The following is a 72,089-nucleotide window of genomic DNA, read 5'->3' on the forward strand; positions in this document are numbered from 1 at the left end:
TTGGCCTCCAAACCTACCCCAAGCCAACTTACCACCCAAGAAGCTAAGGAGCATGAATTTCCAGCAATGCACCAACCCAAAGATGTCATCTTTCATCATTTTTGGCCCAAAATCACTTTTAGGTATAGTCTTATTACATACACCCAAGGTCCAAGTGAATAGTTTACTCCAATTGATCCAAAAATGTGACTTTGGAAGTCCGTTAATGGCCCAAACGTCCAAGCATCATTTTGACAAGCCCAAAGAGCCCAAATTTGGGTTTTAGTTACATTGGAATTAAATTGGAATTTGGTTGTTTTAGTTAGCAAACATAATTCCTAAAGTTAAGGAAAAAACAACTAATTTTTGTCTTTAGTTAATTGCTATGTATAGGTTTGATTTATAATGCATGGCTTAGCTTAATTCAAAGGATTTTTGTATAAAAAAATTAATAAATTTTGTATTAAAAAGTCTATTTTGCCACCACTTCTTCCCTATATAAAGGGTGGTCATGCTTTTATAAGAGTTTAGACACTTGAATTTTATAAAACATTGAATCAAAAGCTTATTGGCTTTTCTTCTCTATTTTCCTTTATCCAATTCATTCTTGGTGGAAGACTTGGTGGTGGAAGACCCCAAGGTTGGTGGAATTTCCTTTATACCTTAGTTATTTTTCTTGTTACCCTTGAAATCAAAAGTGTGAAGACTTGAATGTGTGTTGTATGCCTCGGGTTACTGTTCATAGTGTGTGATTTTGCAACTTCCAGTTTTTGCCAAGAAACTCTGAAGCTAGTTTTGAATGCCTTGTTGATTGAGTTGTGGTTGACATTATATAGTGTTAGACAGCTCTTTGAATGCTTTTTTCTAATAATATATAATTTGCATGATTTGAAGGTCATTTAATTGATTAAAATTGAGAGACAAATTGTTGTTGTGCCAAATGTATAGCAGTTCTAGAATTGAGTTTGTGTGTTGTTGTATTGTCTTGATGGAAAAGCACCATTTTTGAAAACCTATTTACACTCTACTGGTTTTACTCGTTCAGGTGTATCCACTAAAGTCTATACTTGGTTCTAGTAGATAAAGTCTATTTTGGATTTCAGGCATCCAATTATTTATTAGAATCTAGACTCGAGACAACATCATCGTAAGTCTTAGATTAGTCATCAAAGATGACCACTATGTCTTCGTGTTAAGTTATAAGAAAATCAAATCTTTCTAGTTCGTGGTGTACTCGTGTAAATCTACGTAGCTCTTGTATATTCTAAGGTTGTTCCTCTTAAGGTTGAAGAACTTCCTCATGATTAACCATCTATGATGGCACATCATCTTGTTTAACATATATGGTATCTTGTGGCATAAGAACTTCCTCAAGTTCCATCTTCCTCTTATTAGTCTTTTTAAGAATAATTTTTTTCTTAAGGAACATGTTGATACGAGCAACAAAGACTTTTTAGTCCTTTAGGTGGAAGAAGTAATATCTATTAGTTTCCTTCAGATACCTTACAAAGGTACATTTTTTAGACTTAGCGTTCAGCTTGTTCAAAGTCAATTTCTTAACATAAGCTTCACAGCCTTAAATCCTCAAATATTCTAGATAGGGATTTCACTAAGTCCACAACTCATATGGAGTTTTATCCATAGATTTAGGTAGGACATAGTTAAGTATATAGGCAGCAGTCTCTACGTCATTTCCATCAAGGTCCTATTTCTTTATTCAAATACACTATTATGTTGCAATGTACCAGAAGGAGTGAGTTAAGTGATTGTCCCATGTTCCTTTAGGTATCCTTTAAATTCAATAATTAGGTATTCACCTCATTTATCACTTCAAAGGATTTTGATTTGTTTCCTAAGTTGTTTTCCTACTTCGATCTTGAATTCTTTTAATTTGTCAAAGCATTTAGACTTGTGTTTCAACAAAAACATATAGCCATATTTATTAAGGTCATTAGTAAATGTGACAAAGTAAGTTTCCCCATATCTAGTATGCACTATCATAGGCCCACACATATCATTATGAATGATCTTTAACAGTTCAATCACCCTTTCATTATGTCTAGTGAAAGGTGCTTTAGCTATTTTATTTAATAGGCATGACTCACATTCATCATAAGATTGGAAGTCAAATAATTGCAAAACTCTTTATTTAAGAAGTCTTGATATATGTTTTGGTCCTATGTGGCCTAAACTGCAATGTCATAGATATGTGAAATTTAGTTCGTTTGTTTTCAAATGTTTATTATTTTGCACGTTAAAATTTCATTATCTAGTTTTAAAATATACAAACTATGCAAATAAATCGTTTCATAAAAAATATTATTAAAGCTAATGGTAATAACCAGCAATAAAAAATGAATATTCTTCCTTGTCTAAAATAGAGACCGATAAAATTTATAGAAACAAACGAAACATAATAGCAATTATTTAATTTTAAAACAAACCCAATGAGTAACCTAAGATAATAAATTCCTACAGCTAATGTAACAACGTGTGCTTCATTTCTAACTCATAGGTCAACCTTTTCTTTGGCAAATGATTTACTATGTTGCAGTTTATATATATCAAAACAAATATAAAAACCACATCTTATGTCTATAACTCAGGATAAATAAGGAGAATAGTTTATCTTAATGACAAAATACCTGAAATAGAGGTTACTTTCTATTTCTTGTTCTCTAAAAAGGCCTTGTAATGTCTTCTCTAGTGACCAGCTTTGCCATAATAGAATCAGACAACTTTCCCCTTCCCTATACCCTATGTTAGCTAAATAGCAGTATTAGGTTGCTTCTTTGCCTTAGGTTTAACCTTGGCCTTGGCCTTATATTTGCCTTTAGCTTTAGTTTTACGTGTTTGGGCTTCAACCATAAGCATATTGTTTGAAGCTATTATTTGTACCTCTTATTTAGCCTGCTTGAGCATGTACAACAACTTTTCCAAGGATTTTTCCTTCTCATGTAGGTTAAAATTCATAATGAATTAGCGTATGATTTAAGGAGAGATTTCAGCTCCAGGTTAATGGCAAGCTCATTTTCTATGATGAAGCTCAAGCTTGCTAACCTCTCAATATAGTCAATCATTTTGACCACATAAGGGCCAACTCGTCTTCCCTCAGAGAGTTTATAATCAAACAAAGCACTTGTCACCTTATATCATTCAACCTTTGCACGAGTGCCATATAACTCTCAAAAGTGAGCAAGTATGGATGGAGCATCAATTTCCTTCATGTTGATTTTTAAGCTCAAGTGTTATGAAAGTCAGTATAAGGCACTAAACTTCCATAGAGTCATTAAGATATTTGTTGAAAATATCTTTCTTTGTCTAAGTGGCATATGGAGCAAGCTCTTTAGGCAATGACCTTTTAAAGATATATAACCTCTTTTCCCAAAACAGAATGATTCGAAGATTTCTATACCAATCAGTGAAGTTGCTTCCATAAAGTCTATTCTCTTTTTTAAGAATTGATCGATACGGTCGATTTGACATGGTGATTAGTTGATCTACAACTTACAAATAAAGATAATCAGTAATTTTATTCATAATTAATATTTATTTTAATTATGGATTTAATTAATTCAAATACTCCCACTATTTTTCCCAAGCTAATAGTCTTTGCTATTATACTCAAAAAGTTAATGAACTTTCTAGTGGACCAAGACCTCATCGGATTAATTCTCCCCTTCACTTTGCCAAACAAGTTCAAATAATCAAATAGATAAATTTCAAATTAACCACCAAAAGCCCATGATCTCAAGCTAAGTTTTGGCCCAACAAATCATGTAACTTTAAATATGACTCTTGGAATCAGTAAAGTGGATGCTACATATCACCTTGCATCGACAAATGCATTCTCTGCTCATGCCTTTAATATACTTTACCTTCGCTTTGGAGAACAAACAAAGTACACCAATTAAGTCAGACTCAATATGAACATCTCCTAATTTTTCATCTGGTAAATGTGTATCCTTCACTTTGGCGAATAAGGTTCCAACGAACAAGGGCTTAATTAGGGTATCATATTGGAAGGCACCAATTTAGTTTAGATTGAATATTTAAATTAAAGGTTTTTAATGAATTGGTCTCGTCAAATTTTATTCCACGTGTTTGATGATATCTGGGAAAATATAACTATTCACATAAATCCAACAATATAAAATTAAAATGTGTTAGTGCATAATCATAACTAATGTCAACCCTCTCGAGCTAAGAGAAGTCTGACTAGTCAACTTAGATGAATATTTTGTCTTCAAGTTTTTGTCTTCCCACTTGTCCTTTTCGCCTCTAGTCTTTAATAATTACATGACTTTGTTTTCTAGTTACATGATTCTAAGAAAATAAAATAACAACTTAGTCTAAAAGAAGAGGGAATAAGGTAGAGCACATAAGCCATATTTAATAATTATGACCCAAATAAAATAAAATAATCATTCACAATGGTTTGTTGATTGTGTATTGGGCACCATGTATACATACATCTGTGCATATACATCCAATTAAAATTAAATTTTAATTATTAATTAGCCAAGTGTTGAATCAAATTTTTATCCTTAAAACTTTGTAAAATAATCGTTTAACCCCAAGACTCAAGGAAATTTTGGTTTTGGTTCCAATTCAATGAAATTCAAACCAAAAGCTAATTCCCAATCTTGAAAAGCATGTAGGCATCTTAAGAGGCATGTCGAGACCATGATCCAAGACCATCGTACATGGTTTTCACTAAAAACAATCACAACTTAGGTAGAAAAACTACCCAGCGATACACAAGTTTAAGATGTAGTGAGTGCACCTGCGACAGTGTACAGTGTGCACAAAACTGCCCAAGCATGTGTGGTGTAGTAATGCACCAGTTTGTACCTCGAAAAAGGGATAAGGGAGAGGCTACCCTCCCAAGTCTCAGGTGTCGGAGCTCAGGCTGCCACTTATGTTGACCTGCAAGATATTTTTGTTCTACCATATCATACCCTGGAGCAGCCTTGTCATGCACAGCACAACCCTATTTGATTTTTATTCCAACCGTGTTGGGTGGTGTTTCTAGCCCCAATTTCTAAACTTCTAAGTAATGGGAAATCCAATAGTCATTATGCAAAGACAAGCCAATCACCGTGTGAGTAATAATGGCATGTAAACCACACTCACGTGACAAACCAACTATCAACCTTGAATGTAATCCTACATCAAAAAAATTAAACTCAAGAAAATTTTAGGAATAATCACTCAAAAAATTTAACACATCTTTATGTTGTTCTTGAACTCAACAAATCATGCGACAACATGATTACAAGTCAACTTTACCAATTTTAGGGTTTTGATTATTTATCAATTATATGCAACGACATATAAATATAGTCAAAGCTTATAGGTATATTTTCATGAAAATATGTCTAAACGGTGGCTCTGATACAATTGTAAGGTTTTAAGGAATCATTAACTGGCAATGTAGTGAAATTAAAGATTTTAAAAATTATCAAAGATCCTAAGGTGTTTAGAAATTATACCTGCATTGTTGACCTATCTAAGACTTCATGTAGCTATGTAAAGATCATTATCCAACCCTCTTGAAGTGATGCCTTAGTATCCATGTGATGCACGAATGAGAGGCGATCTAAGAATAATATTGTTAGGGCTTCTATTGACTAGATTTTAGAAATTAGATCACAACAATGGAAGCTTACTTCAACAAGGTTCTAGGCATGACGATGTGTCTTCAGGATATATGTGTTAGCTTGTTGTCAAAATTTTGACTCAAAATAAACACCTTTACTTATAAGGTGTGCATGAATCCTAAGTTAGTTAGGATTCTAACTACTTAGGTGATAAGATGTCCAAGAGTTCTTATTAAATTAAGATTCTTAATTCATTGAAAATTTTAATGTATAGGAATTATAATGAAATTAAGATTCCAATTTAACCTAAACTTTCTATCAAACAAGGACTCTAAAGAATCTTTTTTTAACTAAAACACTTTACCATCCTCTCGTCACAATTCTACCATTCTAAAGCCAAGTTATTCATATGATCATATAATTAAATAACATATGAATTGAATAATAATAAATCATTTATTAATTATTAATATAAAATTACATTTACAAATGTTAAACACGATTGGCTTTAGAACACCTACCCTAACACTAAAATCTCTTAAAAACAGATTTCACAATTGTGAGTAAAAGAGCAATGAAGAGCTTTTAGCTTAAGAATGTATCAATATGTTTTCTAACTCTTCTTTACTTTAAACTTGCTCTATATATAGATTTAGTATGATTAAAATCATAATATTACTATTGGAGTTGAAAAACTAGTGGTTTGTCTTCTAAAAAAGACATTTTCCATGTGAAACTGCATTGGAATAGGCAACATGTTTAAATGGAATGGTTGGGGTCGAGTTTTAAAGCTAAAGGTCAACCTTGGTCAAAGTTCCCAATAGTCAACTTTAAATACTAGCACCACATAATGAACGAATGACATGGCTTTGGAATAGGCAGCTTTCTCTTCAAGATTTATGTTTTGAAAATTCAAAAAGCAATAGCACAATGTACAAGCCGACATGTATAAGCATGCAAGACCAAAAAACAACTTGGGCACAACTTCATATCTAGCTTAATTTTCTTCATGATCTAGGTGTGTTGCTTGTTAAGCAAGTCGTTCTTAAGGTTCAATCCTACAACTTTCACTCTTTGTTTATTTTGTAATGTTTTATAGATTTTTTGGATGTGTTAACATTTTCAACTTATGTTTTTATCATCATCAAACACCTAGGGGTCCAATAATTTACGAGATTGTATGTTATATGCTTGGGACATATTTTGTTACTATTGGAGAGTTAGTTTTTATTTTATAATAAAGACTTGAGTAATGATTCAGAATAAACGAGATATTATGCATTTTGGCATAAGAGATTAATTTTAAATTGAAACATCATTCATGCATAGAGATTTTAGTAACACTTTATTCCAAAGGATAAGATATTTACGATGACTTGTTACAACATATTAATGTTAAGCATAGTGTGTTGGTAAGAATAATTTATCCTTATAATGGTATAATCATGACAAGGGGATTAAATAATTGATTGTGAGAATCTTGTGACACATATGATGGTCATCCTATAAACGTTCATAATCCCAATATTACTATGACCAGGGGCATGAGTAATAATGACGAGATTATCATAATTGACAATTCTTACGTGTTGAAGTTCTTAACTAATAGCTTGGCATAAGACATGAGTGCATTTTATAGATGTGTTTATTGGACAAACTTGACAAGAGGATTTTCAGATGGATGGTTGCTTCTGTGTCTATAGGAATAAATCCTCTAACTTCACAGGTATATATGGTTCTAAGACTTGAGGTTATCAGATCATCTCGTACAAGGATCAATATGGTTCGTCGCTATCTAATGTGTCGTTATAAAAAAGGTGTCATAAAGATAGTAATCGATCATATTGTGATCTATATAAAGGCTATGGTAGATCAATAGAAGATTCCTTACTCACTTAAAATGGGAGGTGATACCTCGCATGAGAATACTGAAAGACATAATAACTACTCGAATTTGTAGCCACAATAAGATTAGGCCCAATCCAAGTCATTCAATTATTGATGTGTATTAATTCATAATGAGCAGTCAATAAGATAGACATGCATTTGTATATTAACCTTGAGAGATATTAATTGACGAAGGAATCGAATTATATGCAATTATGTAGTTGACAAAGTCGAGAGTAATTCACTAACACTTTGTCAACCCAGTGGCCATGATGTCTAACTAGAGGCCAATCTTAGTCTATGTCTAGATTTGATCTAAATCTCGATACTACCAATTCAATAAAGAGTTTGAGTCACATAGATATAGGAGTTTATCCAAATTTTGAGACATTTGATTTTTTGATGATAATCCTAATGTATATGGAGTGGTATGGATTTTGGAACAAATCGAGCTTGTCTAATAGGATTCTCGGTTTAACTTCTTCTAAACTAGGAACAACTAGACATATGACACGAACAATCATTCTTGTGAAGTGAAGGGGAACGCCCATTCATGGCAGATTCTATTTAAAAAAATAAGATTATAGAATTTAGAAGTGTTTGTTATAAACCCTAGTTGTCATGCATGACTCCCAAAACATGAACGCACTATCCATAAAGTCCTAGCTACCTTTCATGCATAATAAAACCTCACCAAGACTATGCTTTGCATGGATACCAAGACACTGCTCACTTGTGGGTCGAATAGCGTACTCAATAGTCACGTAAAGTCTGGAATGAGCCATCAATGCAAGTATTTATCCTAAAACACCCTATGGATGTTTTACTGGCATGTTCATATAAATTATTCCCAAGACTTGATCTTGGCTTAGGGTTTTAGGCACTCTAATGTTTATTATTAATTTTTTTTTTGTTATCTATTACACTGCCTTGCTAGTATCCATCGACCCCGAAATCCCAACAATCACAATTCTATCATTTTAAAGACATTATTTTTATGAACATATTAAATACACAAATATTAATAAATAATAGAGACCTTTTATTAATAATAGATAATCAATTACAAAATACACAAATCTGATTAGATTTAGGGCACTACCTTAGCAATTTCACCATACATTTGTCTACCGACAAATTTTAAGTTTAAAGTTTAGACGTATTAGCATACGTGTATCCATGCATGAGCATACATCCTTTGTAATTCTTACGATTCCAACCCATATACACCCGTGACTCTTTGAGTCTTAATCATTCTTGACAGCTTGAAAGTTGATTTTAGCCAGTTATTGGTCAAATTTTTATCAATCAACCATCCAACAAACCATCTTATACACCCTACGCATGATTCACACATCAAGAAGGCTCTAATAACCATAACAGTCAATTGAAATTCACGCAAGAGTCTTATATATCAATTCTAATTTCTCATTTATGGAACTCAAAAGCATGATAAATTTTTATTTACAAAAAATAATCAAATAAGCATAAACCCAGTAGCAAGCGAAAAATCTTCATCAATTCATCATGGAAAAATGAAAAGACCATCTAATTACCTCATTTCTACAAGCAAGTAGTGTCATCATTGATACTCTTTCTCTTATTATTCTCCCACCGATAACTTTCTCCTTCGGTTATCGAAAGTTTCTCCACTCTCAAACAAACTCTCACTCTCTATTTGGTTTAAAGACAAAGGAAAATTAGAGTCTTTCTTTCGACTGGAGGTGACTTTATCTAGGTTGAGTCTTTCTTTCTTTGATTAAGAATCCTCCTAATCAGGCGTACATCTCTTCACATGACATACGGGCATGCATTACTTTAGTGCACAACCATACATCAAGGCAAAATGGGTATCTATTTCAAGTTTCAACCTAATTTGATATGAATCCAAATCTAAGGCTTAAAAAAGACAATAAAGCCCCTAGAGCATAACTAAGGGTGTTACACTTATGTTGTGTTTTTTTTTTATCACATGTAATTTACTAATGCCTCTAGTATTTATTGTAACATTGGAATCAATTTTTAGTGCAAAAAGATACATCCTTGATGACAGATGGTCAAACTTACACCCAATTTAGTTGAGGCCATAATGTGCATAAATAATTGTTTGATTACATATTTCAAGTTGCAAAATCCTATAGCCGAAGATATTTTCAAAGAGTTCAATAATTTAGACGTTGAAGATGTGTAAACAAGCATTGAATAAATATTAATATTTGTAAATTTTATGATTGAATTTATTCTTTTAATATATGATCTTGTTGTTATATCATATAACCACAGTTTTCCTTCGTCATAAATGAGGCATTTCAATAAAATTTTAGAAGAACTATCCTCATTTCAATTAATTTGAAAAATAATTATTAATTATTAAATTGAAATTTTAAAATTAAAAATATATATATAATATGGTGGGTTGGCCCGCAAAAGCCAGTGGTATGGCTTGACCCCTAAGCACGACAAGTCATGCTAGACTCAACCCAACACGGCCGACTATCGTGTCTAGCATTGTCATTGAAGCAATTTTACAATGTTTTCAGAGTATAAAAAATTGTGGAAGACAATTATAGAATTAACAATTTCGTATGAATAACTTTTAGATTAAAAATTTTTATTCCTTTTTATCTGCTTATTATTTCAATATAAATTTATCAACTTCAATCTTTTGACCCACTTACTAGAAATCCTGGCTATGCCTTACATTCAACATTTTACAGATAATTTTGTCTTCAAAATCAGACTAGAGTGTTAGAAGGTTAATGAAGTGGCACCCCTGCTGAGCCTCTGACTTGCTGCTTCATTTGTAAAGCCTAAATGGTCGTAATCCATTAAGGAGTCTTGGGTCGAAGTCGTGAGCCAGAGGACAAAGGCTTCAGAGGCACCAAGAACATCAACAAAGACCAGTCATAGGCACTACGCTGCCTCTCTACTGTGTGTTTTGTAAAGTATTACGCAATAACAGAGTATATTTGTTTTGGGTTCAGTGGAATTTTATGCTGAAGTGACGTGCTTTCAGATTGGATCTCACCTTATTTGGTGATTTGTGCTGCTATGCGTAGGCAGTTTTTGAAGTACCCAGTATGCCAAAAATACCAAGGATTTATGGTCTTTGCTTTTACCAGGATTGTAGTGCTTGTAATTCTTCTATCGTTTATAAATTAATCAAGTGATATTGCATACATTTATAATTGATACAATCGGAGATACAAAAATTAATTTATAATTGAGTGTTATTTGTTCTGATTCTGTGTTTATAAGCAATAGAAATTTTAGTCTAATTGTATTGGTAATACGTTATTACTATATACATAATCCAAATAACTGGCGTTATTTAACCTCAAATGTCATTTAATTATATAATCCAATATCCGTTTTAATTTGATTATTGCTACCAACTTTGATACTTTTTGGCCATAGGTGATCAAATTTTACTCTAGCATGCGGGAGTTGGAGAATGATTTTTTTTCCACCTACACCTTCAAATTCAAACGTATTTCCTTTCAGATACATCTCCGAACAAGTCAATTACAAATTCTTAATGTGATCATTTCAATTTCCCCTGTCAATGCCGTAACTAGCGCTCAAGCGCTTTTGTCAAATATATATATTATTTTTATATACACACACACACACACAGATATTATTTATCATAATTATTAAATGCAACCCAAATGGAATAATAATATTTTTATGTAATTCAAACCGTCCGATCCAGCCTATACCATTAAATTCCCCTTACACAACCAAAAGAAAGATCAAAAACAATGAAAACACCTTCATTTTCTACCATGAACACTCATTATCATCATCATAATAATAAAAATAAACAAGAAGACACAATCATGATCGCCTCTGCAACTCCATCATCTTAGAGAAGTCGTCGAAGCACACAAAACCGTTCTCTTTTTTACTCACCAACGCTATCATGTGCCGGCAATCGTCTAACGTGCAACGCTGGTCCCCCAATTCCGTAAACACCTGCAACAACTCCTCAGCCGTTATTTTCCCATCATGATCCGTGTCAAAAAAATCAAACGTCTCTCTCAGCTCCGTTTCAAGAGCCGGCTCATAAGCCGAGCCAACCACCCTGTTCATCAGCGCATCCAAGCTTATACAACCAACACCTTCAGAATCCACCTCGTTGAGCATCAAAGACACCTCTTCTTGAGTGGGTGGCTCAGCTCCCAGCCGGATCAAGAGAGACTTCAGCTCGGTTCTTGAGACCAGGCCATCGTTATCCCTGTCGAGTAACTTGAACGCCTGGACAATCTCCCACTGAATATCGGCCGAAATATCAGACCAATCGCCAGATCTTTGGGGTAAAACGCTGGTGGGGGTGGAGGTATCATCAGGGGCGGAGCTGGGTTTACGATGATGATTAGAAGTGGAAGAATCCGAAGAAGAGGAGGAACTAAAAGAACATGGGTGGGAACGAGTGACTTTGTCTTTTTTCTTCCTTAAGAAGAAACCATTAGAGCTGAGTTTGCGGATGATTTGCTTCATTGGTGGAATTGAGATTGAGATTGAGATTGAGAATGAGAATGAGAATGAGAAGGGAAAGAAGAGATGAAGGTTGAGATTGAGAAAAAAGAGGCACGAGAAAGAGGTTAAAAAGAGAAAGAGTTGAATCCATGGACCATGGGAGCTTCCAGGAACTTTCGTAATGGGGTATTAAATGGTCATATTTATAATTAAGTTGACGGATGTGGAAGGACTGTTTGTTTGTGATGTGGTGGGTCTACCAAGACCAGACTGTCTGTCCCCATTTATTCTTGTTTTTGTTGCTTTCAAGTTTTATTATAATTTTTTGTTAAAACAGCTAATATTTATCTATACCCCTGTGGTTTACGAAACTATCTTGTCCCTGTGTTTCCAAATTATGTAACTACCTCCTCCTTTTAATTACAGTATTGCCCATATAATAAGTTCTTTTCAAATTTTAAATGAAATCCTAAGTTTTCCACGAAAATAAAATAATAAAAATCTTTGAATTCTATTAATTTTTTTATAAAAAATAAAAACAAAAAATAATTGAAAACGTAACTATTAAAAGTTTCTTAAATTTCTTTTTGAGAAATTAATTAAATTTCCCCAAAGATAAGGGGGCAAAACGAAATTGCACCTGCATTTAACTGTTAAACAAAAATGGCCCAAAAATGTGTAGAGACGAAAATGCCCCTCATATCAAAATCGACGAAAACCATATGCATCTCCGCTAAACACACGAAAACAGAAAATTCAAATACACGTTTTCGCACACTCAGCAACTTCGATTTTCTCAGATGATTTTTGCGACGTTTCCGACCACAAAAATGGACAAAAAGGTTAGTAAAACAACCCTTGTCTTCTCTTTGTGCATTTCGGTTCACGATTTGAGCGATTTGGTGTGAAATTTGGGTGTTTAGCGTTAGGGTTTCGATTTGAAATTTTTGACGAAAATGTTTGATTTATTAGTGATTTTGATAAATTTTCTTACGACTTTTGTATTAGATTAGGTGTAAAGTTGATTGTTGTTGAAATAGAGTTTGAAAACCGAAGTTTGGGAGGTGAAATGTAACCACACGAATTCAGCAATCACCATACGAATGTCGTAGTGACCACACGAATTCGTGTGGTAAGATTTGTTGAAGACAAGGTGGTTTTTTGCATTTTCCAAACTTTGTGGACTACACGATATCGTGTGGTTAGGGGTGAAAATGCAAGTTTTCATTGTGTGGTGGGGCAAAGAAAATTGAAAAAGTTCGTTCACATGTGAAATTACGGTCAACCACTCGAATTCGTGCGATTGACACACAAATTAGTGTGGTTGACAAGCAAATTCGCATGGTGGGGGCAAAATGTGATTTTCTAAAGTTATCCACCATGTGAGTTCCAGTGGTTGGAATTATTGAGGCAGAATGCGATTATTTAAAATTTTAAGGTTTTTTTGATATTTTTCATATGATGTGCAAATTGAAATCTGTCCATCTTAAGGTTTTTGGACGTGTTGAATTCGAATTTGATATTTATTTTTCTGAATAAGGTCTCTATGTATAGAATTGAATAATTTATAATATAAAATTGATATAAATTTAATATAATCGTAATTTAATTTTGAAACGGGAAGCTATACAAAAGAGGAAAAGGGATAAAGGCAGGGATGAAATGCGATTTCCTTCCAAAAAACACTTCAAGGCTTAAGTTACTACACGTGGATATAGAGATGTAGGAGCTGTGATAAAAAAATTATTAACAGAGAGGCAATTACAAATTTTTCGACGTATATATTTTGGACACTTCCTAGACTTGAAAGATAGTTGATTTAGTGGGGTTCTAATACATTCTTTCATCCTTCAAGCAGTAAATAAGGTGACCTTGCAAGAAGAGTTATGGTTTCGAGTTAATGATGTGGATGTCAATTTCAGTCCGTATGAGTTTGCTATTATGATAGGCATTCGATTCAGTCATATGGTAGATATTGACATTTATATTCCATCAAAGGACACAGATTGGATCCTCTAGACATATTTTCACGGGTGTAAGTCAGTTACATATGTTGATCTGAGCCATGTTTTCCAACAGAGACCGTGAGGGGAGGACAACACTGATGCAGTGAAATTAGCCTTATTGTTTTATCTTCACTTGGGGTTGTTAGGGAGTGATTTGAGGAAAATAATTCCCCATAAGATATTACAATTAGCTGATCATCTTGATGGGTTTAATGCATACCATAGGGAGTACGAGTGTGGCAGATGACATATCATTCTATATGTGATAATATCTCCTGAATTTCTATAGATTTCGGCCCGATAAGAAAAAAGGAAAACCAGCTTAAACAGTATGACATCATGGGGTTTTCATTAGCGTTTCAGGTAGTTATGGTATTTACTAATTTAAACAAAAAAATTGTATTTAAAATAGAATTAATTTAATAAGATTGTAAATATATACAATAACCGATTTATGTTGATATTGCAATTTTGGATATATGAGACGCTGGACTTGTTATATCGATGGATGGATATGTCACCGATTGTATGAGCCACTCGGATGTTGAGATAGCACACGAAAGACATTCTAGGATGGGATTTTATCTCAACTATCTTCACTAGAGATGTAGTAAATACTAATTTATTAAGCATTAACATATGTATAATGTATAATAATAAAATACACTGAAAATAAATATTTTACAGGATGATGTTAATTTTTTCCTAGTTTTCTTTCCAGTTGAGAGAGATACAGTCTATATCTGGATATCATCCGATACACAAGGGTGTCAGATAGTCGATCTTCTTCGTTGACATCACCATTTGCATCTTCAGGAGATGCATCATTGAGTCCTCCTAACGTTAGTTATCTAATCGTTGCTCCTCTTCCTATTGATGCTCATGTTTAGCCTTCTCCCACCAAGCCTTGTCTGATCAGCGACCCTGTTACGACCCCTATGGAGAAGCATATATCACTAGATCCCGTGCTTATGCCCCCTACCATTGAGCACATATCAGATGATCCTCCTATCATTGGACCAGATTTCTCCATTCCTTACTTTGATGCTGCATTGGCTCGATAGGGAAATCTTATCTTAGATCAACTCAATAGTTTGGAGGCTAAAATGGAGGATAGATTTAGTCGTATTAAGGGTAGGATAGATTGAGTCGTATAGTAGATACGACGACTTGTATGAAGGACGAACGATCTCATCACTATACAGATATTGTCTGATAGGTAAAAAAGTTAATAATTTACTAGATATTTCATCTATTTATATACGTAATCATATAAACCTTATAATAATTGTATATATTGTTACAGTTTTCTCAGGACGATGGTGACAAACTATTGACAAGGGGTCTAACATTCTCGTCTCCACCTGTTGTCGATGTGAGTGCTAACTACTTCGAGTATATTAGGAATGATACTTTTGAAATAAATTTTATTATAGCGTCAGTTGTTTGATGAGAGACCATCCTGAGAAAATCCTATATTGACTTCTGATATCAGCGATGACATATCATCGCATGAGGTCTTTCCGATGACACATTCTATGATGGTTTAGGTAATTATAACATCTTTTATAAATGTTATATCTGAATTCATCAATCGTTGATTGAATATCTGTTAATGAGTTTTCATCAACATTGTCACAGAGGCCTAACGATTTTGAGGCTTTACTGATGGCAGTTCTAGAGATGACATCGACGATTCAAGTAGATGTATGTACACCATCGATTGTATATCTGTTAATCCCGATAAATATAACTATTCGATTAATCAATATTATTTGCTAATACTATTACAGGATGTCGGTGACGATGGATCACCTCACAGAGTTTTTCCATTGACACCTTCTGTGATGATTCCGGTTAGTCTAACATTGATATACAATATTATATCTTATTCACACATTCGATTTTTGATTTTCTCTAAACTTGTTACTATCGATATTGTGACAGTGTCATGACGTTTCTACGGCTGCATCGATAGTGGATCCCATTATGACGTCTGTTTCGACATTAGAGGTACATACATTGTATAATGTATACTTTGTTATTTTTTGTTAAATAGTTTGATTTACTAATATGAAATGTTAATGTTGTCATAGGATATTGGCGACATCGATGGATCATCATATGAGGATACTCCAGTATCGCTTTGGGAAGAGGTTGAGGCGAATTGTTGGAATACCCACCATTAATTATTACTTTTGTTAATATCAACAGTCATTTACCCTTACTCTACTGTTACAATAGGATCTCTATTTGGTCTATCTCAACACTCCAAGCAAAGGAAAATAGGTGATCGATATTGTCTCTTAAGATGACGAGGTCCCCGATGATATTGTTGAGCTCTTTGCACATAAGGACTAGGAGCAGGTAATTAAATTTTCAAGAAATTTAATAAGTACAATTGAAATAATTTATTATCCCATTTAGTGAATTCGTGTATTTGATTACAACCGATCTCAAAAGAAAATATAGTCGATATAACTTCACTTGTGGATTCTCCAGCTATGACTCCAATGTTACAAAAGGTATTAAAATGTTTAAATTTTCAAAAAATTTAATAAGTTTGATTGAAATAATTTATTATTCATTTTAACTGACGTATTATTTGTTTTGGTGTAGTATTTTCGCACACATTGCGGTAGGATTATCAAGAAGGGATCACTCATTCGTAGCCCATACATGAATCCCTTGAAACCACAGAGCTAACAGACGAAACCACTTGTGCAGTTATCGAGCACCGAGCATGAGGAAATTTTCAAGAAATGGTATGTAGAGTCGAACTTGTTCGAGAAACATCATGTATACGATATAGGTGAAAGGACCAAAATTACGTTTTGGGGTACACTCATGGATACATCTGACTAGTTGTCTGATGAGGTGAGTTCACTTTAACAAATTGATTTTTTTTTCTTAGATGATCGTTCTGCAACTTGATAACGTTATATTTTCTATTTTTTCAGCATGTAGATTTATCTTTTGGATTATTACGTCAACGACAGCATGATGATACTACGATTGTTCGACAGAATTGGATGACAGTTTTAAGTTGCTTTGCTAGATACATCCCTCATGAGTATGCCACCTAGATGAGAGATCAGTATAACTACCAGTTCCCTCCGCTCTTTACGTGTATGGTGGATGCAAATTATCCACTTGATTTGCATTTGCAACCCTGAGATGTGATCGATGAGGTTAGTATTCGAATCTCAAGTACCTTTCGAGGAATACTGAATTAAGGTCTAATATATGTATTATATCAATGTGTGCAGGTTTATATCCCAATAAACTTCGATAATACGCATTGGGTAGATTTGAAGAAGTGGAAGATTATAGTTTTCAAATCCTTACAGAGTTTCACTGCTGACTCGGAGCTATTTAGGTGAAAGATGTTAGGATATATGTCGACGATACCACATTTGCTAACTGCGACATTATTTTGGTCTCACACAGGCCGGAGTCCACGAGACGATCCATTTGCATTACATAGGGTGGTGGATGTATCGCAGCAGACACCCCTATCAAATGACTGTGGTGTGTTCATATTACGATACATTGAGTGTTTGGCACTTCACCATTCGTTATCTTTTGAGGGGGAGGACTCGGTACACTTGCGCACACGTTTAGGCACGCAACTATTTTTTCAGGATATTGATTAACAATTATATTATATCTTATTTGTATTTGTATATATGTTTATTTATTCATATATATATATGTTTATCCATATATTGATTCATTTATATGCATTTGTCTTTTATATAGTTACCATAAGCGACAAATATAATAAAAATAATAATATAAAAAGATAATATATTATAATCAGAAACTGTCTACTGTAACAATCACAAACATTAGAGTTACAGAAACAAGTACAAAGACAACATCTATATTTAAATTAACAAGTGCAGTTATTTTCCATCCTTCTTTTTTTTCTGAACTTAAAGGTGCAAAACTAGGTATTGGAATAGGACTCTTGCAATTCTGTCTTGTATGTCCAGGTTTGTGACATTGACTACAGATAAATTGTTCGACAATCTCTCCTTATGAAAGACGTCTGTTTTTATTTGCTAGACGACTTGCACGACGACAATGCACAAACAGAAGGTAGATAACACTTGCCTCTTCTAGATGAATCCACTTTGATTGATCTCTTAATGGATTGAGCAACTCCGCGTATACTGTACGATAAAAAGTTGTACTGTAGTATGGATGCACCCATTGAATGCAGGTGGTAAGTTTCATATATCTGGCTATAGTAATAACATGCATACAAGAAATTTGTGATAATTGAAATTTTCTACAAGTACATGCCCGCTTCGTCAGGTCGACCAGGGCATCATATTGGCCACTACCAAGGACCTAGTATCGTTCAGATGTTATAGGATGCATCTCCAAGTTTGAAGACTTTTGCACACGTTTGGTGATCTTATCTTTAACCCAAGGTGTGACTAGGTTGGTACAAGCATCTGTAAATCATATAAATATAAACATATCTGGTGAGTAATCAAGTATAAGTTTACTAACACACATTTATAACATATTATAACATTGAATATGAACTTCTGACATGATTTCTTCTTTCATAAAATCATCGTTGTAATGTACCTCTGATGAACTCGATTAGCATCGTAATAGGTAAGCCTCGAGTGTGTCTGACCAAGGCATTAAACGACTCAGCAATATTAGTAGTCATTATATTGTACCTATGCCCTGGAAAATATGTCCGTGCCCATCGATCGAAACCCACCTCACACAGGTATACAACTGCATCAGGGTACATACCTGTTGGAATTCATACTCTGTGTATGCCTTAGTTGCTTTCCAATATATCCATGCAACTTTGGCATTCTTTTTGTACTTGGACCGCATGTTACAATGGAGGTAATGATAATAATAACCGTGGTACACACTAGAAAATACTTCAGCCATTACAAAAAATATACTAACATGTCAATCTGAAATGATGGCTAAATGAGGTACCTCACCAATGCAATACCTCGGCTTTGTTGAAAACCAACACCATGTGTCATGATCTTCCCTGGGACCAATCCCAAAAGAAAGTGGATATATCTGATTATTCTTATCCAATGCAATAGCAATAAATAGTTGACCTAGATATCTACCCTTTAAGAAGGCAGCATCAATACAAATAACTGGTCGAATATATTATTGGAATGCACGAATACTGGAACCGAATGCCATGTAAAAGTATTTAAATCGATCCTACTCATTCGTTAATGTATGTGTCATAGTTCCCGGATTACAACGTACTAAATTGAAGCAATACTCTAGCAGCAACATAAACGACTCTTGTGGTGTCCCCCTCAATGATTGAAGCACTCAATTTCTTGCCCGCCGTGCTTATGCTATGATATATCGATTTTATATCGGTCAACGATATCCGCAATGATCTCTTTAGTCAATAAACACGATCAACTAATATAAATTTGGTCCTCAAAATTTGTCCTAAAGCTCAGGCACCTACTTGCCTATGATGAGGTAATATCTGATCTCTGCAACATGTGTGACGGCTATCCAAACAACGTAATTCAAAACTATCACTTTCTCTAACCTTAACTGTCTGTGCACGCCACTTGCATTCTTCGTTACAACATTTAACCACCCATCTACGCGTGTCTAATTTATTCACTGAAAATTGATACCCCTCTGAAACGTATCTTGATATATCACATCAATGATATGTTGTTTACTTAAAAATAATGTACCAACTTTTGGAGAATTACTATCAATCGATACTTTTGAGTTTCTGGATGTAGGTAGTTGATCAGGAAAATGTGGTAACCAATAAAATGCATCAGTACGAACATTTCCACCATCAGGATTTGTTTTCGAAAAACTACTTATACCTCCAATATCTTGATTAACGTAGGTCTTCTCTTCAACCTCCGATTCCTTGATTGGAATATCATGTACAACATTTCTGTCAAATTCACTCCACTTAGGAAAATTTTCTTCATAGCCATTCAGAAATTCTTTCGCATGATACAATGCATCAACATCAATATCATTTATATACGCAAAATCTTCCTCTAAAAATTTTTGTTTCGGATTAATCTCGATATTTTGAATGTCTTCTATATCAATAGTTTGATTTTCTAAATAACTACTTAGCTCACCACCTTGTAAATCTTCATCTGCTTGTTGAGTCTTATAACTATCATCATTAACTGTAGTTATAATAAAAGCTAGAACACATTCTTTGAAGAGGTTAGATAGACCGTTAAGAACCTTAACATCTTCATCATTCGAAATTTCTACAGGAATGTAGTCGTCAAGATGCTTTGGTTTCATGTTTAATTGAATGTTAAATATCCTTCGATCTATATTACACTTGTCACTCACTATTTGGATTAATTATTCGAATGATGTGTGATCTGGAATTTTAATCAATTTCCTATTACCTCCAACATATTTTATAACATTGTCACCATTTTCTATCCATTTCCCCCCATATCTAATTAAAGCATATCCAACCATTTAGATTAATCCTACAATAAAATATATAATCAATATAAATAATATGATTGAAAATACTATTTACATATATCTATTGCACAATTATACTTATTCCATAATTCAATTATATACTATGACTATTTAAATATTTTGATTAATGTTATACTAATGTGTGAAAATATCACTTTACCTTTATATTGTATAATATCATATTTTCCTAAATATTATCTAACATATCTCTAACACCCTTAATTGTAAAATATCATTTTACCTTCTAATATTATCTATTCAAAACTATTCTCTAACACCCTTTATTATCAAATATCATTTTATTCTATACTACTATAATATTTACAACATAGTCTATCTAATTTTTATTATTTTACTTATTACACACAACTATAATTTATTATATAAAATATCATATACACTTGCATTATTAATAAAATAATACGATTGAAGTAATAGTATGGATAAATCCCTCGAAATGATGAACTTTTTTCTAATCGTCCGAAATCCTGAACACGAACTTCTTTTCTCTTTTTAGAAATCTCTCTCAGATATGTTAAAAATCAATAAAGATATGTGATATATATAGAAATAAAGGAAGGGTAGTTTTGGTATTATTTTGGGGCATTTTTGTTTAAATGTCTTAAATTAAGGGTATTTTTGTTTAAACCTTAACATTAAGGGTAAATTTTTTATTACCCTTAAAAAAATAATAATTTAATTAAGAAGCGTAGTTTTAGTATTTAAAATGATATTTGAGACATTTTCGTTTAAATACTTTAATATAAGGATATTTTTGCTTAAACCCCAAAATTTAAGATAAATTTTTTATTGCCCCAAAAAAAGGGATAATAATTTTAATTTCCCTTCTTTTTTTTAATTATCATCTTTCTTAATTTTATAGTAATGTATTTTTAATGGTAGTCGGTCATTAAAAAGTGAAAATTGAGTTAAAAATTAGTTTTAATTGAAAAAACTAATTATTGGACGGATAATTAGATAATTGGGAAAATATAAGGATTAAATAATTTTGCTCACAACGTAAGTATGGCAGTGAGTGAATCGTTAAATAGTAAAACAGTAATTTCAATATTTTATCGATTTAGATAAATTAAAAAATAACTCTTTTATAAGTCAAATCCAAATATTTAAACATAATAATTTAACTTCTAAAAATATTAAAAAACTGATAAACCAGCCTCTGAAATCCTTTAAAAATATTAAAAATTATTTTATGTGAAAAAATGCAATTTACTCTTAAATAGATTAATATGTAAAGACAATTTATTTTTTAATTTAATAAAAAGGGTAATTATTTATTTTCAAAATCAAGAAATTGATTTGTCATTAATTAAAGAGTTCGGTTGGTAACAATGCCGTTTTAAGCATAAAGTGAGAGTGTATCATTTGAGACATCAATCTAACCACTTACCTTCAAATGTAATATAAGACCAAATGAATTTCCCACCCAAAGTCTGAAAAAATGACAAATTTTCATTTTTTTAATTTAAAAACAATATATTTTCTCACTCATCGTTAAAATCAACCATGAGTTCTAATAATTAAAGGATATTTATATTATTATATCAAAATATTATAATAGAGATATAATTAACTGTATTTTATCCCCAAATTATGAATATAACAATAATACTTTTACTGGTCTAAACTATAAGTAGTATTATGGGGAAGTAAAAGTTATTTTTATAACTTATTAGGAGAAAATGAATATTTTTCCCTATCATGTTTTAGAAATATCGTGTTCACCCATATAATTCAATATATTATACATTTAATAGTTTATGATATAACATCTAAACCCTAATTTGTTACCATTTATTCAGTTCTTTCAGAATGTAACTGTTACTTGTACGCTACCAATAAGGCATATTAAAATTTTAGAAATTTTAAAACACCCTTAAACTTTTTTCAAGCTTCTAAAACCCCTTAAAAGTTCATTTACATCCTTAACATTTTCAAAAATTACAGTTCTCCCCTCAATCATACAATTATATGTTATTAACACTCTTATTTATACTAATACTAATAAACTTTTTAATTCTTTTAATTAAAATTAATATAAGGGATATTAAACTAATTGCCCAAGTACACATACCAAAAGTAAAAATACCCATATTCATTCAAACAAAGCAAAAATACCCTGGCAAAGTAAAATGATGAAACTACCCTTATATATAAATTCTTGAAAACAGACGGAGTTCTTCACGAAATCACTGTTACAATTTCATGAAGAATTTGCGTCCCATGAACTGTCATGAGGCGGAACTTTTCCAATGAGTTTTTACAATTTTCTAACGACAAAAATGGCCAATGAGGCTAGTATGTCGTTCCCTATCAAATTTTAATCATTTTGGTGTTGAAATTTGACCGATTAGATGAACAATTTGCACCTCGTGAGTTAGAGTTTTTGGTTTTGAACAATGGATTTTATGGGTCGATTCTTCTGTGTTTTGAATGATTTTCTGAAGGATTTTTGTGTTAAAATAGGTATAGATTTGCTTCTTGTTGAAATAAAAGTCAAAAATGCAATTTGGGTTAGAAATTCGACCTCGTCTAGCAACAGTTTCGCCTCGCAATGAAATTATCCACCTTGTGATATCACAAGGTGGATAATTTCATAACGAGGCAGTTGGTTATCTTTGTGATAGAGAGAATTGTGATTTTTCAAACAATAACTCCTTGTGATATCTTAGGAAGTGGGGGAATTGTTGTTTTTTAAACAATTTCATCTTGTGATATCTCATGATAAGGGGTAAAGTGAAATTTTTAGGGTTTAGGGGGGTAGAATGTAGTTTTTAGGGTTTATGGGGGAAAATTTTTCTATTCTAAGGGTTTTTGATGTGTTGTTTTCGAATTTTTAGTCTTTTTTTTTTTTTGAATTATTGCATTATTAGATAGATTTTACATATTTAAATGATATGTATATTTCATATTAAGGCTTTTCGATATGTAGTTTTTTAATTTTTAGTTTGTTTTTTTCGAATTATTGAGATATTAGATAGATTTTACATATTTAGGGGATATCTACATTTCATATGAAAGTTTTTTGACATGTATTTTGGAATTTCTAGTCCGTTTTTTGAATTATTGTGATAGTATTATGAAAATTGTCATGATAATAATTTTTTTTTGGAAAGTTTAACAAAAAAGAAAACATGAGGACAAAAGGGGGGAATTGAGATGGCATAATGTGAGACTACACTTTTCGACAAAGATAACAACTTGGGTAAAACAAAGACCAATGGCCTTGATAAAATCTTTATTGACCAAGGAGCAGCTAAAAATGTTTGAAAGGACGTGTTTAAGATATTTTTTGAATCTCAAAGACATAAGATTCAATGTAGTTTTGGTTTACTCATTTATATTAAGACAAGTTATATGGATCGTTTGGATGATAAGATGACCTATCTTAATGATAGGATGAGTCATTTAAAAGACATGTTGACTCATATTTGCTCAGATAACATCTGCAATATTGAAAATTTGTTGTTGTGTGTTATAACATTTGACATTTGTAGTTATGTTGACTCGTATACCTTGTTACAACCTTCTCATGACTATAATGATAGGCTTTTGCGTGTGGGTCACGTTATGAAATCTCCTCCAATAGTTGAGATTTGTAACAGTTTGTTACGAGAGTGTATGTATACTGGATCATAATAATTAACCATTTATTATTAATCTTTGCACAACGTACTGGACATGAGAGATCATTGGTTAAAGGTTCTTCATGTACACTATTTTTAATCACGGGGGCAGGTACATTGTTATTCTTCAGTTAGTTGAATACAATTAAATATATTAAGGAGATAATTTTTTTTTTGTCTTTTCAGGATGAATGATTATTCTTCTTTATTGAACTTTCCCTAGCGTGAGTAAAGGGGTCATTAACATTGACTCACAAGGGGACAAGTGATTGTTGTCCTGTCATAGGTAGATCTTGATAAGGTGTATCCATAATTAAATGTATATTTATTTTCATATATTGATCACTGAAAACATTATCTTCCTTCCACAATCTATCATAGGGTTACAGTTGGTAGACTTGACATCATATAAGGATTCCTTGGCCAGACCTCCTCCTCTTTACGTGCAGAAGGTAACAATATCCATTTAACCGAGTTTGTTAATTAAGATTAATTAATGATTTAACAAATTTTGATATTTTATTTAGTTGGTGTAGACAACTCATAAGAGGATCGTCAAGAAGACTCATTTTATCTCGTACACAAACCCGCTCAAATTAAAGGTGAAATAAGTGATTTAGATTGTTCCCTCCTAGGTCACAGAGCATCAAGAAGCATTCATGAAGTGGTACAAGGAAGCTGGAGCATTTGACAACCACAAGGTTTACTAAATTGGCACAAAGTTCAAATCGACCTTTGGCATAGGGTAGTGGAGTTGCGCGAGTAGTTAACTAACAATGTAAATGGTCTTTATCAAGTGACTTTGTTTAAATGTTTTAAATATTCATGTAAACATAATAATTCATGTTTACATTTCGATCACCAACATGTAGATTCTTTCTTGGCATTTCTGCATTAGTACCAACATGATCACCAGGCCATCGTCCAACAGAATTGTACAACGACTCACGTGTTCTTTGTTAGGGCATGGCGTATGATAGTTGGAGTGCCACCCCTCTAAAAGAGTGTGAGTGTTGGAGCTCTTTATGAAGATGGTTAAAGGTGGATTATATGCCCAAATTATTTTACAGACCATAGGGGGGAGGAAGGTAGTCAATCAAGTATTAGTATGTGCGTGTCTCCATTATAATTTATTTATATACAACACATTTTTCCATTATAATTTTTCAATGTTTGTAGGCTTTCATATCTATAAACTTCGATTGTGTTTATTGGGTCATTGGGGTCCTAGATCTACAAGAGTGGATGATCACGTATACAACTTGCAAAAGGCTTTTATATACAGCCTTAAAAGGCTTTCACATCAAATGTGATCGTATATTATATTTATCCTAGTGTTACTACAGTCCACTCGGTTTTTGTCCATCACAAAGTGTACACCACAACATGATGAGTTAGCATTCGGTAAAGCAAAGAGTGTCCCTTAATTAGGTGTAGGTTCCAACAATTATGGTTTATTTATGTTACATTTCATAGAGTGTTTGGAACTTAGGTAAAGTTTAGATTTCCTTTATGTGTCCTCCACCTTGATATGTAGGCATTTGGCCTTTAAGTTGTATTTTTATTGCATTGAGTAGATCGCGTATACATATGTTTATTTATGTTTATATTTGCTATGTATATATTTTATTTACGATATTTATTAGTTATGCATATGATTCCATGTTTTATATGTTTTATTGCAATATTTGTGTTGTGTTGTTACTAATAAAAATTTACTTGATACTGTATGAATCAGAACTTAAACAATACATTAAACGTAATAACCAATTAAAAAAATTAAGATATGTCTAAAACATAAATAATACTAATATAATATTTAATAGATTACATCCCATTTCAACAAGTGCATCGACAAATTAAACATAAATAAAACTAAATAGGAGGTCGAGATTGTGAAGATCTCTTGCCTTTATCTCTTCTTGATAAGACAGAAGGGAGCTAGGAACCGATGTTAGGCTTTTATAGTTTGTTTGTACATGCCCAAGTTGATTCATCAATTGTAAACCTTTAGTATTATGACCTTACCCTATGAAAGATGTTGGTTTCTGTTTGAAAGACAATGCGGTTATTGACGATTAATAAAAGTGACAAGATAACTCGTTCCTTCTCAGCATGTAACCGTTTTGATTGATCCCTAAGTGGTTGACAGCTTTTGTATACATTGCACTATAGAATTTGGTTATGTAGAAAGAATGAACCCATGGATAGACATTGGTAAGCCTAAAATATCTTACAATAGTAATGACATGCTTACTTGGAATATTTGACCACTAAAACTTCATACACGTACATGCTCACTCATGAAAGTCCACAATGCCCATGTATCTGCCATATATAACCTAAAATCAAACATTTGTAATTAAAAAGACCTCTAAGTTTGCATACTTCAAAACATAGTGGTCAAGTTTCTCCTCTTTCCATGGCGTAACCTTATGGGTGCATTCATCTGCAATTTTTGAAAGTATCAGCACATCCATTAGTCAATAGACATAAGTGTTAAAAAGCATGTTCGATTAAATAATTAGTATTAAAATTATACATACTTGCATGGTTTTTCCTTTAGTGAAACCATCACTACAAGTGCCTCGAATGAACTTAACCAACATCATGATTGGTAAAGCCCATGTGTGTTTAAAAAGTGCATTGAAAGACTCTATGATGTTAATTGTCATGAAGTTTTACCTGTGGCCTAGAAAATGTACACTATTTCATCAATGATACCCTACCTCACGTAGGTAATCCCCTGCTTCAAGGTGCATCTCATCAAGTGCTCTTATCATGTCCTCAAAATATACTTTTGTATAGACCTTTGTTGTTGTCTAGTATAAACAAGCAATTTTTTAGGTACGTTTGTGTTTCGATCACAAAGAAAGTGATGGCAACAATATCTATAGTATACATCTGGAAAAACCTCAGCCATTGTAGTATAAATGATGTGATTTTCATATAAGATTATTATCAACTTTGTTATTTCACCGATGAAATCTTTAACCTTTGTCAAAAACTAACACCATATCGGATGATCTTCCTTTTTTCCCACATCAAAAGTTGTTGCCATCCATGGCCACAATAATAAATAAATGTCATAGATATCAACTCTTTAACAAAGTAGTGTCAATGCAAATAGCTGGTCAAATATGTCATTGAAATCCATGGATGTAATTGTCTAATGCCATGAAAAAGTACTAAAAGTGATACCCCTCATCTATTTGTACATGCATAAAGTATGCTCTAAATTATAGCAATAATTTAGTAAGAGCATAAATAACTATTCTGATAAACCTATCAATGAATGTAATGCCCAATTTCTTGCCCATCAAGCCAATGAATATGATATATCAATTTGATACCTATCAACGATGTTGATAATGATCTCATTAGGCCAATAAATATGATTAACCAACACAAACTTTGATTTTATTAATTAGCTTAAAGATGGAGCCCTCACCTTGCCTATGATGTGACTTTTTCTGATCTCTTGAACATGTATGCATGGGATTCATAGAATGAATTTGGAATAAGTTAGTGAGTTTTAATCTTCTTCCTAGTAAATACCATTCACATTGCAGATCAACACACTTAATCTTCCATCTCCCTGTGTTTGACTTGGCTATTCTGTACTAGAATCTTTTCTCCAATGCAAATTGAGCCACTACATCTATCAAGTGTTTTTCATTATTAAAAAGGTCATTAATTTTTAAAGCATTCCCCTTTCGCACCGATCTTGCAACACTTGATATTGTTGTTGATGTTGAAGGTTGTAGAGGAAATTCGAGTAACCACTTAAATGAATCAATTGGGATATTATCAAAAAATGATCCAAAATAATTCTTGTCACCCTCAAGAAGATCTACAAGTTGGAGACTACTTTTATTATAGTTAACTAGTGACATCTCTTCGAAGTTTGGCTCATCAAGAGGAATATCAAACATCTCGTTCCCATTAAAGTCACCCCAATATGGAACTTTTTTTTGTCTCCATGAACCTATTCTTTAATAGTATATAATGCATCATTACAAAAATCTATAAGGTCATCATATTCCTCTTTCAATTCACCATTATTGTTACCACTTCTTTTTTCTTCTCATTTCAATTGTTAGAGGGTAATCTAGCTTAATACTTTTTGGTTTTATGCATAGCTGAATGTTATTCCAAATTAGATCAATACCATACTTTTCACTCAACAATTAGATAAATCCCTCAAGTGTTGTTTCACATCAAATTTTAACTACTCTTTTATGACTTTCTTTATATTTCATTATATTATGATCACTTTGAATCTATTATCCTTCATAATAAATAGTAGCATTACCTATCATTTTTATAATCAACCTTACAATAACTAATATTGGTTAAAAAAAAAACATTTAACAAAAAAATTCACATTAACACCGTATAAAATTCATATCGAAGTGCCCCCTAAAGTTTGATATATTTCATTTAACACCTTTATACATTGTTTGATATCAAAATACTCCTATATTTTTCTAACATTTTATTTAAACCTCTCATATATTGTCAAATGTTAAAATGCCCTTATGTTTTCTTAACATTCATTTTATAACACAATTATATGTAAGTATATAAAATATAGAAACTTCATATTTGCATAATATAAAAATACCCCCTAAATTTTTTCGTATCTCATTTAACACCCTCGTATTTTGTCTAATTTCAAAACATCTCTTATATTTTTCAATATTTTTTTAACACCCTCATATATTGTCTGATATCAAAATATCCCTATATTTTTTTTATCATTTTATTTAACACCCTTATATATTATCTAATAACAACATACCCCTTATATTTTATTATCATTTTATTTAACCCCCTCATATATTGTCAAATATCAAAATGCCCATATATTTTTCTAATATTTATCTTATGGTATAATTCTATGTAAGTATATAAAATATACAAACTTGATTTAACAAATAAATTAAGTTTTCAGTTAGGATTCGTATAAATAACTTGTTATCACAAACCAATTTTTTTCAATTTGAACTCAAAAACACAAATTTTATTTCTTCCAAATAAACCCATAATATCAGATATTGAGCGAAACTGAAAATTTGAATGGTGAGAAGAAGGTATAAGAGTAAGGGTTTATATAAAAGTAATAGAGGGTATTTTTGATAATTTAAAAATGGGGCATTTTTGTTTAAGCCTTAAAATTAGGGCATTTTTGTTAAATCCCTATAATTTAGGGTAATAATTTAATATCTCTTAATATAAAGCAAGTTACAAAAATATTTAATTAAATTTTGAGAAAGAGTATTCTTAACTTGATGACTGTTTTGTTTTGTCAATAATTTTATGAAAAAATATTATATTATTCAATAAATTAAACTGGTGGGTGGGAGAACGACTTTTTTAAACTTTAAGGGTTGAAATTTGTCATATCATCAAAATTTGGTGAAAGTAGTCCTTTGACCCTTTTTATTATTGTTTGACAACCTAATTTTCTTTTCAATAATTTTATAAAAAAATTAATAGAATGGCGGGAAATGGCTTTTACAAATTTAATGGGTGAAAATCTATCATTTTATCTAACCTTGGTTGAGTAATAATACTTTTAGCCTATAACATGTGAAAATTTAGGTATAATAAACTTAGAAAATCAAAGAGAACTCACATGACCAAGGTGTCAAATCTCTGAATTCGATCCAGACCAAGGGTGTTCAAAACCAGTTAACCGAACTGCTTTGCTAATTTTTTGAACCGAACCGAATTTTTGGTTTGAAAAAAATCATGAACCGAAATCGAATCGATTTGAAGATTAACCGATTTTGAACCGAACCGAAAATGTCAATTAACTGAACCGAAATTTTGGTTAACTGAATTTCAGAAAATTGTCATATTTTATTTTTTTTCTAATTTTTTGAAAATATATTCAATAATCTACTAATATTTTATTCAATTTTTTAAAAATCGGTTCGGTTCGGTTCGGTTAACCGATTTTGAAAATTAGGCAAACAAGTAACCAAACCAAAAATTCAGTTTATATATATTTTTGAACCGGTATCCGAATCGTTTTTTTGAATAACCTATTTTTTGGTTCGGTTTTCTATTTAAAAATCAGTTCGATTTGGTTATTAGATAATTTTGAATACCCCTAATCTAGATTGATTAGTCCAGTATTTAGTTATAGTATAACTTCCAGATTCAGATGCTTTCATCGAGTTTAGTAGCATCACTTTAAATAGGAATCCAAGGGAAATGGCTCCTTAGTGACCAAGTAGGGGTAGAGTTTGACCCAAGTGTTAGATGTATAGCCTAGTTAACCCTAAAGTATAACATGAGCACTAGTTCAATAATTAAGACTTGTCATCGTTCAGTAAGGAGTTTGATACCAACTCCAGATGATAGAGTTTAGGGTCAACAGTATTTTGGAGAATTTTAGGGATTACATATCAAACAAAATCTTCTATTTATTAAGTGTTTATCACTCATCCCCTTATCTTTGTATGCAGATACAAATGATCGTGACTACTATAGGACAAGTGGCGGTGAGAAGGTGTAGAGCTAAAAGGCATTTTCATCATTTTCTAGATTTTTATTTACATTCAGTTTTATTTTAGTCGTTATACTAGACAATATATTTTTAATGATTTAGATTTGATAAACATCTTTTAATATACTTCTAAATTAGTTTTCCTATAAAGGTATTTTAGTACATATTTAACAATTTTAAGAAAGAGGTTTTACTAAGATTTGATTATCTTTTATGAATTTCATTAAATGATATGCTCTAATAGTCAATCTAGTAACACTTTTATTTGGAGGGTACTTTTGGAAGGGGATGTTACAGTAACTATTCATATAGATATTCTTTAATTAGGTCACTTCGATGAACATATTTACAATATGCACCCATGTATTACACCAAGTTGTTTATTATATGGTTTTAAGGTGTTATTAACCGGTAACTATCCATATAGATATTCTTTGATCGGGTCACTTTGATGAACACATTTACAATGTGCACCCGTGTATTACACCAAGTTGTTTATTATATGGTTTTAAGGTGTTATTAACTGGTAACACAACGAAATTAAAAAATTTTTAAATTATCAAAGATCCTAAAACCCATCTAAGATAGCCGTTTTAATACATAGATTCATGAATATGTTAAACACACATAGGGTATTCAGAAATTATATTCTTGTAAAACTTCACATGGCTATATAAAGATCGTTATCCAACTATCTTAAAATGGCACCTTGGTTTCCACAAGAAGCATGAATAAGAGGCGATCTAGAAAGAAGGCTATTAGGGCTTCTGTCAACTGGATCTTAAAAATTAGATCATACAATGAAAGCTTAGGTCAACAAGATTTTAGGTATAGAAATGCATGTTTAAGATATATGTGTTTTGGATTGTTGTGTTAAAAATTTTCACTCAAACTAAACACCTTTATTTATAAGGTATGCATAAATTCTAAGTTAGTTAGGATTCTAACTACTTAGGTGATAAGGTGTCCAAGAGTTTTTATTAAATTAAAACTCTTAATTTATTGATAGTTTCAATACATACGAATCCTAATTAAATTAGGATTCCAATTCAACCTCAACTTTCTATCAAACAAGGACTTTGAAGAATCCTTGTTTAACTAAAACACCTTACCCAAGAGTTAACTCAATCAGTTGACTCACATATATCGTTTGGCCTTAGTTAGACTTTTATGTGGGTCTAGTCGAAACTATATAGTGTATTTCCATGATACAGTGTGGCACTGTGCATACCAAATGATTTCAAATGAAAACATATTCATACGTTTCTTTCTTTTCATGATCTTAGGATTCTTCTCAAATGATCCTTGCCTCTTGGTTCTTATTAATCCCTTAATGTGTGTGACTCAAAGCTCTCTGTTGAATTAGTAGTGTATGAATTTTGGTCAAATTCAGACATAGACCATGATTGGTCTTTAGCAAAGTGTTATGGCCACTTGGATGACAAAGTGTCAGTAAACATTTTTATAAGCCTTTACAACAACACAATTACGTGTAGTTCAATTCTTCTGTCAACCAATATCTCTCGTGGTTGAGACATAAAAATGTGTCTATCTTAGTAGTTTATCGATTTGAGCTGATACATATCAATGAGTTATATGGATCAGGTTATAATCTCATTCCACTATGTCTATAAATTCAAGTAGTCATGAATGTCTTTCAACATTTGTATATGAGATATCTTCTCCTATGCTCAGAGTGACAAATCTTTTATTGATCAACCATAGCCTCTATGTATCTCACAATATGGTCGTTTACTACCTTTATGATACATCTATTATGACAATACATTATATAGTGTCAAACCATACCAATCTTTACACAAGATGATATAGTAATCCCACATTAAAGGATCACATGCACAGGCGGTGTTAAGAGGATTTGTTCCATAGACACTAAAACAACCATCTATAAAGATATCCTCTGGTAGGTTAATATAATGAACACATCTAGAACGTGCACCCATGTGTTACACCAAGTCGTCAGCAAAAAATTTGACACATGAAAATTGTCACCACCTTTTGCTGGGGTCACTCAACACTATGATAATTCTATTACCATTACATGTGCCTTTGGTTATTGTAATGTAAGGATTATGGACATTTCTAGAATAGTTATCTAACATGTGTATTTGATTCCTACAATCAGTCATCGAATCCTTTCGTCATAACTCTACTATTTTTAGGGTTTGTTATTCGTACAATCATATAATAGACAAACATATGAACTAAATAAGTATAAATCATTTTATTAATTAATGAGATAATTTACAAATATAAATGTCAATCAATTAGCTCTAGGGTATCTACCCTAACATCTATAACAACTTTGATAGATGAGAGCTATCGCCAGTTTTGGTAAGGTTTCTCAACACTATGATAATTTCATCACCATTATATATGCCCTCATTCATTGTAATGTTAGGATTATAGATATTTCTAAAATGCCCACTAAAAGTATACATAGGGTTTTTATGATTAGTCATCCGATCGCCTCATCACAATTATATAATTCTAAAGGTATATTATTTGTACGATCGTATAAATAGACAACATATCAATTGAATAATAATAAATCATTTGTCAATTATTAATATAAAAGTACATACACAAATGTCAAATTCGATTGGCTTTAGAGCACCTACCCTAACAATGTGTGTTGATGAGCAATGCTTATGGCATTCACAATCAATAAGAATTAAACCCACTGACTTATTTGAAGTTTGTTATACACTTTCCACACACACACACATCTAAGAGATCAAATAAAACCATACATAGACAAGTTAGGGTTCAAGCTTTCAGCCAATTATTTAAGATGAAATTTGTATTGGTTGATCATATTTATCAACCCAATGAGATCATTATGGATATTGTCAAGAGGTATAAAATTGATAAATAATATTCATAGATATAACAGGAAATAAATTGGACAATATAAGTATTGAGGGGCATACTAGAAAAAATCATTTATTCTTGTCCTAGATTATTGCTACAATTTAGAATGTGTTAATCTGGGTACTATGATGCATATACAAATGGATGAGTAACAATGCTTTCAGTACTTTTTCATGGCATTAGGTTGTTGTATCTATGCATTCCAACAACGCATTTGATCAATAATTGCCATTGATGTTGTTTTCTTAAAGGGTCAATATCTGGGATATTATTTCTCATTGTAGCATTGGATGGGAATAATCAGATTTATCCAATAACTTTCAGCATTTAAGGAAAGGAAAATTATCCAACATGGTGTTGGTTTCTGAAAAAACTTTAAGATTATATTAGTAAAGTACCAGAGTTGGCAATTATTTTTAACCGACATCATACAATCTACTCTGTAATGGTTAAGGTCTTTCCAGATTTTTACCATAGATGTTATTTTCATCACCTTCTTTGTAACATACGATCAAAGTACAAATGTAACTCAAAAGTCATGTGTTTGTATTAGAAAGTTATGAAGGTCTATACAGAGCCAGAGTTTGAGGTTATGATGGGATCACTTAACGAGATACAACCTACAGTAGGAGATTACATGATTATACAAATAACATATCTTTAGAATGATAGAATTGTGACGAGAGGATCAGACAATTGATTGTGGGAACCCTATGCACACATTAAGTGGTCATTCTATAAATGTTCATAATCCTAACATTACAATAACTAAGGGCATATGTAATGGTGATGAAATTATCATAATGTTAAGCAACCCTACAAAAAAGTGGTGATAATTCTCATGTGTCAAAGCTGTTTGCTGATAACTTTGTGTAACACATAAGTGCACTTTGTAGACGTGTTCATCAAACTAACCCCATCAAAGGATATCCATATGGATAGTTGTTCTAGTGTCTATGGAACAAATCCTCTTAACACTATAGTGATCTTTGGACTTTAGGTTGTCAAACCATCTTGTGTAAAGATCAGTATGATAAAACACTATCCCGAGTATCATTATAATAGAGGTATCATAAAGGTAGTGATTGGTCATATTGTAAGAAGCATAGAGACTATGATTGATCAATAGAAGATTTATCACTCTTGAGAATAGGAGAAGATATCTTATATGTGAATGTTGAAAGACATTTGTGATTGTTTGAATTTATGGCCATAATAGGATAAGGTTGTAACCTAATTTGTGTAAGTCATTTATGTATATTAGCTCACATCAAAGAACTACTAAGATGACACACTTCTACGTCTCAGCCTCAAAAGATATCAGTTGAGAAAAGATTGAATTGCATATGACTGTGATGTTGTAAAAGTTTATAGAGATGTTCATTGACACTTTGTCATCCAAGTGACAATGAAGCTTTACCAGATACCAATCTTGATTTATGTCTAAATTCAACCTAAATTTAGACACTATCAATTTGATAGAGAGATTATGAATCACGCACATTAAAGGGTTGATATGAACCTAGAGGTAAGGATAGTTTTACAATAATTTTAGGATCATGGAAAAAGATAAACGTATGAATGTGCTTTGACTATAATCATTTGGTATGCACAATGTCACTTGGCATTCTGGAAATGCATTGCATGGTTTTAGCTAGGAGTCCAACTAAGTAAGGCCAAGAAATGGATGCAAGTTAACTAACTTAGTTAACTCGTGGGTAAGGTGTTTTAGTTAAACAAGAATTCTTTAGAGTCCTTGTCTGATAAAAAGTTTAGGTTGAGTTAGAATCTTAATTTCATTAGGATTCCTATGCATTAAAAACTTTCAATAAATGAATAGTATTAATTTAATAAGAACTCTTGGACACTTTATCACCTAATTAGTTAGAATCATAACTAACTTAGGATTCATACATATATTATAAATAAAAGTATTTAGTTTGAGTCAAAAGTTCTTTTTTTTTAAGAAGCCAACATGTACATCCTAAACACACATTTTCACACTTGGAACCTTGTTGATACAAGCTTCCATTATTGTGACCTTCTTCTCACTTTGTCATGATCTAATTTCCAAGATTCAGTTGACAGGAGCCCTAACGGTCTTCTTTCTAGATTGCCTCTCATATGTACTCGTATGGATACCAAGGTGCTGCCTTAAGAAGGTTGGATAATGATCTTTATATAGCCACATGAAGTCTTGGATGAGCCAACAATGTAGGTATAATTTTTAAATACCATACGTGTGTTTAAGATGTTCATAAATTTATGCATTAAAACATATATCTTGGATGGGTTTTAGGATCTTTGATATTTTTAAATTTTAATTTCGATGCACTACTAGTTGACAATGCCTTAAAAACCTACACAACACTGTTTCAATGTTGACTAGGATATTAATAAAATGAAATGGTTTTAACACTTAACAAGGATAACAATTTGGTTTGACAAATTTGATCCCAACCTACTTTATCTCAAATAGGAAGGTGATTCTCCAACAAAAAATAAGTATACGACAAGGACAAGAAGAGATGTAATACCTAAAATCAAGAATAAGGCAAGGAAGAATTAGGAAAATAATATATCTATCTCTAACCTCACCTAACTTGTCCCTACCTTGTACCTGTGACTCTAAAACATTAATACATATATTCATTGGCTCGCATAATTCAACAGCTTTGTCACTAACCTCTCATCTTTCTACCCTAACAATATCACGTCATGCCAACTATTCTAAGTCATAGGCCCCTTCCCCCTTCCGTTTGCCACCATGACACAATCTAATTCTATATCAATCCTAATGTTCATCAATTGCATATCTATATTATAGAAAATCTACACTGAGTTAATTAATATTTCATTCCATCAAAATTAGAATACTACTTTAATTCAAAATCATATATCAGATGATAACAGATCATCTATGTACCCAAAGTATATACACATAATTTTATTGAATAAATAAATGTATTTTCTGACCAATTTTCTTCTACTGTAAATTTAAGTGTTGAAATTGCACTTCCTTTTTTAGAGATGACCAAAATAATCTCTTAAACATTTTACCAACAATTTTGAAGTCTCCTCAAGTCTCACTCTTAAGTACGAATGATATCTGCCTTATTTAAAATTAATTACCAAGGTTTTGCATAATTTATGGAGCTCTTCCCATCTTCATGTTCCCAGTAATCATCATAATTATTTCTTTTTCATAGATAAGGCAAAGCACATTAATTTTGAACTTTCATAGGTGTTTCTTCAATCTTGGTTTTGATGTGAATGTCTTTGTGGGTAATACTTTTGTTGTTTTATCTTAGTTGCAAGGGTTTGGTAAATGTTAAAAAAGGGTTTGATAAGATGCCTAAGAGAGATTACATCTTCAATTCAGTAATTATTGATGATTTTCCCATAGATAAGGAACAAGAATTCCTTTTCATCCTTATGTTGAGAACAAGGGAAAACTCCCTTACACGAATAAGTATAGGTATCAAGGTATTCAACCCCACCAGCCTTGTTGCCATCCCTAAAACTTAATATCTTAATCGCATTCAAACTATTGAGAACTCTTAATAACCTCTTAAATATCCCTACCAATGAGTGCTAGCTTAGCCATAACTCATAACAACATCCTAACTCACATGGGAAATTCCTCATGACAGAGTTTAGCCAGGTGTCTTCCAATGGCCATATCGAGTTGAGATGCAAGTAAATGAACCAATAAGCCCATGGCAATGGCCCACATGAGCAACCACAAGAATGAGTAGTTGGCAATCATGTCAACCTAGTTTTCTTTCTCCAAGTTTGTTGGATCGAGAAAAGCAAAGCTCCTCAATAAATCAAGACCAATGAAAAGATAAAGCTTCTTCCATGAAAGTGATGCCGTGCTCACTAAGTCGTCAAGGTCAACATTGTCAATCCAAATGTTTGCTACCTTCCCACATGAATCATAGGCTCTTGCTTCTTCATCATGTGCTAAGAGCAATTGTTTGGGCAATTGTGTTCTTGCAAAGTAAAGAATAAAATCATTAATTTTAATAATAAATATACACACTAAGGTATGGTGATTGTGGAGGTTTGGTTTATTTGGTTTCATTATAACATTAATGTTGATGCACATATACTACTTAGATGAATAGAAGATGAAATCGAATTAAGGTAGAAGGAAAAAGTGAAATGTCTCACTTAGTTTTGTTAATTGAAGTAATCAATTTTGTCTTCTTAAACAAAATAATGTTGTTTTGTTGAAAAACTTAAAAGGAAAAATATTTAAGGTTTTGGTCCGAACTAATACTCACCAAACTATAAATTATTTTTATTGAATTTCTTATATAGAACCAAACCATTCTTCACTTTAAACCAAAACTAAAGTGATATTTTGAACAATTTAATCTGACTTTTAAGTTGAGACTTTTGGTGCATTTATTAGGAGCAAATTATCTTGATAATCCATGAGATGTGCGGCTTTGTGTTTCAGATCTGTCATTTTCTTCAATAATTATTCCAAATAATTTCTTTCTTAATTATTTTTATAGAAAAATCAAAAATATAACAAGATGTGTATTTATTAGTTAATGCATTTATGTTATTATTATTTCTTTAATGTGACGACGAATATTTTATCTCTTAAAATTAAAACATGTGTAGTCACAGCCCTCCTTAAATGATTCTTTCACTATTTAGCTATTTAAATTTTCATATAAAGATTGCAAGGAGTCAAACTTTCAAAACTTAAATTTACTGACAGCAAAATAGTTACTTAAATATTGTAGTAAATTAATACTATAAACTTTATACTTAAAATTGTCAAGCTGTTACAAGCATAACCTTTACAGGCCACACCCAGCTGTATCTGAGGGTAACTTTATTTTATTTTTATTTCTCCTTATTGTCAGATGGGTTTCTATTTAAAATGCCCCTATAGTTATCAATTTTTTATTGACAAAATGTTTTTTTTGTGGCATGCAAGTGAAACAATAAGTTGTGGGTAAAAAGCTTTGTTAAAATGGAATTTGAAGTCTATTAAAAACGACCAAGTCAATTCTCCTTGTTTATATGATGCAGCTCAAGCAATCTTATTCAAATCTGACATGCCCTTGGCCCCTTTTCAATATAACACAAATCACTATGGCCTAACAAAAACTTTGGGATCTCTTATATGTGAGTCTTCTTTGAAACTTCCTATGCGTCAACTTTCTTCCCTGGAAATAACAATACCTCGTTCTATACTCAAAAAACAAAATAACATTCTTCTGTGTCTCAAATTTTGAACAAGGAAAAAGAATTCCCACCTCTATAAGGTAACTATACTCAACACTGTCTTGTAGCTTTGATTCCCAAGGACGAAATTTTGTTGTATCATTTGAAAATGGATTCATTCAATGTTGGAGTAGAAGCAGATTCTGAAGATTGTGCTGAGTCTAAGATGCTCTCTATAAGTGATGCACCTTCTGAGGATGAGATTGAGAATAGCAAAAGCAGACATAGAGAGGCAAATCATAAGATGAAGTTGAGATCTATCAGGCTGTCAAGATTGCCGAGCATACGATCATGTATGAGATTAAAAAAATCTCCCTCCTGTCAATCTCCAAGCTTGTTATCTGGTTATGCTGCAAGCACAGAAGAGTCAACCCCAATTGTCATCTCAGATGCATCACAAGAACCAAATTATATTAAACCAACGAGCTGTTCCAATGCAAAGAATGGGAATTTTCAGGCAAGTGAAACCATTCTAAATTTCTGTTTGTAGTCATACTTTTGCTTTATTAGAATTCAGGTGAATTGAAACTGTAGACTGCATCCATTGAACAGAAACCATCAAGAATGTTATCAAGTCGATCTACTTTCAAGCCAGTGAAGAGTCCAACTAGAGTATCTAGTACAAAATTCAGGAGGCTGTTGATGAGGGTATCGTCTAGAGGAATTGACCAGAAGAACATCCTGTGGAAGACGAGGTCAATCAAGATTGCAAGTATTGGAAACCCAAGAGCATCTAGTAGAAAGGAGGAAAATGCTCATGATCAGCCTTCAATTCTTTTAACAAGTAAGGCAGACACATCAGAAACATATTCAAAGGCACATCTTCATTCAAGTCTGAATAATCCTGAATCTAGTATTCATAACAATGATCAGAATAGAAGAAATTCAAAAATAGCAAAGTCAAAATCAGATTCCTCGGCAAGAGTTTTTAAAAGATCAACAACTCTGAGACCTCAGAGGTTCTTAACAAAAACAGCAAGTCTGAAACCAAAGAGGCCCTCCAAGAAATGCTCAGAATTTTCTGAAGATTTAGACTTGAGTGTTGTCAGAGCTACATGTTCTTCAACTCTTAAAAAGTTTTCTCCGGTATTGGGCTGCAAATGGGAGGAAATGAATCTGGAGGAATCTCAGCTGTGAAAATTTGTCCATATTCATATTGTTCTCTTCATGGTCATCGACATGGCAACTTACCTCCATTGAAGCACTTTGTATCAATGTGCAGGCATTTGTTGAATACACAGAAGAGCACGAAACCAGACAGTCTCCCTGTTCCAAAGGCAAAGCATTCTATTAATAGGAGGAAAGGAACTAAGACAAATCAGATGGTCCATAATGGAGGTTCTTTTGATCAACAAGCTGCCAAAGACAGAAGAGAAAAATCTTCAGTTACTGATAAGGCGCTCAAGGTCAAGCTGACAGTAGAAGGCACTCATTGTATAGAAGATAAACATATGGATGTTTCTGAAAATCTCACTGACATATTGATTGGTAAAACATCATGTCACCAATCAACTTTGGAACAACCAAAAATCAGTTAACTCTCTGAAGGACAAACCAAGCATTCAGGTTGGTGTGGTATCAACATTTAAGGAAACAAATGATGAATGCTATAACAAATCAATAGAACCTGTTTATCCGATTCCTGAAGCCAGTGACGGTAAGAGATCAGAGGGGCAAATTGTTGCATCAGGCACTCACAGTGGAGAAAATAAACTCATTGAAACCATGGGTTCCAGTTTTCCACCAGTCAAGGATTCCATTCAAAGTACTCTATCCTTGCAGTGTGATGATATTGTGAGCACCAGAAATGAGGGAGGTCCAACAGATGCAGCAGTGAACCAGAAAGTCAATGGAGAAACAGTTGCATGTTTGAACTTGGAAATGTTCAAAGGTTACTATTCTGGATCAGAAAAAGTTCTCGATGTCACTACAACCAGGGAAGTCGATGAAGAAAAGAACGAAAATTCTGAGCTAGACAACTTGGAAATGTTCAAAGGTTACTACTCCAGATCAAAAAAGGTTCTTGATGCCACTACAACCATGGAAATTGATGAAGAAAAGAATGAAGACTCTGAGCCAGACAGTCATTTCCATGAAGGGTTTTCACGATCTGGTGATGCAATACTAAATTTTACAACTCATGAATACCACAAAACCCAAATAAAAAAGCAAAAGTTTACAGGATTTTGGGGTCTGATATATCAGCATATGGTATCAAGTATTGCTACAGAGGTTGAAACCGAGCTACCTCAAGATGGCAAGGACAAAGAAGAAGAAGATGAAGAAAACCACATATTATCTCATAATGACCCTGTTTCTCACCAGAGTTTTTCTGGAACAGATTGAGACATGAAAATAAGAGATAGTGATGCAGGCAACCAGAAATTTGTGCTCTGGCAGAGTGGCGCCATTAAGCTAGTACAAGAAGCTTTTGACAAAGTCCTCTCAGAAATTCCTGACCAGCCAGCTGATGATCAATCAATAACCAGTGACACTTCAGAACAAGATTTCTTGGAGAAGAAGCAAGTTGAAGATAGAAAGGATGACATCTCATGTTCCTTTGATCGCAGTAATGAGAGTGTAGTACAGGATCCAGAAGAAACACAGCTAAATGTTATTAATAGTGATACCTCTGAAGAAAGGAAAGCAGCATCACAACTGGGGGGCAAGTCTAGCCGGCAAATTTCCAAGAACTGGAGCAATCTGAAAAAAATAATTATTCTTAAGAGATTTGTCAAGGCACTAGAAAAGTTAAGGAACTTTAATCCTCAGAAGCCACAATGTCTACCAGTGAAGCCTGATTTGGAAACAGAAAAGGTTAGTCTGCGACATCAAGATACAGAAGAGAGAAAAAACACTGAAGAATGGATGCTTGATTTTGCACTTAGACAAGTTATTTCTAAACTAGCTCCAGCCCAGAAGAGAAAAGTAGCTCTGCTTGTGCAAGCTTTTGAAACAGTGTCTCCGCTTCCAGAAACTAGCGCTAATATGAGGCCCAATGCAACTGCTTCTGCTCAGGCAACTCCAGCTCAAGCCACTAGTGAGCAAAATAATAAATTGCTTTCTAGAGCCTCAGATGCTGAAATGAGTATGAGTTTCAAAGACACTCTAGAGCAAGTTGGTGGTTTTTCTTGTGCAAAACAACTCATTCAAGGGAAATGTTCTGAGCTGAAAGAAAGAAGTGTACCATGTGGTGATAGTAATACAGTAATGAGTACATTGGTTTCTAATGCTGTCCAAACAAATTTGGAGGAAGGGAAACAATTGCTTTCAAGCTTGATAAAGTGAATAATAATTCCGTGTTCAGAGAGTACCAGCCTGATTCCATTAACTCCTCTCCAACAAAGCTTGTAAAGTTGACATTGTCAGATAAGGCATCCTCAAAGCTAGATGACAAGCTTAACACCTGTCATGAGGAATTAGTAAATGGAAAAATCCTCACAGAGATATATGATTTGCAAATCAATGATCTAGATATTAAATTCAACAATGGAAAGCTGGAGACCAATAAGGCAGCTGATAAACAAGCATGTTCACCCAAAAGCGCGACCCCAGAAAATTATGCAAAATCAACTGCAGTTTGCAGTGTGACCACTTCAGCTTCATTTTCTGAACTGTTGGAGGCATCAGCAACAGCTGGCAGAGAAGAAGCTGATCAGAAATATGAATTCCTCCAAGAGTCTTCTCAATTAGAAGAACCTGAGTCAAACAACACCACTAGTATATCAGAAGAAGCCACAATGGAGAAATGGAAACACAAGAGGCTCTGGTACTTATTACAGAAGCACATGATCTCAAGTAGCACTGAAGGTGGAACACAATCACTTCTTGAGGATGTTGAGAACAAGGACCAAGGGGATGAAGTCAACGTCTTGCTTGAAATGGAAAATGCAGGTTCTTGCAAGGATTCATCAGAATTGAACCAGGAAACAATAATTGACAACAAAAATGGAAGCAGCCAAAAATTGAATGTGATCAGATTGAAGCCATAAAGCTCATTGAACAAGCAATTGATGAAATTCAGCTCCCAGAAATTAAAGATGGCTTGCCTGATGATCAATCAATTACTGGTAATGTGAATCCAGAAATGGTGACCAAAAAGAAACATGGTGAAGATGGGAAACTTTTCATCTTGACCACCACTTCTAATGCAGAAGATACCACAGTATTAAAGTTGGGAAATAAATCTATGCCACAAATGCAGAATAACTGGAGCAATCTGAAAAAACTGATCCTCCTTAAAAGATTCATCAAGTCATTAGAAAAGGTGAGGAAGTTCAACCAACGAGAGCCACAATATCTGCCCCTGGACCCCAACTCTGAAGCAAAAATTGTTCATCTAAGGCATCACAGCACAGAAGAAAGAAAAAAAGCTGAGGAATGGATGCTTGATTATGCACTTCAACAAGTTCTTGCTAAACTAACTCCAGCTAGGAAAAGAAAAGTGGAGCTGCTTGTAGAAGCGTTTGAAACAGTCACTCCCACTTTGGAAGTTAAAAATCATCAATGGCATAGTGTGGCAGCCTCTCCTCATGCAAAACTCATACTTGCCTAAATTATGGATTCATTAGGTAAGAACAAACTTTCTCAGTTCTTACTTCCCTTTCTTTGCAATTAAGGCAATAAGCCACATTACTGCAGCAGAGTGTCATATAAAAGATATGTCAATAAAGCTACATCATCATAAGCTAAAGCCCCTTGGACAGAAGAGGCTCCCCTAGTCAGAAGGGTTCAAAGTTTAATTTATAGAAAAGTCTATCACTTAATGCTTCTTATCTCAATTTATAATTCCATTAGACTCTCTCAACATTCAAAAATAGTAGTGCATCCATAAATAGCATAGATCTTCTGTTTTAATGTGTGATATTTTGAGCTCATGCTAAATTTATCTACACTGATGTTGTCTCTCCCTTCTATGTCAAAACATATGTGCAGGAATAGCCGGCAGTTCGTTGAAAGTCATCTGAAAGGGCTTTGTACTGCTATTCTAAAGAAAACGATCAAGAGAAACCTCAGGAGAGAAACACTATGCTTTTATCCATCAAGTCATTTTGGATAAGGCAGTGAAGGAGATAGATGCCAGACATAATCCAATAGAGACTAAAAATAATACTAGATTGTGATCTTTTATAAATTACAACTGTTAAGCCAACGTGCTGTATGAGAATAAATAGGAAAGCTACTACATTGTTTTATTTGTGGAAGAATTCATGACGCTTTACAATATATACCATGTATAGACTATAGGAGTTTCTTGTGCATTTTAAATTCTCTATATAAATTTGTACTTGTGGAGAGTTCATTGTCCTTTACAATATAACATGGCATAGATTATATAAGTTTCTGGAGTATTTTAAATTCCTTATTTTCTAAATGCCACTGATGTTAAAAAAGGATTTGTCATGGATTACACAAGATAGCCGGCAAGTAAGCAAAACCATCCTTTTTATCTAAAAGAAAAAAAATCCAGAAGCAGGGAAATATATGCATGCCTGACTCTGCCCTCTATCAGAGAAAGCACAAGACAAAGTGGAAAGAAAATTGACATTTAGATTAAGTCCAATGAATAAAAAGATTAAATAAACAGTACTTTATTCCTTGAACAACGCACGGTTTCCACTGAAGCTAAGCTAATTTTGGAAGCAAAACTCAGGAACAGATACTGTAGAAAATATTTATCTCAAATTAATGGGAACGAAAAATATATCAAAGAATAATTAACCTGGTAAACATAATTATCAGCAATGTTAGGCATATATGGAGCTTAATTTGGTTTCTTTTTGCCTTGGTTTAGGAGGACACAAATAAGGCACAACCAAAGCAAACTAAGACTTTACGGGAAGTTCACAGAAGTATACTCTGATAATGGAGCCTCCAACCAGCAAGCAAGAGTCAGGCTGATGTTGCAGTGGCCAATTAGTTGAAGTAAACAATCCATCACACCAAACACTGACTAAGAATTTATAGCCTATACTTTCTATTGTTATTATTTTTACAAAATCACCTTCTTATCTCTCACTTTTTTATTGGGTAAGGTGAAACAGTACAAACTACTCAGCCAAAAAGATGTTTCCATCTTCATTACCAGTGAATATAACAACATTTCCAGTACGAAATTTACCTTAGAAACCCTGGTGTACAATTCATTAAACTCTTAGAAACCTTGATGTACAATGAGTGCTATACAGAGTCAGAATTTACCTTTCACATTAAAAGCCTTCAAATAATGTCCCAACAAAATTGAAGAAGAAAAAGAAAAGAAAGGGAACTTCCTGACCTTCTGATGCAGAAGCTTCTTTTATAGTTCTTATGATATTACAGTAACCAGTCCGGAACTCGAGATGAATTTATGCAATGTGAAACGGAATCATGTGACCGGTCATGCGTTCTTGTCCACTCACTTTCTGTCAATGCCTAATTCAGTCCCTCAATATAACAGCTGCACATAAACCCATTTTGGGGGTAAAGTAAAAGGAAAAACTGAGAGAGAGAGTGATGCCGGTGGTTCCAGTTACGGTGAGAATCAAGAAGGTAATTCAAGATACAGAGAACATAGAAGGATCAATATTCAGAGAAGAACAGAATTCATGAATAAAACCACCTAGCTGCATTTCCCGCTCACAAGGTTTATTATACAGAGTAAAACGCAGCGTATTACACATACAAAAACAACGCCACATCAATAGCAAATGAATACACATATTACGAACTTCGAAACGACCCCGTAACCAATCTAATACATGCATTACGTAAATTCAAACGACACCATGCCACTTAAACGCTTCTACATAAGACATCCATTCTTGTGTTTCATTTCTTCATTTGACAACCAATATCGCGCTTCATCTCTGCTTTTGTCAATCGTTTTGCCCTATCCTCACTGGTTCAACTCTTCAATTAACTTCAGTTTGCATAAACTACCCCCTTCCGGATTTCCTTGTCCTCAAGGGAGAACGAAGAAAACTAGTGATGAATGGTGTCGGCGAACTCCCAAGTGGCAGCTATAGAAGGCTCATGCTACCACTGAACGAGAAGTTTCACAGCTAGGGCTCTACCATGGTGCACTAATTTGCAATCAGGTGTAGCATAGGGTGTTCGATGAAGCTGGAAATGGAGTGGAAATATAAGAGAGGCTAAAACTCGAGCATACGCAGGCTAAGAAGCACGGAAACGCACAGGAGTGTGCGTTTCCACGAATCCGAAACGTTTCAGTTTCCGAAACGGCCCGAAACTGGTACGGAACGTTTCGGGGCCATTTCAGTAATTTTAGATAAAAGAGAAACGCGTTTCTTTAACAGAAAGAGTTTCCTATGCATACCAGGATTCTGAAAGTGTATCATAAATGGATTCTTGAAAGGATTTTGAAAGTAAATAACAAAAATAGTTTTCTGTGCGTAATATTTTTTTGGGCGTCTTCTTCTTTGCTGTCAATCTCCTTTACCGTCAATCTGCTGGGCGTCTTCTTCTTCTTCTGCTGGGCATCTTCTTCTCTTCTTGCTGCCTGGGCGTCTTCTTCTTCCGCTGGGTGTCTCAATAAATTAATTTGTTCCAGCAAAAAAAAATGTAAATTTTGGCAGCATATATAATACTGGATATTAGCAGAGAAACTCACTAAGAAAGCTAATTATGGAACAATGTATGTTTTTCAAAGAGAATGAATGTTATAGGAATTGGTAAAAATGAAAGAATATAAAAAAACATCTTTGAAACAGAATTTTCTTTCTGCTTGTCCTCGAGATTATCGCTGGAAACATTCATTTTCTATTAAAATAGGACAGCATTCAATATATTTTGATAAAATATATTGATTTATATATATGTTTATTTTTCATTTTAAAAGATGAATATATAAATATTAATTTAATTTATACATACATGTTTCAAGAACTTGAATTTATAGTTTATTTTTGGTATAAAATTATTTTGTTATATGTTATTTTAAATTGGTTAGAAAAAATCAATTGTTGTATTTTTTTAATTAAAATATAGGTTATTGTATTTTTTATAAAAACTTCGTATTTATAAAAAAAACCCTATATTTTTTATATTTACACGTTTCTCCATATTTCCGTTTCCTACTTTTTTAAGAAAATACGTTTCCATGTTTCCGTTTCCACGTTTCCGCGTTTCCACGTTTCCGTTTTCGTGCTACCTAGTACGCAGGACATAACAAGGACACGTGGAAGACATTGTGAATCATAGCATCCGATTGCAGTTAAAGCCTACATGCGGTTTTTCCTACCACGTCTATAAATAGAAAGGGGCCAAAATATTTGGCCTATAACTTCTGGTTTCCTGCATGCATGGTAAGTTGTTTATAAGGTTGCAACTTAACATACACAAGGTCACCTATGTGAAATTGATGATATGATCTGCGTCTATTTGCCAACTGCTACATCCTATGTTGTGCTTTGTGTAAATTGCGCTTTAAAATTTGAATTGTAGCCTCCCTAACCTTCAACATTGTATCCACCTCAATTATCATCGACTCATGGGAGAAATATGGGATATGAAGAAGGGGAGGGTACCCGTAAAGAGCCTCAATAGAGACATCTGGATATTGGAGTGGTGAGATGTGTTGTACCATAACTCTACTAATGGCAACCCTTGAATCTAGGTGTGAGGCAACTCTCCAACCATGCCTTTCAAGTAACCTTTCAAGCACCTATTAACCACTTCAGATTGGCCATTTGTTTGTGGATGGTAGGTTGAATACTTCAATTTAACCCCTTGAAGCTTTAAGAACTCTTGCCAAAACCCACTAAGAAATGTAAGCCCTCAGTCTCACGACAATGTTTATTAGGATTGTCGTGCAACTTATAAACTTTTTGTAGGAATAATTGAGCGATAAACATGGACTGAGAATGAATGAGCTATATGTTATGAAATGAGCATAATTTAGTGAGGTGATCCACAACCACCAAGATAACGGACTTACTATACGATTTGGAAAGACCTTCAATGAAGTCCATAGTGACTTTTGTAAACACTCCAAAAGAAATAAGCATGGTTTATAAGAGACTTGGAGATGCAACATTCTTTGGTTTAATCTTGGGCACACAACACAGCTCCTAATATAGTTCGAACAACCTTTCACATACCCTTCCAGTAAACCACAACTGTTAATCTCTTCATGGTGGCAATGACTCTTGAATGGCCACTACTAGTTGAGTTATGGAAAAGTTGCAATAATCGCTTCTATAACTAAACATCTTTAGCCACCACCAACTTCCCTTTCCTATACAATTGGTTATTCAACTACTCATACTGTGGATATGCACCAAAGTCTTCCTTCTTGGCTTCAATAATAGTCTACAAGTGACTATTTTGCTATCAACCCATCTACATTTGTTGCATCAACTTATCTAGCATCACAACAGCTGGTAATTAAAGAAGCTCTAGAATGGCTACTCTAGATAAGGCATCAGCAAGTGCATTCTCCTATCCTTTTTTATAACGGATGGTGTAGTCATATTACATTAATTAGGAACCCAAGATTATTGTGTAGGGGTGTGGTTTTCTAGTCCAACAGATACTTCAGACTTTGGTGATCAATCTTGATCACAAAAGGCTGGTTTTGAGGTAATGATCCATTTTTCACAAGGCAAATAAAATAGCTAGCATTTCTTTCTCATATATAAAGATAGAAGCTAGTTTTTTAAGAGGGACCATTTTGCTGATATAGGCAATTGGGGCTCTTTTACATAAGCATTACACTAATACCCCTACTAAAAGCATTAGTTTCTATGGTACATGGTTCGTGTAGATTAGGTAAGGCAAGAACTGGAGCCAAACACAGCCTTTGCTTGAGTGTTTCAAAAGCTTCTTGAGCCTCAGTGGACTAACTAAAGGAGTTTTTTTTTCAATAATTCAGTCAATGGCCTTGCTAGTTACCCATAATGTTTAATGAACCTACGATAATAACCTGATAATCCTAAAAAGTCGTGCAACTGTTTCAGGATTTTAGGTGGAGGCTAGCTTTAGACAACTTGAATCTTCTGAGGATCAATTGTGACTCCATCTATGCTGATAATATAGCTAAGATATTCCACTATAAAGGCTCTAAAAATGTATTTAGTATGCTTGGCAAATAGCTGGTAAGACTACAGCAACTACAAAACCATTTCCAAATGATGCAAATAAGCTTCTTTATCATTGTTATACACAAGGATATCATCAAAGAACACTAGTACGAATTTTTGGAGATGTCACTTAAAGACGTGATTCATGATGTTTTGAAAGGTTGATGCAGTTTTAGTGAGCCTGAAAGACATGACTAAGAACTCATAATGCCTTTCATGCATTTTGAAAGTTGTTTTATCTATAAGGGAAGGGTGCATGCATATTTACCAATAACCAAAGCGAAGATCAATCTTGGAGAAGATTGTTGCAGCCCTCTCCCCCCCAATTCATCCACTAGTTCTTCCATCAAAGGAATTAGATATCGATCCTTCACTATAATTTGACTCAAAGCCTTATAGTCGATGCATATTATCTATGTGTCATCCTTCTTCTTAACTAACACCATAGGATTTGCATACGGACTGAAACTATTTCTAATAACCCCTTCCTCTAACATCTTATTAATCATTTTTTCAATCACATCTTTTTGCAACCACCATATCGATACGACTTCAATTTTATAGGTTAGGTACCCCATTTCAATAGTTTTTTATGATCCTAGAACCTAGATGGTGGCAGGCCTTTAGTAAGTTCAAACATCCTAGCAAACCTCCCCATCTACTACTACTATGTAGGGGTTTTAAGGCCTCATAAAAACAATGTAACGAAATCCAAAATAATTAAATCATACAATCCTAAAACCCTGATAAAGATACCCATTTTAAAACATATTTATCATGAATATTCAAAACAATCATAGGGTGTTTTAGGGTTTATATCTACATCGATGGCTTCTCCAATCTTCATGTGACAAAGAAATGAACGATATCCAACCTTTGTGAAGCAACGCCTTGGTTTCCATACAGAGCACAAACATAGGAGGTTATCCAGGAAGAAAGCTACTAGGGCTTCTATTCTGGATGAATGTCGTGTTCATAGGAATAGAGAATTTTAGAAAATCCAATCGACAACTCAAGTTTTCATTTGTATATGCTTTGTATATTTTTGGACTTTTTATGTGTAGCCCAACTCACACTTTGTATTTATAGATTTGTGCAGGTATCTAAGTTGTAATGAAATTTCATCTAAACTCCTCTCCTTCAACACACGTGCACGGGTAGGCACAAAGATGTGCCACCTGACATGTCACATGCATTACACAATTGGACAAAGCTTGTCTAGTTGTACCATGTATTGGGCTTATACAAATGGACTAAAAAAAAATGGTCCAATCTTGCCATGCTATTTTTTGCTATTTTTTCTCATCATGTATTGCATAATTAGACAAGGGCATTCTCATCATTTTGCTATTTTGTTTTATCAATCTTTGTGACTAGATTTTTATGTGTTTTGGGATCTCTTTATGCATGTTGTTTGGATGATTTGACTTATTATCTTGGTTTATTTTATTACACTTTTGGGTCTGTGGTTGGTTATATTTGGAACCATGCATTTAGTATATAAATACATGTTATCATAAATGTTTTTGAAAATTCTTTTAGGGGGGGTGACACATCACTTCAAGGATGTATTCTGAATAGGAGTATGTAGTTGGAGAAGAGTGTTACACTTGCCATCTTCATCATTTTCAATTTTTACAAGGCATTTGTTGTTAAGACGTTTTGGTTTCATGTTAAGGTTAATGTTGTTTAACATCCGATCGATAAGACACTTTTCATTCAACTATTAGATTAATCCCTCAAGTATCGTTTTCTCTGAAATTTTAACCATTTTCTATTACCTCCAATGTATTCAATTATATTTTGATCACTTTTGATTCATTCTCCTTCATATCGAATTAAAGCATAACTTGTTATTTTCAATTGATCCTACAATGACCAATATTGATAACAAAATTTGTTAAAAAATTTCATATTAAACTGTATCAATATAGTCACTAAATATCATTAGCAAAAATTCAATTTACCAATCTTTTTTAGGTAATAGGGTTGTAATTTTTACAATTTCAAACTTTGAAGGGCTTTGAATTACATGGTTTTAAGGATTAGTTTCATGGTAATATATCTATCTATTACACCAATTCTAGTAACATATATTCCAAAATTCTACTTAAAATCGCAACTAATAATATACTCTGAATAATTCGATATGATTTTTATAAAATATCAGTTTACCCCTATAGCGTAAAATATCACTTTACCTTGATATCATTAAATATCAATTTACCCCCACTTCATATATATTACATTCATTCAATTGATTATCTATCTTTCGTAATAATAGTATCTCACTTTAAAAATAGACGAAATTTGCTTAATATCAATTAACCCCAAATTTCAAGTAAAATATTCATGTGCACCTTACATTTGCAATATCCCTTCACCTCATGCATGGTCTAATATCTAGTAACACCCTCATTATAAAATATCATTTCAACCCCCCCCCCCCCCCAACATTGTCAATATTTAATCACATCTCACATTGTAAAATATCATTTCACTCCTACAATTATAATATCGAAATACCTTCAATGTTTTTCAAACATTGCAAATTTTAGGCATAATTCTAAGCAAGCATTTTAAACACCCCATAATTAAGAGATAAATAACCTTTCGAATTAAAATTTGTATAAATATCTCGATATCACAAACTAATTTCCTTCAAATCAAACTTAGAAACATAAACTTTTTTCCTTTTATTGAAATTACAATATCAAATATTGAGTAAAATTAAACATATGAATTCATTAGTTCTTATTCAGGGGTTTATATAAAAAGTATGAAAGGTATTTCCAGTATATTTAAAAATATTTGGATATTCTGTTAACTAGTTTTAATGTTATGTAATTACGTTTAAGTCCTTTAAAAGTGGACAATTTTCTTTGGGTTATGCAAATTTTGACATTAATTTAATTACCCTTTCAGTTTTCACTACTTCCAATATAACTGAAGATTAATACAGACAAAGACGGCAATTCATTAGGCAAAACTAAACAAACATTATAGATTTCATAAAATAAGCACTAAGTAGGAAAATTAATAGCCAAATGTTGCATCTACCCTGTTTCTTTTTCTTTTTCTTTTTCTTTGTCTTTTTCTCACTTCTATCAGCTTCGCTATTATCGACACCATTAGCCTCCTCAGCTTCTTTTTCTTCTTCTTGGACTTGTCTGTTTCAGGTAAACCAGCTTCATCCGTATCTTTGTGCTTCATTTCCTTTACCTTCTCCATCTTCTCCCTTTTTCTTTTTCTAGTTCAGCATTATCCTTGTCCTTTTTCTTTTTCTTCTTATTTTTCTTCTCATCTTCAACATCCTCTGTCTCATCTTCCTTCTTCAACTCAGCATGCACAAGTTTAGACCTTTTAGCGAGCAAAACATGGATATCACCACTCTCATCAAGTTTGCGTTTGCGACTTTCCCCATCTTCCTCATCCTTACATTTTTTCTTTTTCTTTTCCTTCTCCACATCAGCAGTCTCTTTATCTGCTAGGTTCTGCTGCTGCTACAAGACTTGCAACAACGAAATCCCCACCAGTAGGCAAAACCACATTTCTCATCCACTCCGGAGGTGTTTTCTCAGTCGGCTTTTCATGCTTTCCAACTTCCCTTCTGTAATCAATCTCTTCTCCATAAAAGCCCTCGCCCCAAACCCCATTTTTCTTGGGTATGTGTCCCTATCCATCACACCCTTTTAATCCACTCCACCACACCATGATCACAAGTAGCCATTATAGCAGTAGTCATTTTCGCAATCCCCAATGTAATAGCTACGCCCTTCGTAGTCATCAACATGACTTCCTCCCCAACTCCAATATCATTCTCAAACCTCAACAACCCAGGAATCATCAACTTTGCCCCAAAACAAATTGCATTCACCGTTCTTAACAACCAACCTCTTATAACTTGTCAAAAGCACTTCAAGCGGCATAATCACTCGCCTCAAAGAACTCTCGTTCCTATAATTATCATACATCCATTGTGCATCCATTGCATCATGCATTGTCACCATGTTATCATTCTCCCCAAAATCCCAGACCTTACCCTCCTCAACTCCTGCAAATGCCCACCAACACCAAGAATCAAACCCAAATGCACACACATTGTTATCACGTACGTACCTGCCTCACAAGAAATCCAAAAAACAACCAAGTGCTTATTAGCATCATACTCTAGCAACTTACTTTCGTAAATGGTCCTAATCCTAAGTTGGCCTCTGAAACGCAGCGCCGGTTAAAGTTTCAAGTGCTCGAGCCATTTTTGCAACTTCGGGTACTTTATCATGCAATTTCGCAACACAAACATACTCTTTCCCACCATCTTATTTTGACTTAACAAGATGACTAGCTCTATCAATACAAACAACAAGTTTCTAGTAACTTTAGGGTCTAATGTACTGCTATGACCAGTTTTTTTAACCCTAAGAATACGTTTAATCCACGCGACGTCCTCGCGCTAAGACGGTTTACAGGTTTATCAAGATTCAAAACATCGTACCTGATATACTCGGCGAGCGAGCACTTAAGAGAGGAAAATTGGAGGGGAGAAGAGTATAGTGTTCGGTTCGTACATTGAGGCGATCATAGTTTTTTAACAAGATTGGCCACTCAGATATGTCCAAAGAAGGAGTGAAGCTCTGCGGCTTGATCAGGAAATCTTTAAGGGTGTCAATGTCAGTAGGTTTGGTATCCAGTTCGGCCTTGGGTGTTTTATTTTTGTGCTTTTTCTTCTCAGAGAGAGAGAGCTCAACATCAGTCATGTGGAGCTAGGGTTTCATTATAAGGGTTTTGGTTGAGAAGTAGCAGAATGAAAGAGACTAAAATGAGAATTATGGGTTTTGAGGGGTTTAGGGAAGAAGACAGTGGAGAAGGGAGATGTGAAGTTCATTTGGTTTTGCTGTTTTATTTGTATGGGCCAAAGCATAATTTCCCACCCAAGTTTTTTTCCATTCTTTAAAAAATCCAAACACCTATCTATCAATTAATTGCTGTTAAAAGTTTTAGTTAGAAACATGACTAAAATCATCATCTTAACCCTAAATCCTAAACCCTAAAACCTAAAAAATTTATATTTATTTCCTCCATTAGTTTAGTTTAGAAACTAACAATTTCTCCTTATAATTAAACTTTGAAAATTTGTTTTTCTCCCTATTTCTAGGTTTCATCTTCGATCAACAATCTTCTCAAATCCTACTAACGGTCTTCTCAAATCCAATTGAAGATCTTTTTTTACGATGAACGATGAAAAGGTATATTTCATCACATCTTTCAAATGATGAAAGACGACGCTCTGTTGTCCTTTGTGGTGGTAGGTAGTAGTCCTTCATCATTCTTCATGGTCGAATCTAAAAGATGGGAGAAAAGCACCCGCCGTTGGCCGAAGAAAAAAAACAAACCCTAAAGGTGAAATCTAAACTTTTCAAACTTTAATAATAGGGTGAAGTGTTAGTTTTTAAAATCTGAGAGAAAATTATATAAATTTTTAAGGGTTTAGGGTTTAGAGTTTAGGGATAAAATAATGATTTTATCTATGTTTCTAACTAAAAATTTTGACGACAATTAATCATGGATGGGTATTTAGATTTTTCATCTGTCATAGATATTCTTTTGTGATTGGGCTAAAACTTGGGTGGGAAATAGTCCTTTAGGCTATTTGTGTGTAATGTTAATGCATTAGGGTTGAGTTGAAAAATACATGGGACTAGTTTTAGGTTCGGTTGTTTTCTAGGGTTTTAAGTCTACATGTTACCTACTTACATTTAGAGCTGTCAATCAGACCAATTGAATTAAGTTGGGTTTGTGTAAACTCTGATTTGAAAAATTTTTGAGTTTGGGTTTTAAGTGCATCCATTTGGGTTTAAATTTTTTGTTCAAATTCGATTTTAAATTGAATTGAGTGTGAGCCAATTTGTTCACCCCTTATAATTAAAAAAATTTATAAAAACCCTATAATTTTTAAAACCTATGAAAATACCTTATTAAATAAAATTAACTAATTCAAAAAGACAAAAACTACTATTATAATTTATATTTAATTTTCATTAGGAATCATAGTAGAAATCATTTTAAAAAATTAGTTTCAAACATCAAATTAATATATAAAATAATTCAATCTTGCAATATAAAGAATTAAAAAAATAGATAATTAGAGAAATATGTAATTATATTATATATAAAAAAAATTGAACTTGACAAATTAAAAATTCTAATTTTAGTTATACCTACGTATGTAAAAATTAACAAACACTACTTAAATATAATACTAATATAAATTAACAAGAGGACAAAAGACCTATTTCCACCCAAGATATAACGTAATCTCAAAATTATGTCTGCTAATTTTTAAAAACCTAAAGTCTCACCTATGAATCAATTTTTGTTAAAATTTTCAGTTAGGGTTAACGGTAAAATCATCATTTTAACAATAATATTAAAAAAACTAAAATTTTATTTCCTTTTCCCACCTTAGTTTTAAAAATTAATAATTTTCCTCCTGATCTCATATATTACTATTTTGAAAAATGACTTTTTCCCCCCAACTCTAATGTTTTATACTTTTTCAAATTTTTCTTACAACCGCCCTCCAAAACTTTTTGAAACTTTCATTTCACCACCAAAATCCTATCCCTCTGCTAGCCCTTTTTCCAATGACCTACTTTCTCTGTCTTCGGCCATCTCTTTGCTTGAGATCAAGTTGTTGTTAACCAACACTCTCTCTGGCAAGATGGCGATACAATTCTTCTTGTCCAGCATGATTTCTCTACGACCACTTATTTACAATTTTTCTATCAAGCATGATTTCTCGACGTTGCTAACGAACAGTGGAAGAAAGCGACGATTGGATGTCTCTTATTGTGGAGATCTCTTCGTCATTTGGATGATGAGTTTTTATGCTGAACAATGATGGGTTATAATCGAAGAGGTGAAGAGATAGCAACATCGATGGTTTAGGGTTGAAAAGGGAGGTTGTCAATGGTTGAAGAGTGAAAAAAAAAAACCTTAGGTTTGAGGGTGAAAATGTGATTTTTCAAAATTGAAAAAAAAATTTCAAGTGAATTTGTTAGTTTTAGAAACCTGGGGGAAATGTAATAAAGTATATTTTTTAATATTATTATTAAAATAACGATTTTACCTTTAATTCTAATTGAAAATGTTAACAGAAATTAGTTCATGAGTGGAACTTTGGGTTTTTGAAAGTTAACAGGTATGAGTTTAGGATTACATTAGAACTTTAGGGGTGGGAATAAGTGTTTTGGCCTATTTAATAAGTGTTTTTAACTTGGAAAGTTCTCTTTCAATTTAAAATTTTGACTTGAATTTTTTATATAAATTTTAGCTTCAAATTCAAATAAATTCGATGGTGTAAGAATTGCTAAGGTGAGAAATATGATAACTTCCTCCCATTTTTTAGTATTACGCAAAATAAACTAAAATAATAGCAATTAGAATATGAAAACATCTTGTTGTGTCTAGTACTGTAAGATAATAATGCAAAGAAAAATATATCAATAAGAGATACAATTTCTAATGTAGTTCGATTTAATAATATGAAACACCTATGTTTATAGTGTAGTCATTAGTTAATACCGATTATAGTAGATTAAAAGGATCTAGAGTTGTCTAGTGTAAAACTACTCTCTCAATCTTCAATTGAATAATCCTTCCTATTTATAGGACTATTGAGGAGGAATTATGTTCAAATTAAGATAAGACAAGATTTATAATCCTAATGAGATTTCTATTGTATATTCCCATTTCAATTTAAACTAAAAGATAATTTTGTATATATACTACTAAAAAACAATGGTATTTATCAATTGTTGATGTAGATATGGAATAGAAGAAAATTTGTGAAAGATTTTGGATGAGTTCCCTACTAGTCGAGTGTTTTCTTGCTATCTTAAGGAGATATGTATTGCTTAGTCCCTAGTCAACTTCTAGTCACTGGTTTGGACAACTTGAGTTCTTAGGGAGGTATATCTCAAAAGAACTTATAAGAACTAGATTTCACCATATAACATATAGGTTTACAAAATATTAATGGTTGAAAATCAGTTTAGATACCACGACTATGGATCAGTTAGGTATATGTTAGAGAGATAATCCAGTTATATGGTTTGTCAAGATGATAGTTTTAGATTGAGACACGAGATTTATGTTAGCATTTTAGAAAAGCCTTTAGATGTCTTTGTGTATGAGATTTACTTTCAACACCACCTATCATCCTTAGACAAATGCTCAAACTTTGAGGACCAATCAAGTGATCAAAGAAATGTTGGAAGCATGTTGTTTACATCATAGAGCTAATTGGATTTAGTTAACATCATTGATGGCGTTGACCTATAATTAAAGCTATTGCACGATGATTAATATGACTCCATACATGACACTTTATGGTAGAAAGTGCAAATAACTGTTATATTGGGATAAGATTGGTAAAAGAGATTCTTTAATGTAGGGGTCAAAGATAACCTAAAGGATGATAAAAGATGTTTGATTGATCCAAAAGAGGATGAGACAAGCCCAAGAATGATAAAAGAATTATGCTAACAAGAGAAAATATGACTTGGAGTTCAGTGTAGGTAACAAGACATTTGTCAAAGTAGCTCCCTACTAACATGTTATTAGATTTGGTAGAAAAGGGAAGCTAGATCTTAGCTACATTAAACCATTTGAGGTTTTAAACAACATGGGCAAGGTAGTCATTGACTTGTGTTGCTAGTGAGCATAGATTTCATCCATAACGTTTTCCATAAGTCATTGTTACGTAAGTATGTCAATGACCCTTCCTATGTATTGAGGACCAAAGATATTTAGTTGGAGGATAACTTGGTCTATAATGAGTGGTTGGTATAAGTGTTAGATAGGAAAATGAAAAAGCTCCAAACTAAGGAGATTATATTGGTTAAGATTTAATTTGTAAAAGAATCATAAGGCTAAGAAAGTTGTTGGATTTTTATGATTCAAATTCTAATATGATTTGGCAGTAGCATAAGATGAAAATAAAGTTTTTAGACCACTAAACCTTATCCCCAAGATTTACAAGTTTTTATACATATAAAAAAAGAGTTTTGGATTGAAAACCTATATTAGACGGCTCCTTCAAATTAGAATTTGCCCTAAATTTGTCTTGAACACTTTCATTAATCTCTGTGATGAAGTAAGGTCTTTACTCATTCACATGAAGATGGCCACAAATGTAAGGTTTTTAAGGCATCAGTAACCGATAGCATAATAGAATTAAAAATTTTAAAAATAAAAAATCCTAAAAACCTTAGCCAAAATACTCATTTTAGACATATAATCATGAACATATAAAACACACATAGGGTGTTTTAGACTTTATACCGACGTTGGTTACTCATCCAAATCCTCACATGGCTTCATATTGAATGTCATCCAACCTTTGAAAGGTAACACCTTAGTGTCCATATAGAGCAAAACACGTAAGAGGCAATATAGGGAAAAAGCTGTTAGGGCTTATTCACTGGATTATTTGTGTTCATAAGAAGGAAAGAAAATTAGAAAACCTATAGCTAGGGTTCTATTATGTCTATATTCTTTTTTACTTGAATTCTAATGTATTTTAAATATGTGTAGGTGTTCGAATACAACAAAGATTCCATCCAGACCCAATACCTTCAACACACATGCACAATTGTCATGTAAACATGCACAACTGATATGTTTCATAACATGCACAAGTGGCACACTTGGCATGCACTTTGGCCTTGCATGGCTAGACAAAAATTTGTCCAATCCTGTCATGCCTTCTATAATTTGCATAGTGCCACACCAAGGTTTTCCTTGGTCAAAGTATGGTCAACCAAATTCTTTCTTTCCTTAAACACCAGAATTATCATCAAATATTCCCCACCTCTAGGTTCAAATCAATGTCTATATGTATATAACCCATAAACTTTCTTGAATCAATAGTGTTTGAATTCATGCCAAATTCAGACAGACCAAAATTGACCTCTAACAAAGCATTATGGCTAGTCGAACGATAGATTGTCAATGGACATCTCTTAAGTTTTTACAACATCATAGTTACATGCAATTCAATTCTTTTCGTTAACCAATATCTCTTAAAGTTAAGATATAAAAATGTGTCTATCTCAATGGTTCCTCAATATGAACTGATACACATCAATGACTAATATAAATTAAACAACAACTTCATCCCATTGTGGCCACAGATTCAAGTATTCATAGATGTCATTCAGTATTCTCAAGTGAGATATTTTCCCCCATGCTCAAAGGTAACAAATCTTTTATCAACCAATCATAGCCTCTATGTATCTCACAATACAGTCGATTACAATCTTTATAGTTACCTTTATTACGATGGCACATTAGATAACATCAAACCATATGATCCTTACACAAGATAGTTTGGCAACCTCAAGTCAAGGATTACATACACTTGTGGTATTCAAAGAATTTGTTCCATAAACACTGAAACAACCATCCATATGGATATCCTCTGGTCAGGTCAATCTGATGAACATTTCTATAACGTGTGCTCATATGTTGCATAAGTTATCTGCAATAGCTTCAACACGTGAGAACTATCATCATTTTTTATGAGGTCACCTAACACTATGATAATCTAATCATCATTGCACATGTCCTTGTTCATTTTAATGTCAAAATTATGGATGTTTCTAGAATGGCCACTAAAGTGTACATAAGGTTCTCACGATGATCCCCTTATTACAATTTTACCATTCTAAAGGGATGTTATTCGCACGATCATATAAATAGATAACATATAAATTGAATAACAATAAATATTTTATTAATTATTAATATAAAATTACCTTCACAAATGTCAAATTTGATTGGCTCTAATACATCTACCCTAACAACAAACATATTGCAAAATGTAGGCTTATTTGAGGTACAAATTATTAGTAGATCACCAAAGATTGATAAATGAGAAGTGAAAGTTTTTAGAGAATTTTTTTCTTTAAGGTGGGCAGCTAGAGTTTCAAAAACTTTATGTATTATGATAAATGTCTCTATTTATATGAGACAAAGCATAATACTAATTCAACTCTTCATATAGTTCAACCCATAGACTATCTTAATTGCACCTTTGGTCCAATCCTTTAATAAATATTAACTGTGTCATTTAATATTCTTAATATTTATTCCTAAATATTAAGGCACATTTTTAGAGATCTGAATTCACCATATCTAATATATCTCATATATTCTAAGGTGATTCACTCTATGTATAATTAGACCCAAACTAACGTCCACAAGTTGTATTCCAACCTTTAAACAATTAGATTATTACTGTTTGACCCCTGATGTATTAATCTCATACACTAGTCCAACAATGAGTAAGACATCTATTATGATATGATTAAATCGATATTTACTCATTAATAGAGCTTTAAATCACAATGTTTAGATGTTTTTCACTTTATGTGAATAAATCTTTAACCTTTCAATTATGCCTAGTTGTCCTCTATTATGTGTGACCATAGATTTTCTATCGTGTTGGCAGTGAATAAAATTTATGATTAATTCATAATTAATCATCCATTTGTTCACAAACTATGAGTGACTTCTAGTAAGGCAGCATGACTATTCAATTGATAAAGAAACAGTGGAATATTAATTCAATGGTACAGTTATCATGCATTTAAATATTTTCATCAAGTAATATCTCTTCAAGGCAAAGGCACAATTATGTCTGCCTCAGTTCATTATTGATATAAATGTTTGGTTAATTAAGCAAAAACTACATTAACACTAGATCAAGTACCAATCCATTCCCACTATGGTTATAGATTTTAGTTCGTTGTCAAAACTAAATAGCGTTTTGAGATATCTATCCTTGTTCCTAGAGTGATGTATCATTTATTGATCCACTATAGTTTTGTTACACTTCTCGGCATAGCCAACCACTAACGTTCTAATAGCCTTTTGAAAAAAGCTACATTAGGCTAGTGTTAAATTAGATAAATTGGTGTATAAGACATTTTAGTGATCACAAGGATAAAGATCACATACACTACCATATATTAAAATGATATGTTCCATTAACACTAGGGTTATCATCTATGTGGATTCCTCCTAACAGGTCAATCTAGTGGACATACTCCCAGTATGTAGTATGTATTGCACCAAGTTGACACCTATAATCTCGACACTATGACAGTCTTAGCATATTATATATGTCTTTGGTCAAGATAATATTAAGGTTATAGATATTTTTGGAATGACCATGACCATCATATGTACTTATAGGGTCCTTACAATCAAACATCCTATTGATCTCTTATCACGATTCTACCAACCTAAAGACCTTTATCTAATTATATATGTAAACATATATACTTACATATGAAAATTGTCACTTGAATGTTCAAATATGACTCTTTATGGAATTATATCATCGAGAAGATTAGCTCTAGAGCACCTATCACAACAAACATTATATGGGAGGTTAAGCGAGACATTAGACAAAGATTCGTATAGCTATATGAGTGAATTTCAAGGATAAAATTCAAATAAGGTAAGAGAAAATATAACACTCATAGTTATGTCCCAAGGGCATTTTGGTCAACTTAAATATATTTTTTTTAAATTTCAATTTATATGAAGATGATCAGGTACAACCATTCAGTAGCCTAAAATTGTTCGTACAAGATGAATGATTGTGCAAAGACAACATTTGAATTTTTATGTCATGAACAAGTATTCACATGAGGCATATTATCATTCATAAGGATCAATTATCGGATAAATATTGTTCCAAAGAATGAGAAAACATGATTTAAGTAGTTGAAACTACTATGACCATTTGTGCATTAATGATGCATGTTTGTTCATAAGATTTTATTTCAAAAAATTATATAAAGAAGTCACATTTCAATCAAGGAAAACTTTACACTTTGTACAATATATATATATATACACACAAACTTATAAAAGAAAAGAGAGAGAAAGAGACAAGAGTTTATTGAAAACCTAATTGTGATTATCAAAGGAGTTGGCCGGTGAAATTCTTGCCACTCCAAGGTGAGCACACTATTGAAAGACAAGTAGGCATGAAATCTTATATAAATTTTTTTTTTATGGAAAATTATAGCATGATGTAAGTTTTGATATGTTCTGTAAGTATACTATCATGATTATACATGCAAAACTTATGCTAATATAAATATAAACATGCCAAAAATGAATAAGCATGATTAGAATTGATGAAAATAAGGACCGTGTGTATATAAATGTTTTGTGATAATTGAATTAGATAAATGAGCATGTTGTATATGAGATTGGGATGTTATTAATGACCAATGGCTTTAGAAACTTCTATATCATACTTTAAGGCATCAACCGATAGTAAAGAGTAGGAAAATTTGAATTACAAGCATGCATGAATGATCGTTCATGTTGAGGGATGGTTATTTATTTGAGAGGAAGAAAGTGATAAATAGTGTCTCATTCATTCTATGAATGGTAGTGATAATGTGTAAGGATGAACGGTTTTCATTGGGACATTGACACGCATGCGAGTAAATTCAATACAATCGTTCATCAATCTTGCATACCTAGTCATTAGGCTAAAATAACGATTTTATCTCTATGTTGTGTGTAAGAAGGGAATATGAACAAGTATAGTCTTATATATTGAGAAATAAGACGATTAGATGAGAACATATGTTTTAAGCTCTATGAGCTAAGGTACAAATTACTAGATGAAAGGATTATGATAGAATAAGGTTTATTAAGTCATAAAGGTGTTCCAATATTGTGTTATTTTTGACATGATAAGGAATGATGATAGTTACTACTATGTGATTTATGGCAAGAAGATAAATGTAAATGTTGTATGATCTTTGGCATAAGAATGAGATAGATACCATGCCACTATTGTGTGATTTTTGGGACGAGACACCACTATTGTGTGATCTTTGACATGAGTTTATGAGTCATTATTGTGTGATCTCTGACTCATAAACCCAATGTAAAAGCATGAGGGTGCAATGAAAATAAGCAAAATACCTATGAAATATATCATATGTGATTCCACATGTTAAAATGTAGTATAAGCCTATTTTTCAAAATATTCAAATAACCCATATGGTACCATAAATTTTCAAATTATCGATAATGGCTTTAAAATTTACATTTTAGTCCACTATACATAATTATGCCTACTTCTCTAAGACAAGCCTACCCATGATTTCTTAACATTTTATACAAATTATAACTTAAACTCATATAAGTCTTTAATACAAATGAAAAATAAAGTAAATAAAAGGTTAAAAATCATACTTCTAAGTTAGAATTACAACAAAAATGATGAATTGACAAAAAAAAATATGAGGTTGATACTAGACTTATAAAAAGTAGGCACAATTACTCTCAAGGGTGGACCTGCCATATGTTGAAGGTAGGCCTAGGCTTAAGCTCAACTTTTATAAAAAAAATAAAATAAAATATTTCTTTAAAAAATATTATTTTTATTATAAATTCAACATATAATGAAGCTCAAAATGTGAGTCAAGATCCGTCTAAGCTATTTTCAAAATGAAAAGTAAGATTTTTTATACATATTTCATATAATAAATGCATATGAGAAATTTCAACAAAATACTCTAAATTAGTTTCAAAATTAGTTTTTATACAATTCACGATAAAAATGTTATTGAGCACTTTCAAAACATATCAAACTACAAAATCATGCTATATTAAAGATATTCATGTATACATTCTAACTTACTTTCATATTTAAATTATCAACATTTAAATATTCAAATCTCTGAGTATATCATTCTAACTTGGATTTAATGGATTGTTTTTTTCTCTCTTCACATTAAATAGGTTTTTCTATGTAAAAATTATGTGTGTTATTGCATAATCCTTTCATTTTCTTGATATTTATATTATTTCCTTTGCCTAAGATTAAATGGTTTTCAAAAAGTTTTCACTCGTGCATTGACAAAGAATGATTAGAGTTGGACTTGAATTGAGTTGTCTTAATCTCAAAAACCATTTTAATATAATTTTGCTAGGTTTGAATTTGTTTTGATCAAACACAAGCTGAGCTTGAGCTAAGAGAGTCAACTTGTTTTTTAGACTAGAATAAACTCACGCTAGAGGAAATTCGACTTGATCTAGCTCATGAGTAGGGCAAATGGTTTAATTTGTTTTGAACTTGGCTTGGAACTTAATTTCGAGCAATTATTAAAACGACGTTGTTTTGCCCACTATTGGTAAAACGATGCCATGAATCCAAACAACAAATTCGAGCACGAGCTCAAGCAAACTCTAATCGAACTATTTTTTATTCAAACTGAATTCGAGTTATCCTTAACTTTGGTCAACAACTGAAGCCGAACACAAAACAGAGAGCGTTTGGGTTAGGCTCGGTTTGTATCAACCCTAACAATGGTAAAATCATGAAGGTTCCCCGTCCTTGCCACTGATTACTCCTACCTCACACCTACCCATGGTTTTGTCACATTTTGCACAAATTCTAACTCGAATTCAAAACTTTCCTGTAATAAACATGGTCAAGAATCATATTTCTAAGTCAAATTCATAATAAAAATGAAGAATTGAGGAAAAAATGAGGTTGATGTAGCCTTATAGATAGTGCAAATACCCTTACCTCACATCTGACTATGATTTTTCACATTTTGCACAATTCTAATACAAATGCACAACTATCCTTAATAAACAAGTTTAGATATTATGATCTTAACTTAAATTCATGATAACAATAATAGAGAATTGAGAAAAGAACAAAATTAAATTTTAATTATGCATACTAGGAGCAAAAATGCAAATTCTTAAAATTTGAAACATATTTTAACTCAAATTCAATTGACAATGTTAAAGAAAACCACATAAAAAAAAATAAGTTTACTCACCTGAATTGGAATGAAATTGTTGTTGGATTTCATCATTTTTATGTGAAATTTTACTAAAAATCTTGATGGAAATTATATGAAGAGGCAAAGCTTTTATAATGTTAGGACGAGGGTATAATAGGTATTATTTCATTTTCTTCACAATATTCTTATAATTCATGAAGTATTGGTTAAAATCATATAAATCATCCTAATGTTACTAATTTGATTTATTAGTTTTAAGATAGTGAGTTATGAAAAGGTAGAATATTTAATTTATAATATAAATCAAAATAAAAATATTTTTAGATTATTCAAATTTTGTAATTTTTTAAAAAAGGATGTTCCAATCTTTTTATAGAATATATAGATAATATGGTAAATTATTTATATCTACATACTAAATTATATTTTCATTTGGAGACATATGATAAAATTGGAATGATACATAATAAATTTTTGTAATGGCAAGGGAAATGTTTGTACAATTTTTTAAAAAATTAGAGATAAATAAAAACTATTTATTGGGTTTGGGTCTACCCATGATGAGTCGATCTAACCTATTTTCAATTAACTGCCAATGGGCAATTGATGGTAGTTGAGTGGTAGTTGGAGACATATTTAAATATCCCAACACCTGCCACAAATAGAAGTTTATGAACTTTGGCATTATTCTTCTCCTCCTAAGATACGCATATAGAACCAAAAAAAAAGTCTCCCAAATATGCAATCCAGATATACAATACACAAGCAAATTGTGTTTTAAAAATAAATAACTTTGAATTGTTTCGATGGCGTGGATCATCCAACAATAGAATCGTCAAATTCAATTACGTCATTTTAATTTTTTTTGGATTAGCAAAATAGACATGATTTTCCAACATTGGTATCAGAGCATAAGGTTCATGATTATCTATAATTCTGTAAATTAAAATTGGAAACATGATTTTTGGATTCTATTCTGGTTTGCTTGAATATTATCAAAATTCAAATTTTTTGAGTTCAAATTAATGAACCAAATTGCATCAAATTGGTGATTAGAAACATATTAGGATGAAACCTAGATGTGTTTTACATGTTTTGAATTAAAAATCGAACAAAAATATGACTGGAATTGATGAAAAATTGAGATTATACATTACATATAGTTGTGACTTTCTTGCCTTAATTTTGTTAGATTCCAACGACATTGACATTAGAAGCTAGTACAAGTATGACAGTTGGCCTCTGTCCTTCAAAAGCAATATGGTTTCATCGCCAATCGATGGTTAGAAAATAATCAAATAAACCAAGCAAAATTAGGGTTCTTTGTGGTGACACAGGTTGCAATATGGTTGAAAAAATCTGATTGTTTGATCCATCTGAGTCGTTTAGTCAATGAGTTACCTAAACCTATTATTTGATAGGTTAACCCATATGACCAACTGAGTGACACAAACCGATCAATACCCATGAATCAATTGATTGGTCAATAGTCATTGGTTGACTAATCAATAACACTCAGTTAACATTAATCAATGATCGATCCCTATAGGTGCATAGATGCATATGAGACCCAATTCTTGATGCATGTGACTCTATTTTGACTCATGAAGGCACATAGGAACTTATTTTTTTGAGAGTGTGTCAAACTCTCCCATTAGCACGTGACAGCTTGTTAATGCTCGGATTGATGCATGAAACAAATTCAGTAGATCCTATGATGCATAAATGCTTGTAATACCTCATTCTAACTCATGTAAACACATAACAGTGTTTCAAAACACATATTTCTAAATCATACAGGCATGTTATCTAAGGACTATTACATGAAGATGAGACCATTTGACAACTTAATGCTATATATTGGGATTATGTATAATAAATATTTGGACTTAAAAGTAAATCGCATACTTTTAACTAAAAAAATAAGCTGACATATATAGTCTACTTATGTCAATATCTAACCAATGGAATCTTGTAATAAATAATCTAGTTTGAGACAAGAATATGAATAATTTTTTAGATTATATAGATGATTATAGCTTGCTAAAGAGCAACGCATAGTAATGAATGTAAGAAAATCTAGTATTTTACAATTTTCCCAAATCAACAAAGTGTGAGGCATTTGGGCTATCGCAAATAACATAGAGATTTTATCATAGATAAAGTAACTCAAAGAATTGTACAAGATAATGAAACGGTCCTAGTCATAGTTTTGATGCATTTGTTATATCAAATATTATAAATTTTTAAATGTGAGAATTATGAGTTGGCAAAGTTTAATAAAATTTTCATCTAGAATCAATATTAATGCAATCTGATTGAATTTTAAAATGTCAAATATTTGATCCATAGAAGATGATTGGGTACATAGTAAAATTTCGATTCTATATCTTATGTGAGATATTTTAAATTTTAATGTGCGATTGTACAATTAATTTGTATTTAATTGTATTAGTTAATATTGTGTCTAATATGTTTTTGAAGTCTTATTAACCATGGCATCCAAGAATATAATAACTTGTTTGAATAAAGGTGCAAAACAGAATAGGGATAATTGTAACATATAGCATTTAAAAATGCACTATATCCTAGATAAGCAATAGGTCTTAAAAGCTATAAATCAGGTTATGAAAGAGTCACGGTTGGCTGAAAGGTAGAACTCGAATAATGCCTAACTCTAGCATGATATGGATGCATATTATGCTTGGAAAAAGAAAGACTCCATTGCATGTAGTATCTTAATTAGCTCTACGAATGATGATTTGGTATAAAAATATTAGTAATACTCAACTACACATGCCATAAAAATAGTTTTTTTTTAAGTTTGGAGGAATTGTAGTCCCATAACTAAGACAATTGTCCATCAAATTTGACAAATATAAGAAAATCCCCAATAAGTCAATGAAAGAACATTTGAAGGATATGTTAAATATGACTATGAAATTAAAGTCAACTATGCACCCTGAAAGATGAACAACAAGTTCAGGCAGTAATATGATCTCTTCCCAATAGTTGGGAGCATATAAAAATAAATATGACCCACAATAAGAAAATAAGAACTTTTGCTGATAATACTTGCCACATTAAACTAAAGGTTGAACACCTCGAGGCAGTTGAACCAAGTGTTTATGCATATGTTGTAGAGTCGAGTTCCAAAGGTTTTTTAGTTTCAGTCGTAACTGGTACAAGTCCAAAAAGGGAATGGAGGTTGTTCAAATCCCTAAGAACAAGAACAAGCAGTATTGCCAAAAGAAAGGTAAGGTAAAAGAGACAATAGTAAGATGGCATGCTACAATTGTGGCAACAAGTGTCATTTTGCCCGTAAATGCACAAAGTCAAAAAAGATGATTTTCATTTTACCTTAAGTAATGAAACTTTTGTTTTCAGTATTTTATAATTAACTAAATTTCATCTTATATGGAGTATGGACTCAGGAGCTATAAAACATGTAGCCCATGACAAAGCGGCCTTTGTAGTTTTTTCTTCGAATTTCGTAAGAGACAAGACGGATTTATATAGGCAACAACACAAGGGTTAAAACAAGAGAGATAGGCACATGCAAATTAGTTTTGCAAGATGGTCAAACCCTATACCTACATGAAATGCTATAAGTTCAAGATATTTGACAAGATCCAGTCTTGGTGCTTGTATACTTAAACTAGGACATAATTTGAATTTTTTTGGGAACTCTATTAAAATTTATAATGGTACTAATTTCTATGGATTTGGATTTGTGTTGAATGGTTTTATGGTGTTGAACACTCTTCATTATGATAATGATAATGTTATTTTTTTCATTATTTGCTACTCTTTATCATATGGATGTAGATGCAAATATATGACATGCTAAGGTAAGACACAATTGGCCAAGATAGAATAAATAGATTAACTTGTGAAGGTTTATTAGGAATTTTCACAAAACTTGAACTTCCTACATGTGAACATTGTCTAGCTAGAAAAACTATTAGAAAATCATTTGACAATGTTTTAAAAGATGAACTTTTTTTGCAACTCGTACACCCAGATATTTATAGTCCTATGAATGTTAAAACAAGGTATATTGCTCATATTTTATTACTTTTATAGATGGTTCTTCTCGATTCGATCATGTTTACTTGATCTCTCATAAGTTAAAAGCAATAAATTGTTTTAAATATTATATAAATAAAGTTGAGAATCAATTAAACAAAAAGAATAAAATCTTTAAAAACTGACCAAAGTCTTAAGTATTTGTCTGAAAAGTTCAAGAAACTATGTAATAAAAAAGGAATAGTAAGGCAACTCACATTTTTAAGACCTCAACAATATAATAGTGTAGTGAAAAGAAGAAATAGAACTCTATTGGAAATGGTTAAGTCAATAATGGCACAGACAAATCTTCCAATACATTTTTGGGTGATGTGTTGTTCACTGCTACCAATATATTTAACCAAGTGTCTTCTAAATCAATTGTTTCTACTTTTTATGAATTGTGAATATGTAGAAAACCTGATTTAGATCAATTGCAACCTTAGGGGTCAGTAGCCTTTATCCATGACTCATCTCATAAGTTTAGAAAATTGAGACAAAAAAGAAAGAAATGTATCATTACAAGATACTTTGATCTCTAAACACTCCAAATGATATGTTTTCATTGGGGGGATTCTTACTGGAACATTAACTAAAATTATATCAAGAAATGTTACATTCATAGAGAATGTTTTTGCCCTAATAAGGGTGATATTGATAAAGGTATTTATGTATATAAGATAGAAGAAGAATAAGGAATAGGTACATTTAAAGGAGTATTAGTTGAGTCCCAAGAAGTATCACCTTTACCTGTTCTAGATAGTGAGAGCAAATGATCCTTAATTGTCTACCTCATCCATCTTAACCAAGTAGAAGCAAATGAGATTGAGCTCTAACTTACTTTGGATAATGGGAGAAAAGATCTTCAATTACGCATGAGTGGTCATCCAAAGGTGCCTAAATAAGATTTTGAAATTGAAACAAGGTTTTCATTACCACTTCTCAAGATGATGAAGAACCTAAAAGCATAAAAAAAGCTCTCTTATCCCCTGATGAGGAAAAATGGTAAGACACATTAGAATAAAAAATGAAATCCATGAAAATAAACCAAAGTCTGAAGTTTGTTGACTTACTATTGAGTTGGAAACCCATTGAAAATAAGTGGATTCTCAAAATCAAACATAAGATAGATGGCTCAATAGATTGAGACAAAGCTTGTCTTCAGGTGAAAGGCTATACCCAATAAAAAGGTATAGATTATGAAGAAATTGTGTTGTCAATTGTAAGATTTACTTCAATCTATTCGATTCTAGCTATAATGGCACATTTTGATTTAGAGTTGCATCAAATGAATGTCAAGACAACATTTCTTAGTGGAGAGTTTAATAATTTCATTGTTAAAGGTTAGAAGCGCAAAGTATGCAATCTTCAAATACAAATAAATGTCTTAAAATAGTTATCCAGACAGTAGGACTTGAAATTTTCATGAGGCTATAATGGTTTATGGCTTTAAAATGATTAATTAAGACCATGTTTATGTGAAAAAAAATTTGGTGAAAAATTTGTAATTTTATCTCTATACATGAATAATGTGTTAATATTTGGAAACGATTTAAAATATATGATGACCATTAAAGGATGGTTGTTTATGAATTTTGACATGAAGAATATGGTTGTGATGGATTACATATTAGGAATTAAAATAAAAAATGATCGTTTAAAGAAACACTTGACTCTATCATAAAAGCATTATATTCAAAATATTCTAGAACAGTTTAATATATTAAACTATAAGTCATTGATACCCCTATGTCAAATAGCGAATTATTAAGCCAAGAGATGCAGCCCTAAACTCAAGATGAAAGAAAAAGAATTTCAAAAAAACCCTATTCAAATATCATTGGATGTGTTATGTATGTTATAATGTATACAAGCCCAAGCATTTGCTTTTATTGTTGGGTTAGTTACTTGATATTAGTCATTACCTAGAAAAGAGTACTAGAAGGTTGTCAAGAGGATATTAAGATATTTAAAGATACTATTGATTATTATTTATGTTATCAAATATTAGATTTGTGTATGGTTGGCTATTCAAATGCCAACTAAAGAGGTGATTTATACCAAAACAAATCCACTTCTGGTTATACATTCTTACTCCAAAAAAGTTTCATATCTAAGAGCGATAAGAAACGAATATGAATAGCATTATCCATAACAGAGGCCGAGTTTATAGCATGTGTAATGATTATGCAAGAAACTATTTAGTTAAGGAGATTCTTTATAAATTTAGGTACATATGATGATATTATTAGAGCAATAATTGACTGTTATTATAATCAAGCTGAAATAGCTTTTACACGATATTCCAAATTTTATAGTAGAACTGAACATATCGACACTAGATATAATTTTATAAGAGACATTATTTCCAAGAGAGAAGTGAGCATATATCTACATATTATATGGTCACAGATCTTTTGACCAAACATGTTTCAAAAGAAGTATATCTTACACATGTTAAATCTCTTGGATTGTGTAGATTATGATTAATAAGTTGTTGAACTTACATATTGTACTTGTGACACAACATTGAAAACCATGAATTCAAGTTCATTTTGTCTTGAATTTGCATCCCAAAATTCTTGGTATTTTACTGTATATACATCGTTTTGATTAAAAGCTCAATAAGGTTATAATATCACACAAGTTAAAAGTTGGCTCACCAACACGAGCAATCGCCTTCGGCACTAAAAAAATGTGCAAAGATGACATGTATTTCTTGAGAAGTATGGCATTAAGAGAACATGCAAAGGAGAGACATATTTCTTGAGAAAAGAATTATTAGAGTCAAAATATTGGTTTGATAATTAATTAAAATAAGAGTATGGATAGATACATTTAATAATGATCGGTTAATGTAAAATATGAGTTCTTAACAAATACCTGTAAGTTCGAAGATGATTAAGGACTCAAGTTAGACGTTTGGTGTAGCAACTAAATTAAGATCTATACAGTGTTAATGTATGACATTTATGGAGAATATACATTATAGCACATGTTTCATGTCATGTGTGCATAAGTAAGTCGACAAATAAAATTAGTGAGTGAATGAATCTCTACTTCCTCATTGTATAAGACTTTATGAAGTTTGCCTCATGTTTGTACCCTTAAACTTTTTACTGTTATTCGATATTTATTCTTAGTGTTTATTATCTTAGCTTAACACCTATAATTACACATGATTCGGTCTATAGAACATAAATAGAAAATAAACTAAGTTTAAATTGAGAATTTTAAATTGAAGAGGAAGACTTATCTATTACATGTATCAATTGGCCAGTCAATCTTGTCGATTATATGTAA

General features: G+C 32.4%; 2 protein-coding genes, 1 long non-coding RNA gene and 1 pseudogene across 5 annotated transcripts; 1 reads left to right on the forward strand and 3 right to left on the reverse strand.

Annotated features, from left to right (window-relative positions):
* Nucleotides 1-11,141: 11,141 nt before the first annotated feature.
* On the reverse strand, nucleotides 11,142-12,111 carry LOC123224860 (probable calcium-binding protein CML36). The gene has a single exon (XM_044648602.1). It carries the CDS (start codon nucleotides 11,970-11,972, stop codon nucleotides 11,310-11,312), a length of 663 nt encoding a protein of 220 aa, XP_044504537.1. The 5' UTR covers nucleotides 11,973-12,111; the 3' UTR covers nucleotides 11,142-11,309.
* Nucleotides 12,112-38,679: 26,568 nt separating this feature from the next.
* LOC123225107 (calmodulin binding protein PICBP-like) lies at nucleotides 38,680-44,136 on the forward strand. 3 transcript variants are annotated; one of them, XM_044648973.1, is made up of 4 exons: nucleotides 38,680-38,817; nucleotides 38,917-39,233; nucleotides 39,329-43,347; nucleotides 43,712-44,136. In XM_044648973.1, the coding sequence occupies exons 2-3, from the start codon at nucleotides 38,943-38,945 to the stop codon at nucleotides 39,911-39,913; spliced, it is 876 nt and encodes a 291-aa protein (XP_044504908.1). In that variant the 5' UTR covers nucleotides 38,680-38,817; nucleotides 38,917-38,942; the 3' UTR covers nucleotides 39,914-43,347; nucleotides 43,712-44,136. The 3 variants fall into 3 exon arrangements, with proteins under 3 accessions (XP_044504908.1, XP_044504907.1, XP_044504906.1); XM_044648972.1 differs by having other exon boundaries at nucleotides 38,702-39,233; XM_044648971.1 differs by lacking the exons at nucleotides 38,680-38,817; nucleotides 38,917-39,233 and having other exon boundaries at nucleotides 40,034-43,347.
* Nucleotides 39,586-45,364, reverse strand: LOC123225109. The gene is made up of 2 exons (XR_006504103.1): nucleotides 45,054-45,364; nucleotides 39,586-40,042 (listed from the first exon to the last, which is right to left on the reverse strand). It is a non-coding gene; the product is annotated as an uncharacterized LOC123225109 (long non-coding RNA).
* Nucleotides 45,365-51,779: 6,415 nt separating this feature from the next.
* LOC123225709 lies at nucleotides 51,780-53,615 on the reverse strand (annotated as a pseudogene).
* Nucleotides 53,616-72,089: the final 18,474 nt, after the last annotated feature.

Source organism: Mangifera indica, chromosome 9, assembly GCF_011075055.1.
Source record: "Mangifera indica cultivar Alphonso chromosome 9, CATAS_Mindica_2.1, whole genome shotgun sequence".
Lineage (NCBI taxonomy): Eukaryota > Viridiplantae > Streptophyta > Magnoliopsida > Sapindales > Anacardiaceae > Mangifera > Mangifera indica.

Coding starts and splice junctions, on each gene's coding strand:
- LOC123224860 (XM_044648602.1), bottom strand. CDS start 11,972: ATGAAGCAAATCATCCGCAAACTCAGCTCTAATGGTTTCTTCTTAAGG.
- LOC123225107 (XM_044648971.1), top strand. CDS start 41,126: ATGAAAATAAGAGATAGTGATGCAGGCAACCAGAAATTTGTGCTCTGG.